We start from the raw sequence: 72,089 nt of genomic DNA, 5'->3' as shown, positions 1-72,089 counted from the left end.
CAGTCAGCTACTGAAAAGACAAATCTTTGGCTGATTTGTGTGTCTATGGATGCTACTCCTCAGGGGGAGCAGCATGTTGAGACAGTGATGATTGTACCTCCAGTTTGGCATTGTTGTCAAAGGGGGAGAAGATGTGAAACAAAGAAGATATCTTTTGTATATTGCCATCAATGCCAAAGGGGGAGATTGTTGGCATTATGTGAACCGACATGAAGACATAATGATATTGTATGTTGTCATTGATGTCAATATGAGACATAGTGTGAACTAGCACATGTGATAAGTGAAGAAAGAGGAACCGACATATGTGTGAACCAGTATATGCCAAAGTGAAGCGGCACATTTGTTCAAGGTGAACCGGCATGTAGTTATGGGAATCGGCACATGGAAGCACTATATGACTACCGATTGGTAGGCAGCTTCCACTTCGGGGTTTCCGGTTGGAGTACCTCAAGTCTGTGTGACTCAATTGGTGATCTTTGTGTGATAAGCTAGCAGTATGATGGAGGACAGATCGTGTTGCCACGTAAGCTTTGTGTGCGTGAAGGATCTTGCATAAAGATGACTATTCCTATCTACCTTGGGAATGTACGAAGTCTGTCAAACGGTGATAACACATGATGGGTTATCAGCCGTTATGAAAATGGTGGATAATGGATGATGGAGAATGTCTTGAGATCGATTCAATACGAGTGCATTTAATGCAGTATGATTCAACGGTCAAGATCGAATCGTTTGAATTGCTCAACCTAACAGGTTTAGGGTTTAGGGTTTTTGCTACCGACCTGTATGATTCCTATAAGGCCGATGTTGGGTTTCTATCTGATGTTGTTGGCAAAGTTGTGAGTGTTTATCCAAGGAAAGTGATACGTGATTCTTGCCGGACCAAAGGAGAGAAGAGATACCTGGAAAGTGAATGTGCAGAAGGAAAAGAGGAGCCTAAATGGATCTGCATTAGCATTAAGTGTTGTTAATAGATCATTGTAATTCCTGTTGATCTCTAACCACTTCAACAGTTGTAAAATCCCCTAACAAGGTAGCCTTAACTGGCTTGATTCAAAATCCCTTAAATCGGGTGGTCTTAACCGGCTTGTTTCAAATCCCTTAACCGTGTAACTCGAGGCTAATGAGTTCTGAGAAGCTAGAGAAGCTTAGGAGATCCTTTCAGCTATTGAGTTCTTAAAATCCTCTAACAAGGTGACCCTACCGGGTTTAACCCTTAACCGGGTGATCCTTAACAGGATCGGTTCCTACCAGAACCTATTCTAATGTTCTTAGCCGGACAAGGCTCCTAACAGAGTGGACTTCTAAAGAGTTCAAAAAGAAGCTTGTGGGTATTCATCCCCACCGTGGTTTTTCCCAGTTGTGTTTCCACGTGAAAAATATGTGTGTCATGTGTAATGCTCTTGTCTTGTGATGCTCTGTTTTATCTGTTAAGCACATGAAGGTTCTATGTTTTATGCCTATCTATAAAACATATTGAACTCACTGTTGTGAAGATTTGATGGTTAAGTCTACTAGTTCATGCATGTGAATATTATGATAATGTGGTATTGAGCTAAGAGAAAAGCTTATTGAGTGACCGGTTCATGACTGATTGAGCTATACTGGATGTTACCAGTTGCACTCTGTTTTACCGGTATCTCTGTTTATCAGTCATTCAGAGTATTTGTTGTCAAACCAGTTTTGGACTATATTTGTGTTTGTACTGATTCACTCCCCCCCCTCTCAGTACCGGTTTAGTACTAGTGGTTCATCATTGAGTTATCACCAAGTGACATCAATTTTGAGGTAAAAGGGGCCAAAACAGACCTAGGGGATAACTAGGACGAGACACGCTAAAGTAGGAGCACAAAAATGAGGTGTGAATTATACAAGGCTATAATTTATGATGCTACAATAACTATGACGACATGGAATTTGAATGGCCTGATGAATGGTTTGGAAGCTCGAGATTGCCAAGCATTTAGTGTTCAATTTCTTCTTTGGCAATATGTAGTCCCAAATTTTTGTGTACCCATGATTGCTACAAATTTAAAATTTAGGACCATTCATCTACAATTCAAAGCACTTGGGTTCTTGTGACTCTATATTTTATTTGTTGATTTTGCTTCATTATTTCAAGGCAGTTGAAATGGTTTTATGTAGTTAGAAGAAATTTAAATACCATGCATAAAATTAAACTCAACTAAATTTATATATCTCTCTATATAGAATATGTAGCATAGTATATATGTTTTGGATTTTCCAACTATGCTATACCTATGAAAAACTAAAAAAAATAGAATCTTTCATTAAAAGTGTTCCCTTACCTCAAATAACTTTTTCTCTGGAGTACTTAGTGCCACTATACTCCACATGAGATATATGTTGCTTCACCTAAAATAAAAGGTTTTTAAAATTGTCAGTTTCTATTTTGATTGTAGAAACCTGCAATTATATCTAGTTGCCAATCTGTCAAATACCTTGATTTTGTTCTACGCATTTAGCTGTTATAGTAAGATCCCCAAATTAACCACTCTTTTATGTGTTGTTTGTAACATGTTTGTGTATTGGATATATTTTTGAAAGGAATTAATTGGATTTATAAATCAAGGGAGAGATGAAAGAAGTTTAGCTTAGAATCTATTATTTTTGCCCCAGAAGTTGAAGAAATGATTGCTTGCTAATACCAACAGACATCCCATGTTAACATATCGAAGATGGATGTGCAACAAAGTTCGTCTCACTCATCATATGGACCTAAATGTATATGGAACAATGTATTAAACTATTATCTTGAGATTGCTTCTTATAAGTATTTTAAATCATCAACAACCTTGTTATACTTCTTAGATTCAGGTGGTGGTTCTTACCCTAAAGTAATTTCCAAAAATTGAGCAAAATGGTTCTAGCAAATAACAGTCCAAAAGAAACCCAACTCAACGTGAAGAACAACAATGCAAAAGGAAGCCTAATCTCTTACTGTTAAGGCATTTAGATGACAAAATGCTTGAACATTATGATTCTTTTATAATGTTCAACTTAGCTAGGATGCTAGGCTTCATTCAACTTGTACATGACATGCTACAGAAGTGTTTCTTAGCGTGAAGTGGTATGCATAAAAATGTATTATTTGGCTTGTTAGATTTGATTCAAATTGAACACTCTCGAAGGGTTTAAATACACAAGCCCTTTTCCTGAGGGTTTGAATCTAAATACATTTAAACATCCAAATATTCATATAATTAAATATGTCATCTAAAATGAAAATACCTAGATCCACAAACCCATAGCTTATAGATATGAATTTTTTTTACAAAATCTAGAGAGTTCTAACTAAGTTATTGAGAAGCTTATAACATATAAATTATACTGCTTAAACATCCAAAACCATTTGTTTAACCATGTCTATAAATATGACTCCACTTAAACATTCAATCATTCATATAATTAAATATGCCATCTAAATAAATGGAAATACCCAGATTAACAAACCCATAGCTTTTAAAAATAGAGAAGTCAAAAAACCTAGAGAGAAATTACATTGTTTAGAAGATTATAAAATATGAATTATACCAAAATTCAGAACCCATAAGAAACCAATGAATAATCATCCAATTCTTTCATGTAACAATGGGTTGACCATGAACTAGATATAAGAACTTTGTATTGTAGTCCAAATAGTAGGCGTTTTCACATGTGACTAGGGAGCGAAAAGTGCACACCTAACATGCACACCCTTTTACTACAAATGACTGCAAGAAAAAGGAACATAACCACCATGCAAGAGGAGAGTTGCATATTTCCAAACTAGATCTTCATTTCACCACTATGAAAGAATCAAACACATGAACAACTCCAAGAGGAACACCCACAATCTTTAAATGCTCAACATAGATTTCATTGACAAATTCCATTTGAAAGTTAGATTTTGTGGCTTCCATTCACATAGATTTTGTGGCTTTCATTCATATAGTATTTGTTGATACAAAGAAAATTGGAAATACATCCACCAAATCTATTTTTTGATACTATGGTGATGGTTGTGGCATATTTGGAGAGAGCCTTAAAGAAATCAAGCTCATATAAAAGGAACAAAAAGAATTGTTTAAAATGCATGAGTTTAAATCTTATTATTGGAAACGATGAACTTTCTCTCAACTAATTTAAAGACAAGTTCTATAGAGCATTCTTTATTGTCTCATGAAATGAAATGATTTCAGGATCCACACAAAATCACTACATTGAAAAGGTTTAGAATTTTTTAAGCGAATGCAATTACTAGTGGTAAGACCAGTCTCCCCAACCTTTTCTAGTATTCTTCCACCCTATGCAAAAAATGGGTACTTTAGAAATAGGTATGGATATCATATAACAATAATCCAATGTGGACTTTTGCTAGAATTCTTCATCACAAATGTCCTAAAAAATATTGAAGTTAATGATAAAAAACATGAAAAACAAGTGCTACTAATAATACCAAGTTGACCCAAAATGTATGCCAATAATACATGTATTGTTAATTACAACCAACCACCATGGACCCAAAATGACCCAAGATGTATACCAATAATCCCTATATATCGCTAGGTAATGAAAAGCAAATACCACTCACAACAGCAAAGAAGACATCTCAACGAATAACAACAAATGCATTCAATACAATCAATTTCTTAAGTTAATTGATTTTTAATCCTACAATATATTATTTAGAGCATAATTTACTATTGCCCTAACTATAGCACCTCTTTTTAGTGCATATGTTAGTTTGAAAAAATTAAAAACTAGCAGTTGCACGCTATGTGCGCACAACGGGAAGCCGATAGGCAAAGGTTTTGTAAATTGGTTTGCTAAAAAAAATTCTCCCCTGATATTTGAAAAGACCCATTAGAATGTAATTGAATGCATCCTGGATTAACAAAACCATTGGAAGAGGGCAAATTGAAAGAGCAAAACAGCTCAAAAAAATTACATCATACCAAAATGAACGACTTCTGCTAATTGAATGAAAATTTCGATTGAATAGCTATTTAGTTAAAATAACAAGAATGGGGAAAAACAAGTAATATTTGTCAATAAACAATACGTAAAAGAAGAATATTAGAGCTTTAAAATTGAAGCACTGGAAACCGCTAAATGAATCGTACTTGAAGCACTGGAAACCGCTAAATGAATCGTACTTGAAGCACTGGAAACCGCTAAATGAATAGTTAAAAGACCATACGAAGATGAAGACCAAACGTTCATAGCTACAGTTAAAAGATGATATCAAGTTAAAGAGTATACCAAGCTAAAGTGCATACCAAGTGAAGGTAGTGATATAGCTGAATTAAATGTAGTAAGGATGGAAGAGAGTAATAGAAGTAAAAAAAAGTGAATGTCACAACCTTAATAATTATAAGTAGTTGTTGCCTGAGTCCAGATTTAAACAACTCCTCTAAAAAAAATCGAATGGTAATGGCCAGATGATTTTCAACACTTTCATCTTTGAGAACAAAGTGTTCTCACATGCTAAGAAACAGTTTTTAAAGAGTCAAATATTTAGAGAGCTGCTAAAAGCTGTAAGATGTCTAATGGCTTATGTCCAAGTAAGTTTCACTGCAAGGAAATCAAACAACTACATTTATTAGCAACAGTAAAAGTTATAGTGAACCAAATATAAAAGGTTTAAACCAAAATTAGGACAACTTATTTCTTAATGAGCAACAACATGAAACCAACACAATCAATTTTGTTTAAATTACAACCCTTGCTTAGTTTTAAAGCCTGCATATTTCAGAATATGGTAAATTTAGAAGTTGATTATCAAACCTTTAGGCACATTTAAAAGTGAAGAACAGTGGATATGTTATCAAGATTTTTCTTTATGGCTTCTACATGGATAGATTATCTTTCTGGTACTCAATTTAAAACAAAGGATTTTTGTGTTTCTAAGCGGTAGAAAATGAACATAAAGCACTGAAATACGAAAAATTGAATATATTGCAAATCTGAAATTTAATAACTTTGAGATAGACATGGAGATTTAAATCAGCAACATAGGATATTTACACAACACAATGTGCAGGAAAAACAGTTTTGGGTAAAAACTTGTGAAGAAAAAGAGGTCAAGTATGTATTATCTTGATAGAACGTTACAAAAGATTCACTTCCTTCAATTTGGATTTTTCTTTGTGGACTGGGAACATGAAATAAAACTTTCTCAAGTCAAATTATTTATTTGTTGAAATGTATAGAGGTCGTTGTGAAAAGTGTTATTTGTTGAACTTACACCCATTGAATTTGCAGAATCGTGTAAAACCCATAATACATGGATCAACAGAATTGAGCACAAAAATTATAATGAATGAAGAGTTAAATCTATTTTTTACCTCATGTTCAGTAGTACAAAGTGAACATATGACCTGCTAAAGTAGAATAAATACAGATTAAAAGTACACTGTAGAAAGAGTTTTAAAACTTGCAACTTGGAAATCTTTCAAGTCTTACTTCTACTCAATACTATAATTCTATAATCTATAAAATAATTTAATAAATACAAAAAACATTTGGCATGTCAAAATCGGAGTAACAAGTAATATCTGACAAGAAAGGGCAAAAGTTAATATACATTTTGCACATCATGGCGAGGAATATCATGCCTATCAAGTACATCAACCTTCATAGAATTGTAAGAGGTAATTTGTAATTATTATAGTGTGTATGATGTGCAATCCTGTAGAGAGGAGTATGTAAGATGAAAAGGTGCAAAAAACATGGAGCTGTAAGAAATGCTAAATGTAGAGATTAGTTGGTAGAAAAATAGCAAAAAACAAAAAAGAGGAACCTTAGAAAATGTGCAGAAAGAATTGAATGTAGGAAAGAATTATCGTGGAGGGCGCATTAAGAAAATTTTCCAAGGACAATTGTTCCTGCAGTGAGGAGAATAAATAAATAAATGTTAGCATTTAAAATGGAAGAAACGAATTGGAAAGTAATTAATTTATTCAAGTGATATAGAAAAATAACAAGAGAGAAAATGAGAGCAATGTAAAATATTTACTTGAAATTTGCAACTGACATAATTAGTGTGATAAATCTGGAATGCAGCGAAGTTTCAAAACATCCTAAAGTTGTTTTTTTGCTGCCTACAAATTTTGTAAGGACAACACAGTCATAGATTTGCGATATATATGGACGAAGTACATGTTGCAGACAAAGAGTTTTGAAATGTAATGATGATTAAAAATGTGTATGCAATAGAGTTGAAAATAAGAGTGTCTACTATAAAATTATTATGTTGACGGAGGTGGCCGGTGAAGTTTGGATACGTGTGAAATGCGAAGTACCTATTTTGTGTATTTCAGTGACAAAAAAACAAACTTTATAAGGATGAGATTGTGGGCAATTGATAATCAATGAGAAGAGGAGTATAGTATCATAATGAGACAAGAAATAATGAAGTAAGAGGAAAGAAGGTGCAAGGAAAACTTACAATGCATGAGAGTTGAGGCTTGAAAGTGCAAGGTAACCAATGAAACATATTGGCAATCCTATCTGTGAGATTTTCGGTATAGCAACATATAGGGCATGCAAAAAAAGTGGATATAGATGTTAGTGTTGAAGATGCAAGCAAATATATTTAAAAATAGTATATTTGAAAATGAAATGCACAGAATAAGAATCCAAGTAAATTAAGTAAAAGGCATATAATAAGGAATTCACAATAAAATTTAATAATATGTCTTAACTTTGAATGTTTGATAGGTATGTATACCTACATTGTGTAGGAAGAAACTGCATTGAATGGTTGATTGACAGTGATTGAAGTGGATAGGCAATAGTTTGCAGCTATCTTATAAAGAGGTAAGTGAGATTAAATCAAGATAAAGTAGTTAGTGAGTGAAGTGGATAGGTAATGTTTTTTAACTGTGTTATACCTGAGATAGTTTTATACTTACAGGTGTAGAGGCCTGGAGAATAGGAGACTTTTAAAACTGTGTGTCGCCATATAATGCTTTTGAATTTGATGAAGAATTGAATAGTGTCAATGGAAGGGATAAAATAAAGTGCAGAGGGCGGAATAGGAACACTGCAAAATCGAGGAAATGGTGAAGGAAAACAACAATTAAATCTATTTGTAATGGGGAGATAAAACACTAGAATAAAGAACGCTAAAAGTGGCAAATAACTATAATGGGCAATTTTAAATTATTTTAAGAAAGTAAAAGGAATACGACCTGAAATATGTGGAACAAAATGAATGGATTTTGGTGAAATAGAAAAATTGATTTAGTTTGGTTGGTCAAAAGATTTTGCCTGCATTGAAGGAGGGGACGTCAGAAGGATTAATTTGGTAAAGTTGCAAAGCACATATGAAGTATGAATTTGGAAATGACTTGAAACTGTTTGCTTGTAATTGGTACCGAATGGGAGCATGGGTATGTCATTCTCTGTTAATATTTATCACTGCAAGAAAAAGAAGAAATATGTTTAGTATCTCAAATTCAACATATATACAACTCATGTGCTAAAACAACTGAAGTGGCGTGGCAAACAGAACTATGATTATTAATTGATTTTATTGGAAGATTTGTTAGAAAAGTGTCTGTTGCATTTGAAAGAAGTAATAGAATACATAATTGTTGTTGACAACACATTTCAGCTACAAGCAATGATAAGTTGAAAAGTGAGAATGAGAACATCAAACTAACAATATATGATTTAATATGTTTGAAGGATACATTTAAAAAACATATGTGTGAGTAACCTCAAAACAAATGACACATAAGAGGATTAAAGAATTTTGTTCTTGCATATTTCTCTGTATTTTTTGCACTAGGTGTTAATGTAGACAGAGAAACTGAAAAGGAATTTTGTAGTGAACATTGAATATGCCTTGAAAGAATTACATGGCCACATAAAAAGAAGAGAATGTAAACTTTGTATGTTTGGTAGGTATGCATACCTGCATTTTGCAGCAGGAAAACTGCATTGAACGGTTGATTGATAATGAATGTAGTGGACAGGCAATGTATTGTAGCTGATGTACAAAGAGGCAAGTTAGATAAAACTGAGAGAAAGCAATGTTAGAGTAGTAAAATGTGTCAACAGAGTATATTCGAAGCAATAAAAGTAAATATCATACCTGGGAGAGTTGTTTATGTTGGAGCAATGAGTTTTGAATGCAACAAACACTTTTGTAACAAAACTTATCAGAGGTATAATACACAGTTCCTCTAACAATGACATTAATAAAAGTTGTTAAACTTCACATAGATGTATAATGTTGGAGCAGCAGCACAACCAGGATGATGTTTCAAATTAGATTGTATCACAAATGTTTGACTAGTATAAAGTTTAAAACAGATTAGAAATATATTCATTTTAGTGTCAAAAGAGTTAGACAGTTAATTGATGGTTGACCAACACATGTTTTGCAGACAAAAAGAACAAACCAAGCATAGCATTTTTTTTTTTTGTGTATAACTTTGTATAATTGATATTGACAACACATTTGAGCTACAACCAGTGATAAGTTGAAAAGTGAGAACGAGAACATCAAACTGGCCATCTATGATTTAATATGTTCAAAAGATACATTTAAAAAACATATGTTTCAGTAACCTCAAAACAAATGACACATAATAGGGTTAAAGTAGTTTTGGAGCATAGAAAATAATCAACAAAGTATATTTGAAGGAATAAAAGTAAAATATTATACTTGTGATAGTTGTATATGTTCAAGTTGTGAACAATTGATGTTGTAAAAAGCCATTGGGCAAGGGTTTGTAAAAAAAATTTTGCATATTTCTCCGTGTTTTTTGTACTAGGTATTAATGTATACAGAGAAAATGAAAAAGAAATTTTGAAGTGAGCATTGAATATGACTTCAAAGAATTATATGGCCACATAAAAAGAAGAGAATGTAAACTTTGTCTGTTTGATAGATATGTATACCTGCATTGTGCAGGAGAAAACAACATTGAATAGCTGATTGACAACAAGTGAAGTGGAGAGGCAATGTATTGTAGTTGTCTTACAAAGAGGCAAGTTAGATAAAAGTGACATAGAGCAATGTTGGATCATAAATTTTTTTTAACAGAGTATATTTGAAGCAATAAAAGTAACATATCATACCTGAGATACTTGTTTATGTTGGAGCAGTGAGTGATGTGAATGTGCAATGTGTTGTAGCTGTGTTATACCTGATATATCTTTAGACAATCATTGCAGTCTGTATAGATAGGAACACTTGTGTGTAGTGTTTAATGTAGCATGGAGGATGTCTTAGAATGAATGCAATCTAAAATGAATAGTGAGGGCAAAAGAATTAGTACCAGGGACGATTAAGAATGCACGTGTTTTGAAGAGATAAGACCTTGTAAAATTGTAATTACCTTGTTGAAAGCAGAGGAATGTAACAAAGATGGTTCTGGACTAGAAGATTTTAAGGTGAATAGATATTTGTTTGGGTAGAGAGCAGCTGCAAACGAGTTTCTTCTTTCTTTCTAATGGCTGTATAAGCATTATTTTGCAGTTTGGAATACCTTTCAAAAGAGAATGGTGGTTCGATCCGTATCCCATCAATTGTCTTCACTCTTGAAATAGCTGTGAATGTGAGTCCTTACTTTTTAGCATTACCTATGTCTATTGTAGCTCAGTCTAATGTAAGTCCTTCAAATTTGTGAATAGTGATGGCCCAAGACATTGTTAAAGGCACTTGCCTACACCTGCCTCATGTTATTGGCAAAATGGGTATGTCTTTTGGATGCGCTATATCCCATGGAGGTCCATTATAATCCTTGAATTGCACGACCACATATTTTGGCAAGTCTGGCGGTTTTGTATTGTTTTCATATACAATTGTTTTTATGAGACCAATAGCGCCATTGACAAGGCCAACTTGAATCCACAAGTTAGCTATTAACATCACTTGCTGATTTATAGAAAGTAATACTTCCAATGGTAGTTGTTCATCATTGTCATATTCAGTATTTGTTTGCTTACCAACTTTAGCTAAACTTAGAGTGACAGGAAAATTTAATTCTTTGAGCATTTTCCTGTTATGCAATCGTGCAGATTCATTTGTTGCAAATAAATGGATTGATGAGTTGAAATCCTTCTTTTGTTGAATAGTCAATGTTGCATTTGTCTAGCACATCAGAAACTGCCAATCATGTTACAGTGCTTGAGTATTTCTTAAGTTCTGAAGGAGTGTTCTGAATTGCTGCTGTCTTATAGATGCACCTTATTAGCGGAAAATAGTGTTCAATGTTACGACAATAGTAAAAGAATGCTATAAACTGAGGGCTGTAGAGTGTGATGCATATATAGGTTTATCCATTATAGGGGGAAGCTGAGCAAGATCACCTACAAGAATTATGGACACCCCACCAAAGCTTTCATGTTGATTGTTAGGGAATGCTTGGTGCAAATGGCTATCTATCTTCAGTATTAATTTCAGGCCTAAAAAGCTCATTTCGTCTATCAGAATATATTTTATATGTTTCAATTGTTCTTGCAATGTCATTAATGACTGCCCTGTCAAAGGATGCATTTCTCTTATAGGTATGCGCAACCCTGCATGGATTGTTGTTGCTTGTATATTAAATGCAGCAACACCTGTTGGTGCTAAAACAAGCAATGGGTTTGTTGTGATAGTTGGAGATATGTTTAATTATTTCCTAATGCAATCTATTAAAAATGATTTACTAGTGCTAGCAGTGCCTTGAACAATCATTCGTAGAGGTGTTGTTGTATATTGATTATTACGATGCTGTAGAATAATGTTGAGCGCAACTTTTTGTTTAGGCGATAGCTTTTTTTTTTTGTATCCTGTGTGGAGATTTGCATGCTAGCATGTTGGAATTGTAGCTTGCTTGCAGCTATGAATTGAAGAGCAGTGTAGTCTAATTGATCATCCACAACAGTTTCTCCCCACAAGTAGTTAATATCGTAATCATGACGGCCTAGCATTTGCAGATCATTTTGGGCAAAGTTATTTGTAGCTCCCATTTGTGAGAGCAACTCCCACTCGTATAGATTTGTATCATCTTGATGTTGAGAACCATTATTGTCACTGTCATCTTCATTTGGAGGGCTGCAATCATCTATAATTTGTTGATTTTGCAAACGGTTGTAATTAGTCTTTTTAAAGTTTTTCCAATTTTCTATAATTTGTTCCTTTGAAGTTCCTATTTTTGTTAGGATGTCACGAAATGGTTTGTATAGCAGCAGTTCAGATTAACAAAAAATCTCAAACTCATTGGTATCTTCATCTGGAGGCTCTAAGCTGAGGATATATAGTCACAATTGCTTTTTTATCCCTGATATGCCATTTTGTTTTTTTGCGTTGAGAATTATATGAAAACCCTTGTGCTGATTGTAGCAAACTTGTTGCATTTAATTGAAAAGGGAACTGCATATAAGCATGGATATAAATTGTGGAAAGGCCAGTTCCATTATCTGATTTTATGACACGGTGCAGTATTTTTCTGCCAACATTTAGAGAGACAAATTGTCAGCTACAACTTAGAAGAGGCAATTTCTGTAACATATGGCAAGTTTCTTGTGCACTGATATCACGATCTGCTACTATGCCCATCATAAATTTCTGATATGTTAATAATATGATATCTTCAGATTTAGTTGCATTTACTATCATTTTTAGTATTTCAATATAGGATTGCGATTTGTTTTCTGTTTTGGAAGCATACTTTGAAATGTATTGGAGGACAACTTTTTTTGAAGTGACTGGTTGACAATCAATATTAGCTCTCCATAGTGAAAGCATCCAAGAATTATGAATATTCAAACGATCATCATTCCTTGCAGGTTTATAGCATGGGTTGTTGTCATTATCAACTATCAACATAGACATCTCTTGTTGAACCCATGGAGCTTTGTAACGACATTCAAATGTGGGACCTTTTTTCCTAAGGCATGTATGTTCTGTGCATTTTGTGTGTCTCTGTAAATTATTAAGTAATGCTTCATAATCCAATGCAGTGTCCACGGTGAAGATTTTTTTTGTATTAGCTAGGCATGGGTCATCCATTGCAGTGTAGTGCATTGCATTCATCCGGTCTGCTGCGTTGTGGGTATTCCAAGCAGATACATATTTGTCGAAGAAATTTATTGCCATTTGGACCTCATTATCATCTGTCCAATCAATGGTCTCCATATTTGGTGCTCCAGGGAGCCATAAGAAGCCATGAATATGTCATGAGCCTCGGTGTTGCCATTCATACCTATACCAATGATACTTTGCTTGGAACAACTTTTGAATAACTTATTCATGAAATATTGTAAATCTATTGTGAAGGTATAAGGCTATTATATGTGGATTGCAGATCACATGGTTTGTAAGTTGTTTTCTTGTAAACTGTGTGTTTGTGCCATCACTTTCAGAGAAAAGCCTATGCAAATTAGGCCATTTAGTATCACTTGAGCTCAATGTAAAGAACAGTGTTGGGGTCCCCAATTGGAAGATCATTGCAGTAATCTATTTTCTAGATTTACGCCAATATGCACGAGTGCCTCAAAGTGTTGCACCAAATCACAACAATTGATTAGGCAACTGATCATCAGGAGTGTTTTGCAATCATTCATGAAGCGCTTCCATAGTGGTTGGGATAGGTTCTCCCAAATTAGTTCTAATGAAGATAGCTACAGATTGTTGTGAACGATGTCTCATAATTAGATTGTAAATATAATACCAAAATCTAACATGCTGTCCAAATATTTGATCAACATATCTCATTAAGTGGAGAGCATATTCATGTAAATGAACATGTTTGATATGTGGCTACAATGGAAGTGCAACTCCAGATGGGAAAAGGGTTAGGAATGCCATGCTTAAAAAGCCTATTGTATTATATTCATTTTTCAGAGACAAGTTTATTTCAGGCCAAGGTACATTATTATCAGTATCAGCATCTAACTGCAAGGTTCTATTAACTGTATCTAGTTCATGGGTTGGAGCAGGCAGTTTTGGAATAAAAGATGATGAAATTTCTGCATCATATTCATTGCAATTGTCAAGAAGGTCTTATGTTGGTGGAATAGTTGTTACATCAGTATCTTCTTGTAAAGAGTGCAACATATTTGATATATTTCTGTTGTAGTATTGGGAAGCAGGTTGACAACATCAAAGTCTATGACAACATCATTATAGTACTGGTCAAGTTGTATTTTATAGCTCAATGCATCCATAACATGGAATTTATTTACATAACAATCATATTTTTTGCCTTGTATATTACTTCGGTGGACAATAAGAACTTCAAGGTCTTTTAGTTTTCATGGCAAAGGCTTTGCAATTTCTGAAATATCTTGGGGAAAACTTATAGTGTGACCAATGTATTTGTATTGGCCACCTCTTCCATGTCTGACTTGTAAAATAGGAGCAACCCTAGCTATAAGCATCTCCTCTACTTGGGTAAGTTTTTTTAACACAACAGGTTGCTCGCCCGCATCTAAGTTATTTGCCAAAGAGAAATGGTGAACACCATTTTCAGAAAAGCATCTCGAATAGATAATATGTTGTTGGTTCCTACGTATTACTATTCCAATATATCTTTCCTTACAAATACTACATGTTTGAAGCATGGACAGTGAATCAATGCGATGGCGGAAGGTTCGCAATGTTTGAATGTACTCTATAGAAGAGAAACAATTTGTTGTGCATTGTTGTATTGTTGTAGTCTGCAATATTGTCTGATGGTATAGAGGTTGCCTGTTTTGTGTTGTATGTTTCTCCTGTAGTTTGCTACTATTCAAGGAAGATTGTTGTATTTGCTACGATACAATACTGGTCTGGCCACATGATAAAGGAAGGTTCTGATTCAGAATAAGCGAATCTGAATCCATCATCTGTGGGGTATCGTGTGGTGCAGGCATAGGCAAGAGCATTTTGTGTTTCATTCACTCCTAGCGACGCTTTTTAGAGATTTCTTCTCTATGTTCTGCATAATAGCGAGAATTTTGTTCTCTATTTTTTGCTTTCCTAAGATTTCATTCTTGCGTTGTGGTCTGCATTAATATTTTAGACAATTTAAATGAACAGAGCATACAAGATGCTGAGTGTGCAAGAAACAACTGTTAAAGATAGTGTCTATGTTCTAATCTATATTGTTTTATTTGAAACTTCTGTTTGATGCAATCTTTGAATTGCATATGTTAAATACTTTTGCACAAAATTTAAGCACATAGCCATACATATAACTATACATGCATTGAGACATGCATGCACATAAAAGAATATGGCTAGAGATAAGTTTACTAACATATGTAGGCACACAACTTTCAAGAAAAAAAATGTTGTGCATGTTCATATTTATCTATCGTGAGTGCCTGCCTTTGTATGAACATGTTTATAGGTGCGTGGTAGTTTGCAGCTATGTAAAAATATATGTATGCATGTATGTGTATGGATTTTTTTATAAATGTATATACCAATTTCCATGATATACACATACATGTGTACATATTTCTATACAGAAGCACAAACACATACATATAATCACATATGCATTGATACATGCATGCACATAAAAAATATGTTGCACACAGATTTACTTACATATGCAGACACACAACTTTCAAGATATATAAGATTGTTCATGTGCATATATATCTATTGTGAATGTCTGCCTTTGTATGTACATGTATAGAGGTTCATATGTGGTTGTATGTATGCGAGTATGCAGTTGTGCAAGACCATATGTATGCATGTACGTGTATGGAAATATATGTAAATGCATATAGCAATTTATATGTATCTTTGTATATCATGATACATAAATGGAGATATTCATGTTTGTGCATAGCAATAAACACTGGAGAGAACATATAAGGCAACAGACATTTGCATAAATTGAATGAATACAAAGAAGAATATGAAAGTTGTTGTTTTTAAAAGAGGAAAAGGCTGATGAACGTAAAGTATAATTGTATGTGAATTGGCAAGGATGCTCAAAATCTCCATTTCAATTTACAGTTCAACATTAATGAGAAGTAGAAGTGTGTCTAGACCAAGCATTAGAACATATCTAAAAGGATTCAAAATATTACAATAAAAAAAAGAGACAGGTCAACTAAATGCTTTGAATATTTAATAACAATAAACATAAACAACATTGTACAAGTCATTAACATTGCAGATTATAATTTCAAATGGGCAGAGATAGTGCGGTGGAATAGCATAATATATAAATCATGATTTTGAGGTTAGGAAATTTGTTAAAACAACATAGATTGAAGCTATTGGTTCTTGTTTTAATATTTGCCCCAATGTGTAATCTATATGGTTTCTTTCTTATTATGTTTTTACAGCATAGTATAAATATAGATATACAAATTAAGAATTTTTGGAAAACATGGATGTTCAATAACAACACAACATAAAAAGGTACAAAAGGATATAAGATAACAAGCTACAAAGAAGCAAAACTACATTTGATATATTTTTGATGCATGGGAGCATGGCAGAACAAAACAAGAATTGGGTTTAGTAGGTAAGATGAACAATTCTGGCAAACATGAACAACTTGAAGTAGAAGCAACTTTTGGAGAATTTCAGAACAAAAGCAATGTCAAAAACCAAAAGTTTTGGACAACGAAGAAAAACATGAGTTTAGATAGTGTTGATATACACAACCATCGATAATTTAGTTCTGTTTGTCGATTACCACCAAAAACCAGTAACAAGTTATCTATTCTATGAAGATCAAAAGGCCTATGAAAAGCATCACTATCTAATTGGTCTTGAACTGTGCAGCTGCACTCATCCGAGCAATCTCTGCAAGCAGAAGAGTACATTCGGCCTAGAAATCAATTTTCGCAACTTTGGTAATTGTTGCTTTGAGCCTGGGCTCTGAATTGTACATGTCTATTGTAATAGAGAGTGTGAAAACAAAGCAAGATAAAAGGACACCCTTGATAATGGTCTGAGGTGTTTTTTGTGTAGCCAAATCGTATTGCAGCATGTAAAGGTCCTTGGCAGATATTTGCAGTAGATTTGTGCCAACCTCATCAAAGGCAGTAGCCCAAAGAGTGCCTATATGATCTTGGAGCTTCATCTGCAATAAGTATTTGTAATTTCATTCTAGCACATGAGTTTGACATCTTGAACAAAACCATAGATTATCATTTTACTGGATGTATTTCTTTTTACACTCTTTGCCATTAATTTTCAAAGGGCAGGCTGGATAGCAAAAAGAATTAGTTTTAATGATTCTAACAACAACCCTAATAGTAGTTTCAACTGTTTTAGAGAGAACACTTGTACGTTCTAAAACAGCTGTGATTGTCATCCTACTGTATTGTGAGTTAAGTTGTCCAGCAACACACGACAATGATAAAGGTCATCTAGAATCTTTCCTCTTGACATAAGTGTCTCTGTTTCAAGGATAGAAGGGTTTATATTTAGAGTTATTTTTGTGGTTGTGTTGATCACCTTTCCATTGAAATAACCAACACGAGCATTTTTTACTGCAAGGACAAGAACTGTTTAGGTTGTGTGCATGTTCTTCAAATCTTCACCCAGCCCTTGCCATGTTTCTCCCCATAAGTTAACATCGATAGTAAAAGTTGAAACATCATTTATTTTTATAGTTCTCTCCATTACGTCGCTTCCATATTTTCTATGAATTAATGAGGGTTCTCCAATAGCAACTACAATACCAATAACATCAACTAAAGTGTTGTTGGTGTAGTATGTAATTTCATTGATCGGTGTGAATCGAGAATTATTTGCTTCACTATCAACAACAGCATCACAACGCTTCAATATTGAATTGTTTTCCAAAGTTATCTCAAGATGGTTGTTAAGCTTATTCCATTTTGTGTCAGCTTCTTTAATGCAACCTTTCAATACAGTATAATATGTTCCTGCTTCAACCCTATGATAATGCATCTCTGCTACATCGCCAAAGCAAGTTATTCTAATTTCAGTACCTTCATCATCTATCATGTCAAAGCTAAACACTTGGCCAATGGACTTTGGTGTACTGTACTGATGCATCTTCCTATTGTTTGTCACATGCCCCTTTATCGTCCATTTATTTTGAAAGGGGTTCAAGGCTTTAATCGGCCTGATATTAATAGAAGATTCGTGTTGCACGGGTGGGAGGTGTATTCCAAATTTGAGGGAGCGTTTAGTTGTGGCACGTGTGTCTCGACCCAACATTTGTTGTTCTTTCTCTTTAAACAGGTATCTAAGTTTTCCAAGCAATGGAGAATTTGTAAATTTGAGAGCAAGGTTGAATATTACTATAGTCCTATATAATGAACAAAACAAGAGGTTGAATAATTTGGATAGTGTGCAAAGGGATATTTGAAAATCCAAGAACAAACCAATAGAACATATAGAGGGCCCTACCTCAAGTTCCAAATATTTCTACAAGCATAAGCTGTCAATGATAGGATAGAGCCTATCTTTAATGTCTCTGAAAGCAGCAAATTGTTGTACTTAGGTGGAGGATCGCCAATTGCATCTGTGTGGCATCAGACAAAACAACCCTATATCGGGCACTGTCATTTTCATCAGCCGTCAATTTTTCAAAAGATAAAAGCTGAAGCACTGGAGAGAGGACATCATCCCCAACGTTGATGCAGAGGAGTACATGTGGGGTCAATTGTAGTTGTGGTTCCACTTCCTACAAGGATAATAGAAGACAACCAAATAGATACAAAAGGTCATTTACATTCATATCCATAGGCATGGGTATGGCAGCCTTTTTTTTTTTTGGAGCTTCCAATTTGTATTACTATCTATGTGTGTTTTTCTTTATAGATGATTTTTTTGTGTGCATGGACAAATTATAGATTGATGTATTCAGTCATGCAAATGTACAAGGACAATGCAGAGAACACCTCTATCAATTTATTTATATATATAAATACATAAACATATGTAAAAAAACACTTGAAACAGTGACATATGTTGGTATATGCACTTGCATTGATGGATGATAATGCTTTGCAAAAGAAAAGAACAAATAGAGATATAATGTTTGTAAATAAGATGAATATGAGAAAACATATGTATAAACAAGCTCACCGAAGTTTCTGCAGAAGGTTGTTATGAGGCATCAAGAGAGGCTATCACAGATGACATAGTGGTAACTATTCTCGAGAGATGAGGAATGGGGTTTTGTAGAGTGAAATAGTAAGTCTATGTCACAACAATTAAAATAAGTGAATATATTTTAACGATAAGCACAACCCATATTGCACTTGGGGTCAAGAGCAAATCTCCAGTCCAACCAAATCGCAATGAAAATCTAAAGTTACAATCACCAATGTATATGTAGAGTTAGAAGACAAGCACTTATCAAGAACACTTTGAATACCCTCCTCTGCATTTAAAGAGTTTTAGAAAAACAAAAAATAAAAATCACTCCAATCGACGATAAAACAAGTGTTGCATGGATACAACAAATGCCTCTTAGACTCAAGTAAATTTTTAATTACTTATATATGCACAGATGTTCAATATTTAGGTTAGGTTGTATATAATATGCAGTTACAACTATTGGAGCAATGAATCTGGTTTGGCTCTCTTACTGTAATTGACCATAAACAATTGCCACTTAGTTGCAACAAATGCCTCCTAGAGTCAAGTAATTTTCTAATTATAGGAAACTCTACAAATTAAATCTGGCACCTGTCTATATTTCTGACAACCAATCACATAGTACAAGTTTTGCAAGGGGCAAAGTGAAAAGAATGCAGGATTTGAAGGGGTTAAATCAAATAATTTCCTCAATTGCAGAACAGAAAAAGAAATATAAGGTACTGCATTAGAAGAGAAATAGGGTTGTTCGATGGGATCCATTTGAACAAATATTGTAGAATACCATCTCCACTACAACAAAATAATTTCTCAAATACAATTTGTAGTGTACGTGGTGAAATGTAGAAATTCTATAGACATGACAATGGTGAAAGTTAATGATTCAATGATATGGGTTTTTTGTCCAATGTTACACTAATGATTGGGGGTTGATGTGAAACTTGTGGTTCACATTCTGATACTGATTTACTTGTCAGTTCTTAGTTTAGATGCTAAACTGGGTGGGTATGTGCAGAGTCGGTTCCTGTTAGTTATTTTATAAAGGGCTAATGTGTGTTCTGAACTCTGAGCCTATTTACAAATTTAGTACACAACGTTTGGCATTGAGACACCCTACATAGGGGCACACCCATTTAACTACCTACCCTTTTCATTTAAACCTTCTGACCAATCTTCAGAGCAAACTGAGCCTTTTGTGATTCACATTCTGATACTAATTTACTTGGCAGTTTTAGTTTAGATGCTAAATTGGGTGGGTATGTGCAGACTCGGTTCCTGTTAGTTATGTTATAACTGGCTAATGTGTCTTTTGAATTCTGGGCCTATTTACCTTTGCTTTAATGTTTCTAAGGTTGCCCCTTCATCTAAAACAAGGTAGGATTAACAACAGGAATTAGTCTCCAAGAAGATGTATTTGGACAGTGAAGCTTGCATAAGCAAAGAGCTGTTGTGCATGAGAGTGAGAGTTGTCTCTATGGGATAGAAGATGTGGTTGAAATGTAATCCTATTGCCTAAGACAATGTTTCCTGATTACAATTTCTAAATCTAAGGAAAATATTTTCTTGTCTAATTGCCATTAAAGTACACATGGCAATATTCAATATCAAACAAGCAATGGAATGCACATTACGAATGAAAACCGCAAAACATATATCTAGTTTTTTAATAAAATTTGTGCTTAAATAGAAACATTTCTTTTTCATCAGCTAAATATATTAATAAGTTATTAAAAGTAAAAACCCTTCTTGAGCATATGCAATCGGAGGATTACAAGCACCTAGCTAAAAGCTCCCATCCAATATAAAATTTATTGAAATCAAAAATCGAAATACACATCCAAATAAGTACAATAGGCATTTGCGACTAGTTTGAAATTAGCATAGGATAATATTTAATTAGAAACTAGGGCAGATCGTAGATTCAAAAAGAAGTGAGAAGAACTGCAAATTGTTGGTTGTTGTTGTTGACAACATTGCAGATTCAATAGAGACAAGTAGAGTGAGGAAAGAATCATAGGGCAGAGGGTATATATATCAAAAAATGAAAACATCACCAAAATTTTATGATAAATGCAGGATTTCTTGGTAATATACCATGAAAAATAAGTAGATTAAAGTGTTAATAAACATTTTTCTTTTTCTTTTCTGTGCTTGTTTTTTAATACGATTCACTAGCCTCTTTGTTAAATTACATTTAAGATACTTATATACATACATAACTAATACTTATTATTACAATGGTTCAAACATTTTATCATCCAGGTTTGTATTTAGTGTGATGGATAGAGGTGCTATTAATTTTTTTTTCTTTTAGCCAAATCTACTAAATGTAAAAGGTGTTGACATATGCACACTCCAATGAGACATTGTAGGTGATTGAAGGTTTTGTCATTGATGGCAACCTTACAATCCTATGGCACCGGCAAGGCATTACACCGACAAGATAGTTCACCAGCATCAACAAATCACACTCTACACTGGCACTCAGACCACCGGGACCACAGAGAAAGGAAGCATACCGGCACAGAGGCCGACAGGATTTTTGATATATTATATTTTGTTTATTATTGTAGGATTTTGCAAAGATCAAGGGCACAATGAAAAGCATAAAAAAGAGAGACAATAGAATGATAAGAACAAACTGTATTCTCATCAATATGCAAATGATCAACTGGATTAACCAATACAATGAATATAGGCCTGCTTATATAGGCAAGGCCATATGGATGTACAAGCACACAATTATGACATGTGGCTCAATGAGAAACAAGGGTAGGTAAGAAATACTAGGGGTAGGTAGGAGAAATAATATAATATTCCACAAGAGGTGGATGACCCACCGAATGTGGAGTGTAACAGCAAAATAAGACCACAAAAGGTGGAATTTCTCCTACAAGCTCTATCCCTATGTGCACACTTCCCTAAGTGTCTCAAATCCAAACTATGAAGAGATGCATTATCCTAAGTTAACTTAAGTAAAGTGTAATAATATCCAAAATGAATATTTATTTACACCAACACCCCCCCTTAAGTGCAACTTAGGGGAATGAAGACTCAAGTCAACAATGCAAGATGGGTCTCGGCTACTAGGCCATGATAGGTACCCATGTACAATATGCAAATGCAAGCAAAACCATGCAATGCAATCTCTCACAAATGGAGAAAGGGAGAAAACCCAGTGGGAAAAAACTCCCCCCCAAAAGAGAGATGAATGTACAAAAGACTCTCAAAGAAGAAGGACAAAACCTCAAAGAGGAAAAAGTCCCCCCCATAAGAGAGGAAGGAGAAGTCAGTTGACCCCCCTAATGACACATCCTGCACCCCCAAGAGAGCTCGCAAATGCTGGAACTTACTCTCGGTGAAAGGTTTGGTGAATATGTTAGCAACCTGCTCCACTGTAGGACAATACTGCAAATCAATGACCTGCTCCTGAATGAGCTCTCGGATATAGTGCATATGAATCTCGATGTGTTTGGTCCACTGGTGCTGGACCGGGTTCTTCGAGATCGCAATAGCACTCTGATTGTCGCAATGTAGAACTGTCAGCCATGGAGTGGTGAATCCAAACTCTGTGAGAATATGCTGGAGCCAAATGGTCTCAGTCGCTGCGTTAACAGCGCCTCGATACTCAGCCTCAGTCGAGAAGAGAGCAATAGCATGTTGCTTCTTGCTCTGCCAACAAATGGGGCCCGAACCAAGGTGAAAACTATAACCAAAAGTAGACTTACAATCATCAAGATCGCCAGCCCAATCGGAGTTTGTATAACCAGCCAAGCGAAGTCCTGTGCCTGCTGCATAGTGAATCCCATAGTGATGTGTACCCTGGATGTAATGAAGGATGTGTTTGGCAGATTTCCAATGAAGCTCATGTGGTTCCTGCATGAAGCGGGAAACCATGCCAACTGCGAATGAAATATCAGGGCATGTATGAGTCAAGTAGATGAGACTACCCACAAGCTGACGATACAAAGTGGCATCAACTGGTGGAGAAGAACACTGAGCCTCAAGCTTGACTCCTAAAAGAAAGGGAGTCAAGGCAAGCTTACAATCAACCATATGAAAGCGTGCAAGTAGATCAAGAGCATACTTGGGCTGCGATAGTGTAATCCCGGAAGGTGACTGTGAAATCTCTATCCCGAGAAAGTAGTGCAAAAGACCCAAGTCAGTCATAGCAAATCTGTCATGCAAAGCAGATTTGACCCTACTAATAATGGATGCGGTACTCCTTGTAATGATCAAGTCATCAACATAGAGCACAAGTATCAAGTGAGAGTCATCCTATCGCAAAATGTAGACATTTGGATCAGAATAACACTTGGTGAACCCTGCAGAGAGAAGAAAGGAATCCATCTTGGTGTACCAAGCCCTGGGGGCCTGCTTAAGGCCACAGAGAGATTTCCTTAGTCTACAAACCAAGCAAGTATCCTGGATGAAACCCTGTGGTTGCTCCATATAAATCTCCTCATCAAGATCACCACGAAGAAAAGCACTCTTCACATCCATCTGATGTACAACCCAACCATGAGCTGCAGCAATAGCAAGTGTCAAACGAATGGAGTTCATCTTGGCTATGGGTACAAAGGTCTTAGTATAGTCAACACCTACAACCTAAGAGAAACCTTTCGCAACAAGCCGAGCCTTATACTTATCCACACTACCATCTGCTGCAAACTTGGTTCGATAGATCCACTTACATCAAACTATCTTTCTCCCCTTAGGGAGAGGGACTAAATCCCATGTGTTGTTCCTCATCAAGGAACTATACTCTTCCTCCATAGCTTGGTCCCACTCAGGAACCCTTGATGCTTTCCTAAATGTCTGTGGATCGGAAGCGGTAGCAATGAATGCATGTGAAAGATTCTGATGTTGTGATCGAGTTCTCCGTGTATCTGAAGGATCCCCAACAAGAGAACCCGTGGACTCAAGTGTCTGTCGAGCCCAACAAGGTCTAGGCAGAGGTGGAGAATGAGGCTCCTTAACTGCAAGTGGACCCTGCAGAGGTGTAACCCTGCGAGTCGGAGTTGAAGGAGTCTCATCATCTGAATCTCTAACATCACTGTCCACAATGGAGGAAGGTGGAGGAGGTACAGAGGCTAAGCTAGGAGAGTTTTCCTCAAAGTGAACACTCCTCTCAATGAACACCTCATGTGTCTCAAGATCCATCAATCTGTATGCCTTAACACCCTCAGGATATCCAACAAATATGCAAGGCTGACTCTGTGGTTCCAATGCCTTGTGTTTCTGTGGAGGTATGCAAGCCCCTGTTGGACACCCAAAGACTCTGAAATGTCTCACAATTGGTTTCCTACCAGCCCAAGCTTCAAAAGGAGTAATACCTTGCAAAGCTTTGTGAGGAACCTGATTTTGGATGTGTGTGGCACAACTGATAGCCTCTACCCAAAAAGTGGGATCAAGAGAACGTGCATGTATCATACAACTAGCCATTTCTTTGAGAGTTCTATTCTTGCATTCTGCAACCCCATTCTGCTGTGGAGTGAATGCGACAGAATGCTGAAGATCAATCCCCTCAAATGTACAAAAATCCTCAAGTCTTTTGTTCACATATTCCCTTCCATTATCTGTGCGAAGAATCTTGACCACTTTCCTTGATTGCTTCTCCACACGAGTCTTAAAGTCCTGAAATTTGTCAAATACTTCACTCTTATGAATGAGAAAGTAGACCCAAGTGAAGCAGGAGTAGTCATCAATGAAGGTGAGAACATAGCGGGCCTTACTAAATGAAGGTGCTGGAAATGGACCTGCTACATCACTGTGAACAAGTTGAAGAACTTCCAAAGCTCTCCAAGCTTTCCCCTTATCAAACTTCTCTTCGGGATGCTTGCCCATGGAACAACCTGAACATATAACCTCTGAAAAATTGATTCGAGGTAGACCTGTGACCATGTCTTTAGTGTTGAGCTACTAAAGATAGCGATAGTTGAGGTGCCCAAACCGCTCATGCCATAGCTTACTTTCTGAATTTGAATGAGTAAGCAAGGCCCTAGAAGGTGAACTTGGCACAAAGTGGGAGAATGAATAAAGCCTTGAGTTGTCATTGACTTGTCCCACTGCTACCAAGGCATCATCATCAAGTTCCTTTACCACAACTGAATCTTGTGTAAACTCAACCTTTTTCCCATTCCCATAGTGAGTTATTTGGTAGATAGAGAGAAGGTTGGTAGACAAGTTAGGAACATAGAGAACATTCTCAAATGTTCCATCATCCATGTCAACTGAACCTTTCCCTTCAACCTCTACTTGTGTATCATCACCTATGTAAATGTGAGGTACCTTAGATGGCTCCAATGAAGAAAACTGCTCCTTTGTAGAACCCATGTGATATGAGGCACCCGAGTCAAGTATCCATTGCTGTGAAGAACCTGTTGTAGCCACAAATGCTTGCCCTTTTCCCTTAGACTGTGAGGAAGAGGAAGGAGATGAATCCTTCTCTGTGTAGGTGGATGGCAAGTTGATGTTGTTTTTCTTAAGAAGATTAGTTAACTCATCAACTTGCTTTGCGTGGCATCGATGCTCATCATGACCATACTTCTTGCAATATGCACAAGTTGGTTTATCCTTCTTAGGTGGTGTCCCCTTCTTGGAAGAGGATGAAAAATTACCTTGTGATGGAGAGGATGATTGTCCTTTTTCCTGGTGTGGCTTAGACTTAGAGTGCTTCTTCTTCTTGTTGGAATCTTTGCCTTGACTTCCTTGATTCCCTTGATTTGCCACCAAAGCCTTGGACTTTGAAGACTTGAGAAGTCCCATGTTCAACAACTTAGATTGTTCCAATATTAACATTCCTATCAAAGCATCAAATGAAGACATAACATAGGAACTCCCCACTGTCAAACGATGAGTTTGGAAGCTAGACACAAATGCTACATATTCTGGTGCAAGCTTGTCCAACAAGTTGAATATCAACTGAGCATCTTTTTTGTCAATTCCACAATCCTTAAGCTTTGCTCTTAGCTCATTTGCCTTGGTGACATAATCTTGGATTGTATCAAAACTCTTGGGATCCAAGTTGGTGAGCTCATTGTCAATCTTATAGCCTTTGATTTCATCAACTTGACCATACAATTTCTGAAACATATCCCAAGCCTCTTTGATTGTTGTACACTTCTTAATGTGAAAAATGAGGTCATCTAATACATACTTGCGCAAAGTTCCAAGAGCCATGCAATTCTTTGTGAGCCATTCTAATTGAGCATTAGGATCAGCCTTAGGATCAGGTGGTGCTGCTATTGTTCCATCTATGTAATGCGTGAGACCCTTTTCCATTAATTTACTCCATACTTTAATTTTCCATGATGCATAATTATGTGGAGTTAAAGGTGGAAATTTATGAGGACTCATTCCAACAAAAATGAAAGAGTACAAAAAGAGGCACAATCACACAAGACACCCCCTCAAATTCACTCAATCAAAGAACCCCCCCAAAAGTGATAATTTGGCACTTTATAATTAGTGCGTATACAATGGGCCACTTGCAAAAAATGGCAAAGTGGACTTCTGATTACAATTTTACAACTGCCTCAATAAGGCTAAAAGAGACTCAAACTGATAATGCAAGAGATCTAAACTAAGATCCAAGCACTTTACAAGTTCCACTCAAAATCTCTGAAATCTGATCATAGATTATGAAAGTAGATGAAAAAACATGCACTTTCAAAAAAAAGGCACCTGAAAAGGAGGTCGTATGAGCTCAAACGAGGCCTTTGAAGTTGCAGAATTGAGGATTGGACAGGTACAGCTGAGAGAATCCAAAAATTCTGAAAAACTTGTGCACCAAAATCAAAAAATAACCACACCATTGCGAAGATCACAAAATTTTAGCCCATTTCAAAAAAAATTGCACGAAAAAAGGAGCAAAAATGAGCAAGATATGGCCTTTCAAAGTTGGACTGCAAAACTGAAAAGTTCAATGAAGAGGGGTTGAAAAATTTCAAAAGTCTGTTGATGTGGTGCTGACATCAACAAGTTACTGGCTTAAATTTGACGGTCGTATGAACGTCGCGAAAACTTCGCCTCCCTGCTGACTGGGTGCGATGTCTGTGCAGCTGATTGGGTTGTCGTACCGTACGGACTTGCTGACATGTGCGCGGTGAACTGGTGTACGGTTGTTGACCACGGGCCAGTGGCCGCCTTCCACATGGCGGGCGTGGGTCCGTCGGTTTAGTGGACTGCCGACAGGATTTAGGCGTCACCGGAGAAGGAGATACCGACGGACCAGGAGCCGAAGGGGCCGGGAGCCAAGGGGGCCGGCGGCGGGATCGAGGCGGTTGGTGGGAGATCAGAGCTGCCGGTGGCATGCGGAGCGAGGCGGCGACGAGAGTTACTCGGTGGTGGCAGCGGCGGCTCCGATAACAGGTACTGCCCTGCAACCTGCAGGGTACTGCAGAGTACGGGGGGGCTGCGGACCCCCAAAAAACAACGAAAATATATATTTATTTTTTTGATTTTTTTTTCAAAAATTTTTGATTGCTGTTTTTTTTTTTTTTTTTTCTTCAGAAAGTAAAAAAATTTCGAAATTCGTACAATAATAGCCAAAATGGGGGAAAAAAATTTTCTCACCAAAATAGGTCAACTTTATAGTCGAAATTTATGGAAACGGCCTCCCGGATTCAACGGTGATGTCCAAATCACTGTATGACGCCCCCAAAAAATGAAGATCCCCAAATCCAAAAATAGAAGCCTTCCACGATGTCTCCAAAACCAATCAATGAAGCCCCAATGGCTCTGATACCATGTAGGATTTTGCCAAGATCAAGGGCACAATGAAAAACATAAAAAAGAGAGACAATAGAATGATAAGAACAAACTGTATTCTCATCAATATGCAAATGATCAACTGGATTAATCAATACAATGAATATAGGCCTTCTTATATAGGCAAGGCCACATGGATGTACAAGCACACAATTATGACATGTGGCTCAATGAGAAATAAGGGTAGGTAAGAAATAGTAGGGGTAGGTAGGAGAAATAATATAATATTCCACAAGAGGTGGATAACCCACCGAATGTGGAGTGTAACAGCAAAATAAGACCACAAAAGGTGGAATTTCTCCTACAAGCTCTATCCCTATGTGCACACTTCCCTAAGTGTCTCAAATCCAAACTACGAAGAGATGCATTATCCTAAGTTAACTTAAGTAAAGTGTAATAATATCCAAAATGAATATTTATTTACACCAACAATTATTGTAAAAACTTTGTAAGCTGACTTGGCAAGTTGTAAAATGACTCTTATATATAAGAGAGATCATTGTAGGCATTTGGTAAGCGACAAGAAGAAAAGATATTTGGCAGACCTATTATGCGAAATATAGGTTAAAGGTTTTATGTAAAGAATAGAGCAGAAACCAATACTAGGTCTGGGATTATAGATGCTATTGTAAACCGGTACAAGATATTGGATTTGTATAATCCACATTGTAAGTCAGTGAGACTTCCCATTGAGTAGTGAGCTCTAGGCAGTTGTCCTTCCTGCATGTGCAGGCCCCTCTTGTAGCAGTAATATTCTCTTATTGGCCAGTAAGTGAATATTGTGGGTCACAAATCCCACCGAGGTTTTTTCCACACTGGGTTTCCTCGTTAAATCATTGTGTTATGGTGTGTTTCTTATGTGGTTGCTTTCATTTCTGTTTATTGCATTATTTCTTGCATATCGATACACTGTTATAATATGTCCTGCATGTTTTTGTTGGCATTATAAGGACATAATGACATTGTATGTTGTCATTGATGTCAATATGTTGAAGAGGTGTCAATTGACATATGTGAGAACCAGTATAACAATGTGAACCGACATTTGTGCCAAAGTGAAGCGGTGTGCTTGTTCATGATGAACCGGCATATAGTTATGGGAACCGGCATATGAAAGTATTGTATGACTACCGGTTGGTAGTCTCAACTTTAGGGTTTCCAATTGATGTACTTCAAGCTTGTGTGGCTCAACCGATGATATTGTGTGATGAGTTAGCATTGTAAAGAAGAACATATCATGTTGCAACGTAAGCCTTTGTGCGTGAAGGATCTTGCATGAGGGAGATTGGTCCTATCTACCTCAAGAATGTGTGAAGTCTGTAAAATGGTGATAACATGTGATGGGTTATCAGCCGCCATAAAATCGATGGAAATGGACGATGGAGAATGTCTTGAGTTTGGATCAAGATCTGTTGTATTTAATGCAGTGTGCTCAACGGTCAGGATTGAACCATTTGAATTCCTTAACCTAACAGGTTTAAGGTTTAGGGTTTATGCTACCGACCTATTTGTTTTCCTATAAGGTTGATGTTGTGTCTCTTTCTGAGGTTGTTGGCAAAAGTTGTGTGTGTGTATCCAACAGAAGGGATACGTGATTCTTGCCAGACCAAAAGGAGAGAAGTGATACCTACAGAGTGTAAGTGTAGAAGGTGAAGAGGAGCTTAAGTGGATCTGCATTGGCATTGAGTGTTGTTACCAGATCATTGTAATACCTGTTGATCTCTAACCACCTCAGCAGCTGGAAAATCTCTTGACAGGGTAGCCTTAACTGGCTTGCTAAAAATCCTTTAATAGGGTAATTCAAAGCTACTGAGTTCAGAATCCTTTAGCTATTGAGTTCTTGAAATCCTCTAATAAGGTAACCTTTAACATGGTTTAACCCTTAACTGGGTATTGTAGCCATCCCTTAACCGGGTGATCCCTAACAGGATTGGTTCCTAGCAGAACCTATTGTAATGTCTCTAACTGGACAAGGCTTCTAACAGAGTGGACTTCTAAAGAGTTCAAAAACAACTTGTGGGTATTGATCCCCACCGTGGTTTTTCCCAGTTGGGTTTCCACGTGAAAAATATGTGTGTCATGTGTGATGCTTTGCTATTGTCTATCAAGCATATGATGGTTCTGTGTTTTATGCATGTCAATAAAACATGTTGAACTAGTTGTTATTGTGGTCTGATGATAGATTACCTGTTTATGCATAAGGGTGAAATGGTAGTGTAGTCTCAAGTTGAGTGAAAAGCTAAGTGAGTAACCGGTTAATGCTTGACTCTGACATTCTTAGCTTTGCCGGTTGCACTCTGTTTCAAACCGGTATCACTGTCTACCAGTCATTTGAAGTGTTTGTTGTCAAACCGGTTTTGGACTGTAATTTTGCCTGTACTGATTCACCCCCCCTCTCAATACCGGTTTGGTACTATTCACTCATCATTAAGTTATCAATTGGTATTAGTGTCCTCCAAGTCCTCTATGTTATAAGCTTAACCGCTTGAGGTAAAGATCCCAGTCAAATGATGAAGAGGGAAGGTCCAAAGTTTAACAGGGAAAATTTCAGTATATGGAAAGACAGGATGAAGATATACATCAGAAGCATGGGTGCTCAACACTAGAGCTAAGTTGAGAATGTCTATGTTGCCCCTACCGGCACTCTCACTGATCACCAAAAGAAAGAGATACAGGAAAATGGGCAAGTCATGGAAGCCCTAATTAGTAGTTTATCTGACATTGAGTTTATTGATTTTCAGGACAATGTAAATCCCAAAGAGGTATGGGATACTCTTCAAAATATCTATGGCGGTGATGAGCATGTAAAACAGGCTAAGGAAGAAAGCCTGAGAGGGAAGTTTGAAGATATGTAGATGGTTGAAGGTGAGACCATTCAACAGTATGGAATAAGAATCAAAACCGTTGTTGGAGATATCAAGAGTGCAGGTGGTAAAATAGAAGACTCCACTGTGGTAAGCAAAGTCCTGAGATCCCTATTGCCAGTCTATGCAATAAGGGTTGTTGTTATTCAGGAGCTAAGATCAATAGACAAGACTAAGGTATCCTTGGACTCTATCATAGCAAAGTTGACAGCCTATGAGCTAAATAGTTTTGATGGCAGTGTTCAAAAGACTGGATCAGCTTTTAAAGCTTTTGCTATACCATCTAGAAAAAGAAAAGAAGCTAGCACTAGTGATGAACCAAGACACAGCAAAGAAATGGATGATGAGGAGATTTTGATGGCATTTGAAGCTCTCCTTGCCAGGAAACTTCCTAAAGGAACCGGCAAATACAAAGGTAAGCTACCTTTGAAATTCTTTTCTTGCAACCGGATAGGACATATTGCTATAATCTGTCCTAATGGCGACAACAAGGACAAACTGGAAAGGTTCAAGAAATTCAAAGGAGGAAACCGGAGAAACTGTTTTGTGGCAGTTGATGAAGGTGTCACAGATGAAGAATCAGAGGATGAAGAAAATGAAGATATTGTGTTTGTTGCTGTCAAGGAAGATGTTTCAGACAAGAAAGCTCTTGTGTCCCGGTTTGATAATTTCAATGAGTGGATCATTGATAGTGGTTGTTCTCACCATATGACTAGTGACCGGAGCAAGTTTCTATCCTTGGAGGAGTATAATGGTGGTGTGGTTCGCTTTGGCAATGATGCACCATGCATGGTCAAAGGTAGAGGATCCATCTCTCTAAATGGAAAGAGTAGTGCTGACAATGTGTATTGGGTTGATGGTCTTAGACATAACCTTCTGAGTGTTGACAGTGGCCTCACTTTGGAATTCAAGAATGGAGTTTGTAGAATCAAAGGAAAGAATGGTGAATTGGTGGCCACCGGCATGTAGACCAAAGGTAATCTATTTCATCTGAATGCAAATATAAGTACATGTCTTATGGCTAAATTTGATGATAGCTGGATATGGCAAAGGAGACTCTGCCATGTAAACTTTGATAACATTGTAAAGGCCAGTAAGATCAAGGCAGTTAGAGGGTTGCCAATGCTAAGCAAACCGGATAATCCCTTGTTTAGAGAGTGTCAATTGGGGAAAATGTCTTCCTCAATCTTTAAAGGTAAATCTTTCACTGTTGACAACTTGCTTGATCTTGTGCATACTGATTTGTGTGGTCCTATGAAAACTAGGAGTGTGTAGGGTGATAGGTACTTCATGATTCTCATCGATGACTACTCAAGAATGATGTTGGTCACATTCTTGAAAGACAAGTTTGAAGCCTTTGTAAAGTTTAAAGCTTTCAGAGCATTAGTGGAGAAGGAAAGCAGTAAAAGGATCAAGTGCCTAAGAACTGATCAAGGAGGTGAATTCAACAAGTACTGTGAAGAACATGGCATCAAGAGGCAATTGTCTGCCCCCCAGACTCCATAGCAGAATGGCCTAGCAGAGAGGAATAACCGGACTGTGGTTGAAGCAACTAGAATCATGTTGATTCAAGGAAAGGTAGATCACACCTTTTGGAGAGAAGCGATGAGCACTACAGTCTACACAATGAACCGGGTACTCATCAAGAAAGGTAAGGATAAAACTCCTTAAGAGTATTGGATTGGTAGGACACCTGTGGTTAGCTACTCTAGAGTCTTTGGTAGCAAATGTTACATCAAGAGGAGTGAACACCAGAGAAAATTTGATGCGAAATGTGATGAGGGAATATTCCTATGATATTCCACCAAGAGCAAAGCTCTCAAGTTCTTCAACAATAGGACTCAGAGAATTATGGAAAGCATCAATGTAAGAGTTGATGAAACCTCTGAGAAAACTAAGGAAACCGGCAGTGAGCAAGCGGTAAACGAACCGATTGCAACCTTCTAGAAACCAGTTGTCAGTCAACCGAGTACCAGTAACAGTGTTCCTACACCGGTAGATGTAGATGTTGATACTGATGGAGATGAGGATGAAGAAGAAAAGCAAGAGGAATCTATCAAGACCATTCCTCGGTATGTCAAGCTGAATCATGATCCTAAGAAGATCATAGGAGATAAGGATGCAAAAATCCTTATAAGAAGAAAAGTTAGAGAAAACTCATGTATGATCTCTGAATTCGAGCCTGAAACATTCAAAGAGGCACATAAGTATGAAGACTGGATCAAGGCAATGGAAGAGGAACTTGACCAGATAGAGAAAAATGGTACATGGTCCTTGGCACCCAGACCGGAGCACAAAAATGTCATTGGTACCAAATGGGTCTTCAGAAATAAGTTGAATGAGGATGGCACAGTGATCAAGAACAAAGCCAGACTGGTGTGCAAAGGATATTCCCAAGAAGAAGGAGAAGACTATGGAGAAACCTTTTCTCCTGTAGCCAGATTGGAAGGAGTTTGTATGCTTCTTGCATATGCAACTTTTAAAGGCTTCAAAGTATATCAAATGGATGTAAAATCTACATTTCTAAATGGTGTACTTGAGGATAAGGTGTATATAGAGCAACCGGATGGGTTTGCCCTATCTGAAGCTAGTGACATGATATGTAGGCTACATAAAGCCTTATATGGGCTAAAGTAGGCACCTAGAGCATGGTATGAACACCTGCATTCCCATCTTGTGAAGATTGGATTTGATAGAACAAGTGAAGATAGCAATATATACTTGAAGTTTGAAGGAGATCAGATCCTGATATGTGTGGTATTTGTTGATGACATTATCTTTGGTGGAGATGAAAAGATGAGTCATGAATTTGCAGATGAGATGAAGAAAGAGTTTGAGATGTCACTCATAGGGGAGATTAAGTTCTTCATTGGACTGCAGATCCAGCAGATGAAGGATGAAATCTTTATCACTCAGTCCAAGTATGTCAAAGAGGTGTTGAAGACCTTTGGCATGGAATATAGCAAACCGGTTGGTACACCGATGGTGACCAGATGTAAACTATCCAAAGAGGATGACTTTGCATTGGTTGATGAGAAGGAATACTGATCAATGATTGATAAGTTGCATTATGTAGTGCATAGTAGACCGGATATTGCACATGCAGTTGGCATTACTGCAAGATTCTAGAAAAGTCCAAGAGAATCCCACCTGGTTGCAGTCAAGCGGATTCTTAGGTATCTGAAAGGAACTATTGACTATGGGTTATGGTATCCATACAATAATGATTTTAACCTGAAAGTGTTCACAGATGCTGACTAGGCTGGTAATGTAAATGACCAAAAGAGCACAACCGGTGGTGCATTCTTCCTTGGTGGTAGACTGGTCTCATGGATGACTAAAAACAGAGTTGTATCTCTCAGTCTATAGCGGAAGCGGAGTATGTTGCAGCTTTCATGAACTGCACTCAGACAATCTGGATGAAGAATGTATTTAATGGCTTCAAATTTCCTGTATCTGAACCAGTAAGTATATTTTGTGACAATACTAGTGCAATTAACATCTCCAAGAATCCGGTTTTACATTCTAGAACCAAGCACTTTGAGCTTAAGTATCATTTCTTGAGAGAAAAGGTTCAAGAACAAAGAGATTGCACTAGAGCATGTTTCCAGTAAGGAGCAGTTAGCAGACATATTCACCAAGCCTCTCCCAAAGACTACATTTACATACTTAAGAGGTGAATTGGGGGTACTGCCCCTTCAGGAGGTGAACTAAAAGCATATGCTCCACATCAGTCAGGTATTGCATAGTCAAATTTATTTTGGGTTGATGTGTTGAAGGATGCTACTCCTCAGGGGGAGCAGCATAATGGAACAGGGAAGCTTGTGCCTCCACTTTGGCATTGTTGTCAAAGGGGAGAAGATGTGAAGCAGAGAATATATCTGTAGAAATTGGGGGAGAAGATGTGAAGCGAAGAGATATCTTTGTATGTTACCATTAATGCCAAAGGGGGAGATTGTTGGCATTATGTGAACCGGTATGAGGACATAATGACATTGTATGTTGTCATTGATGTCAATATGTTGAAGAGGTGTGAACCGACATATGTGAGAACTGGTATAACACTGTGAACCGATATTTGTGCTAAAGTGAAGCGGTGTGCTTGTTCATGATGAATCGGCATATAGTTATGGGAACCGACATATGGAAGTATTGTATGACTACCGGTTGGTAGTCTCAACTTTAGGGTTTCCGGTTGATGTGCTTCAAGCCTGTGTGGCTCAACCGATGATATTGTGTGATGAGTTAGCATTGTAAAGAAGAACATATCGTGTTGCAACGTAAGCCTGTGTGCGTGAAGGATCTTGCATGAGGGAGATTGGTCCTATCTACCTTAGGAATGTGTGAAGTCTGTAAAACGGTGATAACATGTGATGGGTTATCAATCACCATAAAATCGATGGAAATGGACGATGGAGAATGTCTTGAGTTTGGATCAAGATATGTTGCATTTAATGTAGTGTGCTCAACGGTCATGATTGAATTGTTTGAATTCCTTAACCTAACAGGTTTAGGGTTTAAGGTTTATGCTACCGACCTATCTGTTTTCCTATAAGGTCGATGTTGTGTCTCTTTCTGAGGTTGTTGGCAGAAGTTGTGTGTGTGTATCCAAGAGAAGGGATACGTGATTCTTGCCAGACCAAAAGGAGAGAAGTGATACCTGTAGAGTGTAAGTGCACAAGGTGAAGAGGAGCTTAAGTGGATCTGCATTAGCATTGAGTGTTGTTACCAGATCATTGTAATACCTGTTGATCTCTAACCACCTCAACAGCTGGAAAATCCCTTAACAGGGTAGCCTTAACTGACTTGCTGAAAATCCTTTAACAGGGTAATTCAAAGCTACTGAGTTCAGAATCCTTTAGCTATTGAGTTCTTGAAATCCTCTAACAAGGAAACCTTTAACAGGGTTTAACCCTTAACCAGGTATTGTAGTCATCCCTTAACCGGGTGATCCCTAACAGGATCAATTCCTAGCAGAACCTATTGTAATGTCTCTAACAAGACAAGGCTTCTAACAAAGCGAACTTCTAAAGAGTTTAAAATCAGCTTGTGAGCATTCATCCCCACTGTGGTTTTTCCCAGTTGGGTTTCCACTTGAAAAATATGTGTCATGTGTGATACTTTTATCTTGTGATGCTTTGCTATTGTCTATCAAGCATATGATGGTTCTGTGTTTTATGCCTATCAATAAAACATGTTGAACTAGCTGTTATTGTGGTCTGATGATAGATTACCTGTTTGTGCATAAGGGTGAAATGGTAGTGTAGTCTCGAGTTGAGTGAAAAGCTAAGTGAGTAACTGGTTAATGCTTGACTTAGAAATTCTTAGCTTTACTGGTTGCACTCTGTTTCAAACCGGTATCACTGTCTGCCAGTCATTTGAAGTGTTTGCTGTCAAACCGGTTTTGGACTTTATTTTTGCCTGTACTGATTCACCCCCCCTCTCAGCACCAATTTTGTACTATTCACTCATCATTGAGTTATCAGTTTTAATTTAAGAAATTCTAATTACCGGTTAGATGCTGATTCACCCCCCCCCTCTCAGTATCTGTGGGAATCCTAACAATTGGTATCAGAGCTTGGTCCTCTATTTTTAGAAGCCTAACAGCTTGAAGAAGATCTTGACACCGGTAGAGATGGAAAATCTGATGAAGCAACTTGAAGGAGCTCTCTCAGACTATGATATAGAAAAATTGAAAAATATCAAATTAGAAGATGATCTAAAGGCTGCTCAGGATATCATTCAAGCACTTCAAGAAAATCTTCCTATTGCAAAAAATAAGAGAAGAGAACTTTGTGAAAAAATGCAAAATGAGAATGATGAAAAAGAATCACTTAATGATATGATAAGCAAACTGAAACTGGAGAACATGACAACAAAGAATGAGATGCAGGATATGACTATGAGATTTTATAAGGAAAATGAAGATAGGAAGAAGAATGAAGAAGAATTGACCAAAAGAATAAGTGATGCAGCAAATGAAAACACAAGACTTAGCTATGAAAATGATTTGTTGAAGACAGATATAATGCACACTCAGAATGACTCCAATGAACTGATGAGGCAGAAAGAAGTCTTAAAAAGATAACTAGAAACTACAAATCAACATAAAGAAAAATTCAAGAAAAGATCAGAGGAACTTGGTAACTTGCTGAAGAATAAAAAACCTAAAGGTGACACTTCTGGAATTGGCTTTGAAGTTGGTGAATGCTCTGGTACTGCAAACACATGGGATCACAACAAACTGGTAAGGCAACCTAATGCTTATAAATTCAATGGAAAATGTTTTAACTGTAATAAGTATGGTCATAGAGAAAATGAATGTAGATCTAGAAATTATCATAATATCAACACACCCACCGGTCAATGTTCAAAATGCAACAAAGTTGGTCACAACTGTGAAAATTGCAAAATGAATGTGAGATGTTATGTTTGTGGAAGATTTGGACATTTATCTAATCAATACAGAACACAAACTGGCATAGGTTATGGGAAATCTATTCAGAAGAATAATGTGACTTGTTATGCATGTAACAAGATTGGGCATATTGCAAAATTCTGTAGAAGTAAAGGATCACCGGTAGACAACAAAAGTTCTAACTTGAAAGGTAAAGAAAAAGTTGAAGAGGTTAAGCAAGAATTCTCAAAACAATGGATTAGAAAAGCTAATCTAAATGTTCGGAATACTCCTCCACCGGTAGAACCAATCAATACTTCACCCGCAGGACAGAGTGATGCTTCACCGGCAGGATAGAGTAGTGCTCCATTGGCAGGAAGTTCTTCATCAAATTGAAGAAAGTTTTCTTGAGGGTTTGGCAATTTAATGACACATGTGCTATTATTCCCTCGGTTAGAGATGAGAAGATGGAAATTACTTCATTACCGACAGACAATGTTAAGTGACTACTTAACCGACATGCATTAAATGTGGTAGATGGCAAATAAGCATTATAAATTTGTGGTTTTGGCTCCATTTCATTTCACCGTGATTTCAAACATTCGTAGAGCACGAAATTTGTAGAGCTAAGGGATTTCAAGCAAAGAGGCGAAGCACTTCAAGCAATCAATCTATCCAAAGACAGAAAAAAATATTTATCACCATGGCATCCACCTCTGCACTTGAATATATAACAAACCCTACTGTAGTCGAGGTTATAAAATGCCCTAGGCCCGTATTTCAACTAGTTCCCGAGGTAGCAAAGAAAGATGACAATATAGGTGCTTTCTCTCAAATACCAAAAGGAGTTGTTTATGTTGAAGACCTCAGAATTTACATTCACTGTAACATAGAGGAATTGGGAGATGAAGAGATCAAAACAATGTATAAATCTATCATATGTGATAATTTTAGAAATGTAAAACCGAAACATAAAATTATTGAAACCCTAGGATTTACTGAAATCCTCTGCATTCCTGAATTTCCCAAGGATGTGATTAGGATAGTCTTAAGAAGGGTACATGGTGAATTTTTCTGGCTAGATGCAATTCACAAAATTACCAAGGAAGTTGTAGAAGCTATCATAGGGTTACCGTCCACCAGTAAAAGACCAGACAAGACTAAAAAGGTCTCTAATGACCTAGTAACTAAACTAACTGGTGCAACATCCGACAAAAGGTCCTTGAGGATAAATGATGTAACAAATACAAATGTGAGATTTGTTAGCATGATTTTAGGGTATAAAGCTACTCATGCAAATAGACTCAACTCAGTTTCAAGTTTATGCATTAAGAGTGCTTATGATATGGTTACAGACAATGTGAAAATTGACATATGTGAATGGTTAAAAGATGAGTTAACTGACAACTTAGGCAAGATAAAGAAAGATAAGAAAGGAGCTTTTAGATTTGGTAATCTGCTTGTATGCTTGATGCTACACATAACCAAACGAGTTCCCGGTATAGGCTATAAAGTACTTGGATTTGATATACCGGTAGGAAAACAGTTGACATAACTATTGAATAACATGGGTGAAGACAAGGAAAAGAATATCCATGGATACTTTCAAGCACTTAAGGCCAAAATGAAGAAGAGAATCATATTATCACAGAAGATTGTTGACAAGTACAAGGATGATATATGTTTTGTAATCATAAAGGATACTAATCTTGAGGTACTATACATAGTAGATGTTGATACACAAAAGATCAACATAGTGGTAGATAAAGATTCAACTGGTAAGACAGACATGGCTAGTGAGCCACCGATAACTGAGCAAACTGATCAAACACAAGAGAAACCGACAGATGATAACATAGGAGAACAAACAAAGAAACAAGAAGAGAAAAAGGCTCCGGAATAGGAACACGTACAGGAACAGAGTCATGAGGAAATAGTACAACTAGCAACAGGAGAAGTACACAAACCATTGCTTAAGGAAATGCAAACACAAACAGACCTACAAGAGGTCACAACAAGCTTGGTTACTTCCTCCACTGGCGGAATTTAGAATGTTGGTTCCTCCTCAGCAGGCCACAAATCAACAAATGTAACTCAAGTACTCTTAGATTCAATCAAAAGGATAACAGATTGTATTTCACAGGCTTATAAAGCTATAGATGACACAATCTCAATTTTGAAGGTAATTGCTCCTAACTGTAACATAGACAATAAGGATTCTTTAAAACAACTTGATATTTTGTGTAAATACATCACTGAGAACATAGTGACTATTGAGCAAATAAAGGAAGAGACTTTGAAGAATAAGGTAGAAATTGAAAAGAAAAGATTCTTTGAAGATCAGATAAAGAAGTGTTCTAGGGAATTTGACACACTTCTATCGGAACTATGTAACTTATTGAAAGAATACAAAACTCTGTACAAAGACACCTGCAACACAAACTTTTTGACAGTAGACATAGATAAGAAAATGAGCAAGGTACAGGATGAAATCAATAAACTTGCTGATAATTTTGTTAACTCACCTGATACATTATCAGTTTTTGAGCAAAGGATAACAAATTTTGAGGAAGAGTTACTTAAGTTAGAAAGAGAAAAGGAGAGAATAGTAAATAAGGCAAAGAATTTGACATTAAAACTGAGTCCAAGATTGGACTATCTAGCATCATTGCGGAAGGAAATATTTGAGACACTGATATAGGGACAGAAAACACCGACAGAGCATATGTAGCACTTCACCGGTACAGTTAAAAGAACAAAGACAACAATAAGAGATAGTAAGAAGTTTACGGAGAGTATAAATTTGATTTTGGCGGATCTATTTCAAATTGTAACCACCCAGTTAGAAGGTTGAGACTACAACTCTACTGACATCTTGACAACCTTTGTCATTGATGCCAAAGGGGGAGTAGTAGTATGAGAAAATAACTGGCAAAAGACTTGTCTACTTAGGGGGAGTTCTTATATTTTTGGTAACATATTTTTGGAATCATTTTTGAATTAAAGTTTTGGATACACTTTTGAATTTTCTCATGAGTGTTGCCATCACTGCCAAAGGGGGAGATTGTTGGCATATGCACACTCCAATGAGACATTGTAGGTGATTGAAGGTTTTGTCATTGATGACAACCTTACAATCCTATGGCACTGACAAGATAGTTCACCAGCATCAACAGATCACACTCTACACTGACACTTAGACCACTGGCACCACAGAGAAAGGAAGCATACCGGCATAGAGGCCGACATGATTTTTGATATATTATATTTTGTTTATTATTGTAAAAAATTTGTAAGCCAAATTGGCAAGTTGTAAAATGACTCTTATATATAAGAGAGGTCATTGTAGACATTTGGTAAGTGACAAGAAGAAAAGATATTAGGTAGACCTATTATGCGAAATATAGGTTAAAGGTTTTATGTAAAGAACAGAGCAAAAACTAGTACTGGATCTAGCATTATAGATGCTATTGTAAAGAAGTACAAGATACTGGATTTGTATAATCCATATTGTAAGTCAGTTAGACTTCCCATTGAGCAGTGAGCTCTAGGCAGTTGGCCTTCCTGCATGTGCAAGCCCCTCTTGTAGCAGTAATATTCTCTTATTGGTCAGTAAGTGAATATTGTGGGTCACAAATCCCACCGAGGTTTTTCTCACACTGGGTTTCCTCGTTAAATCATTGTGTTATGGTGTGTTTCTTATGTGGTTGCTTTCATTTCTATTTATTGCATTATTTCTTGCATATTGGTACACTGTTATAATATGTTCTGCATGTTTTAAGTTAAGAAATTCTAATTACCAGTTAGATACTGATTCACACCCCCCCCCCTCAGTATCTGTGGGAATCCTAACAAACGGAAATAAAATTGATATTTTGTATAACAATTATTTGTAGGACTATAACTCTTGTTGTCCAACATGTTGGGCCATGAAAAGTTTTCGGCGTCATTCCCATCAGTGCATGATGAGGTGGACTGTGTTGAAGTTTTAGGAATCCCAGAAACCATGGGCAAATCCTATGATAATTTTGGTGTTGGATGTGGGCCAGATTTGGATAAAGGCAAAGCGGTAAAATTTCAAAATACGATGAAAATTTAAAGTTACAAATGCAAGGCGTGTTTGAAATCTAACGTGAGTTATTTATTACTAGGAGTCTAAATAGAGTTATGTATTTTTAAATTTCACATTGCCCATAACCAACGCTTTAATTTAACAAATAACAACATAATTATTTTAGAATGATAAAAAACACAACAAAAAGTGATTTGGTTGTGCACGGATTCCCCAAAAAAATCACTTAAATCATGGCAAATCACTTATTTCAACATTCCTGCACAAAATTGTGGCATGTTGTCAATGATGCTGATGAGGGAAAATGGGTACAGTTTGCATGAAAAATACCATGAAACCCTACCAAAGCTGGATTCTCTAAAAAATTAGACAAACCAAAACCAGACTTCCTAAGCTGCTGGATCAATCTTTGTAGAATAAATGGAAAGTAGATGTAAAAATATTGTGGTTTTAGAGCTACTAGGTTCTTGAGCTCGAGACAAGATTTTTGCAGCGTTTTAAATTTCAAACACACACAACCATGTATATGTATATGTCTATATGTATATGTACACACACACAACCACTTAAGCAAACATGTATATGGTTGTTGACTGAATTGCATGTACATGTATATGTCAACCTACATGGCATATATGTATATGGTTGTATAGGAAATTCCAAGGAACTTCATATGGATATACATATACATATATGTATATAGATATGCATATACATATACATATATACGTATACAACCATATGTATATGAGCAACTGCAATATACATATGCATCGATTTGCATATGTAGATGAGCAACTATAATGAACACCATAGCGAATTCCATTGAATATGTATATGGTTGTATATGTCAACTACATTCATATGCATATACATATAAGTTGACTGAACTGCTGTTGATTGTATATGGTTGTATATGTATTTTTTTGACTGGCTGTTGACACAATGTGTATGACTATTGACTGAATTGCAAAGATGCTTGCTAAAGTGGCTCCAAATTCAAAACATGTCAGTATGCCATAAATTAGATGTAAGCATCCGCATCAAAGGTTGTTGCTAAACATTATATCCTAAATATTTCTGTCAAGAGAATTGTCACAAAAATAACCTCAAGAGCAATGAGCATAAGATTCATTTCACAGTTGAAAATATCTGCTCATGAAGAAACAAATAAGCATCTAACACTAGGTATTGCAATAATAGCATATATGAAAACAACAACATATAAACCCACAGAACCAATGCTTTCATTTAACAGATAACAACATATTTGTTTTAGAATGAAATAAAACACAACAAAAAGTGATCTGGGCATGCACGACTTCCCAAAAGAATTTGCTAAAATCATTGCAAATGACTTATTTCAAGATGCTACACAAAATTGTGTCATGCTATCAACAATGGCGACGAGGAAAAATGGGCACAGTTTGCACGATAAATATAATGAAACCCTACCAAAGCAAAATTTTCTAAAAAATGAGACAAACGAAAACCAGGGTCCTTAAGCTTCTGGATCAATCTTTGTACAATAAATGGAAGGCAGATGTAAAAATAGTGCGGTTTCAAGAGCTACAAGATTCTTGAGTTCGAGACAAGATTTTTGCAGCGTTTTAAATTTCAAACACACACAACCATGTATATGTATGTGCACATGTATATATCTACATATGCCAACTGAATATACATATGGTTGTATAGCAAATACCAAGGAACTTCATATACATACACATATATATGTATACCGCCATATGTATATGAGCAACTATAATATACATATGCAGCCATATGTATATGTATATGAGCAACTATAATGAACACCATAGCAAATTCCATCGAATAAGTAGATGGTTGTATATGTCAACTACATACATATGCATATATATATACACAAATAAGTTGATTGAATTTTTGTTGGGGAATTAGATTAAACCCATTGGGGGTGCCTAAAAACATATTACAGGAGACTCAGGCACTGAAACATGATACTTCAAGGACAGAACTGCCAATAATGTCTAGAATTGCTTATAAAAGGATGTTGAATTATTGCAAATTGATGCAAAAGAAAAGATGTTAATTCTATTTGTTCTATGGAAAGACAATCTCTCAAATGTGGCACCCCTGTTTTTTGTTGAAGTAATAAAGGAGTGGTTCCAGAAAAGAATATTATAACAACCAAAGCATCTAATACTAGGTATTGCAATAACAACATATATGAAAACAACAATACGAGTTTTTGGAGAGCAAAATAATGGTGGGGTTTCGGTGAAAAAACATGGGATGCAAAATTTTGATATATAGTTTTCGACAGGTCATAAATGAGCCACCGGTGACTACTCTTCCATTCCTACGGTCTGCTTACTCAGTATCTTCCCTTTATGAACCAGTCAGTGGGCTTAACTTTTAATGACCTCGAACTAAACAGACCGAATGGAAGGTTCGGTGTCGCTCTTCTCTCCCAGGCATTGAGATTATGAACCACCACAACTCTGCTTCATATGTCAACAGAGGTTCCAAACATGGGCTATTTTGTTGTGAATGTGACCATTAACATAACATTACATTACATCAGCTGGGACTTAAAATCAATTTTGTATTATAAAAAACTAGGATTAGAACCCACAAAGCAAAAATCCTCACTCACTTGCAAATTTCAAACAAATCTCCAAGAGAAGTATACGAACGCAGTAGTGGACAAGGTAGATCTACACTTCACATAAAATGACCAAAATGACGAAAAAAGGGCAAGGAACAAGCAAGGATGTAAACAAAAAAAGCAGCACCTCCTTGTTTAATGCAACACTAGTAATAAATTGACATTAACCGAATCAAAGGTAAGCTGTTTTAATTATTTAAGTTTTTTACATCGAATGAAATAAATGTTGAATAGACGTGAGCCAAGATTAATTTAATTCATATGTCCCTTCTAATTTGCACCCTTCGAATTTGCAATGTGCGAAGTAATCTTTCCGACTGCCAATAATAAATGTATGCCCGGTGAAATAAATGCCATTGCATAGTTTTCAACCGCTTTTCTTTCCGATTCTTTTTTCCATGGCTGACACTTTCCCGGCAAACAAAACCCCATACAAAAAGCCTATTGACTTAAAAATATATAAAGATTTAACATTACAAGCCCCCTCCATAGACACGGCTAAATTGTACACAAAATGGCATACAAAATGGCATTCCAAAAGACGTTCTATTTTTACAAATCTGATTTTTTTTTTGTTTTGTTTGTGAAGTACCATTTTATGCAGAGATTAGCATGTGCCATTCTCCATCGCCGTGGAAACGCGCATGCCATGAGGTCCCTCTACCGTCAGAATTAACTATGTTGTCCTCTAACTTCATTATACAACTTGATTATCTCTCAAATTGAATATAAATCCGTATCCAAACCCTGCTTCAAAATAAATGCAATATCAGGTCGGTACGCCTACCAACCAAAACAAATCTAATGAGGACACTAGAGAGTACTTCCAAGTCCAATTTAGATTTTGATAAAAGATTTTAGCGTATCCAATTTAATGTCCATTAATTGAGATATTTACAATGAAGTGGAGGGCATTAGGTAGACGCGCATTGGAATTTAAAACACTTAATGATGGATCTATCATTAAATGGCCTTTTTTCCTAACTTGATCTTAATTAACTATGCATCGCTGGCAAAAGGCCGGCTGCATCTTTACTTCACCTATAAATAAATCACATCATACGATTTTTTTTTACAGCACTCCCTCTGAGTTTTGACGCATATTTTTTTCCCTGAACAATTGTGCTTGTGTTGTTTCTTTCAACAGGATGCTTTCTTCAGAAGGGGGAAACGAGAAGAGGAGGAAGCAGAAAGCAAAAGGTGGTCCCTACAAAAGGTTGAGGAAGAGGGGCAATGGAAATAAGATGAAAGAAATGGAGAACCATGAGCAGTTGGTTCCAGCGAGGGAGGTAATGCTTTTCTAAAATCTTTTCATCTTTAAACTCTTTGTTTATACTTGTTTTAAATTTAAACACTGTATAACTGTGTGAACAGATAAAGGATTACGTCATAGCTGTGGTGAATGAATCTTTAAGAAATGTTAAAAACGAATACAAGCAAGGGAACATTGATATGATGAATGCGATGAAAAGGGAAGTCGAAGCAGAATATCTGAGCGAGTTGAAATGGAAGTTGAAATGGAAGTTGTGGGAAAAAGAGATTAAAGGGAGGATGATGCAAATTTGTTTGTTTTTGAATGATATATAATTTTGAATTATGCGAAAGACCTTGTAACTTTGCTTGTTCAACACTAGCTGGGTCTCTCTATGCAAGAAATTCTGAATGGCCTTTTTTTGATATAATAGCTTATAGGCGATTTGTATGTTTTTAGGTATGCTTTTATCATGCCTGTGCTTGGGAAGTGCTCTTTAATAGCTACTATTATCACGAATGCTTTTCTGAATCGAGTAATTTGGGAATTTTCAGATTAAGTTGTGGTTTCTCATGAATGTCATGAATGTTCTTTTCTATTTGCTTTTAATTGTATATCTAATTCTCGTTCTAGGGAGGAAAAGGTTTTTTTGGGCTGAGTTGCGGCTTGTTATGGTTAAACTTTATATATCAACTTTCATAGTTTTGCCTGTTTTCTGAAACGGGGATATTGGTATTTTATGTAATTAATGCCATAAAACATTTATAGGTCAATGATGTCTGTTATAATCATGGTATCTGTAACTTTTTGAAGAGTATTTGTTCTAATTAAGGTAGATAGTCGGTTTTGTTACAAAATATTTGAAAATCTGTAAGAATTATATTAAAAATTCAAGAAATTAGTTGGGATCATGTTTTTTTTGTTATTATTGGAAATGCCATGTTATTTTTGGGATAGTTTGTTATTTAGAATAACAAATATATAATATACAGTTTAGATATTCATTTGTGAAATTCTTTTTTTTATGTAGGTAGTCAGTTTTGTTACAAAATGTTTGAAAATGCTTGAGAATGTATATGTAGGTAGTCAGTTTTGTTACAAAATATTTGAAAATGCTTGAGAATGTTAAAAATTTAACAAATTAGTTGTGAGAATGTTTTAGTTATTGTTGGAGATATAATTTTATTTTTTAAATAGTTTGTTATTTGGAATAACAAATCTAAAATGTAAACAAATGTATAGAAATTTATTTATGAAATTGAAATAATTTATTTAATATTTTAGATAGATTGGAACCAACTTATTCTTAGAAATAATAAATCTGAGTATTAATATCAACTTCAATATTTCTTATAAGTGAAATCCAATCACTTTTTTACTCTTTAGTTATCAAATTGCAAACTAATTAAATTTAATTAAATCTGAGTATTAATATCAACTTCAATATTTCTTATAAGTGAAATCCAATCACTTTTTTACTCTTTAGTTATCAAATTGCAAACTAATTAAATTTAATTATGTTGTTCATTTGAGAAATATGATAAAATCAATTACTGTGTAATATGTAGTGTAATTTCAAATGTTATAAATAATTTTGTATTTTCTTTGGAAATGTATAGGCTTTTAAATAGAATGATGAATAAAATATTGAATGAAATGTCAGTCTTTTGAATAATATGATGAATTAAATTTCAGCTACCACTGTTGCAATTTTATTGTTTATGAAAATAAAAAATTCTTTTAATAAATGTTAAAAAATGTCTATTGTATGATCGATAACTTAATTATCATCTTGATTTTTAATTTATCTGATTAGATGTTTTTAGTGGATGGATTTTTCTCTCTAGAATTGGTATTAAGTGCAATTTAAAATGGCTATGCAATGTAAAATGATTTGTATTTTCTTATTTTGAATAGTATGATTAATAAAATATTGAATGAAATTTAGTATAATGTATAAAATATTTGACTGAAATTTCAGTTACTACTGTTAAAATTTTATTGTTTATGAAAGTAAAATTCTATTAGTTTATATTCAAAATTTACAATATTGTTAAAAAGTGCAGTGTTAATGCACCCTTACTTTTTTAAGAAGATATACAAATATAGCAAGAATTTGTGCTGCCTTTTAAAATTTGTTTTTCATTAACAATTTGATGAATGAAATGTAAAATTCAATCTTGTTTTTTAAAGAAATGAAATAATTAATTATTTATAACTCATTTAAAATTAATCAGGGCAACTATACATCTTGTTTTTCAAAAGAATGAAATAATTAATTATTTATAACTCGAATTTAGAATTAATTAGGGCAACTTGTTTTCTCACTAAATGAAATAATTGATTATTGATGAATGAAATGGGAAGTTTTATCTTTGCAAATTAACAAGGGATATGTAACTTTCTTTTCTTTTAATTTTTACCTAAATCAATTCTTGAAATTTTTTATTGAATCTTCATTCTTCATTTGGTTTTTAAACTAAGAAATTCATTCTTTATGCAGCTTAAATATAAATATATAGAATAAGTTGAGAGATATCCTTCTAAAGGCATGTATTCTTTATTAATTTATCAACATTAAAGTGCAATATTGGATTCATACATGTTAGATTTAAAATTCCATTTGGTTCAATTCTAGATTTAGAATTATGGTGGATAGGATTGGAATCAAAATAGTAGGCCTGGGCTTTGGCCCTAGCTCACCTGGTCGTAGATCGCAACTTAAGGCGTGGGTATGCTCCCCATGGTGTTGAGTTCGAGACCTCGACTCTGTTAACTCTCTGTATGTGTTGCTACCTTGTGAGTGGGTTCTACACATTGGGGGATTAGTCTTGCTTTGGCAAGGACACCTCCAGATTCCACGATAGTGAATATAAAAAAATAGTAAGCCTAATTCAATAAGGATTAGGGTTCATTTTGGTTTACTATTAAAGTTAGGATTTGATTTGGTTTAAAATAGTAGGCCTATTTCAATAAGGAATAGGGTTCATTTTGTCTTGTTGTTAGGGTTAGGGTTATAGATAAGTTTTACATCATTGTTGGGGTTAGGTCAATGGTTAGGGTTTGAATTTACATCATGTTTAGTATTATGGTTACCGTTAAGATTGTGATTAGGCTAGGATTTAGGGTTTATGGTTAGAATTATGTGTAGGGTCATGGTTTATATCATAGAGCTATGATCTAGGGTTAGGATTATAGTCAGGGTTAGTTAGGGTTTACATCATTGTTAGGGTTAGGTTAATGATTAGGGTTTGGATTTACTTCATGATTACGATTAGGGGTAGGGTTAAGATTGTGGTTAGGATTTGGATTTATCATTATGGTGAGGATTATGTCTAGGGTTAAGGTTAGAGTTAGGAATATAGTTAGGGTTTACATCATTGTCACAGTTAGGTTAATGGTTATGGTTTAGATTTACATCATGGTAAGGGTTAAGGTTTTAGTTAGGCTTAATTTTTAGGTATATGATTAGAATTTATTTCATAAGGTTAGGGTTACGATTACGGTCCGTGTTAGGATTAGGGTTAATGACTAGTTTTAGGATTATAGTTAGGGTTTACATCATTTTTAGGGTTACGTTAATGGTTAGGGTTTGGATTTTCATCATGTTTAGTGTTACAGTTAATGTTAAGATTGTGGTGTAGGGTTAGGACCTTTATATCAAAGGGTTAGGGTTAGGGTTAGGATTATAAGTAGGGTTTACATCATTGTTAGGGTTAGTTTAATGGTTAGGGTTTGGATAATTTACATCATGATTAGGGTTAGGGTTAAGATTGTGGTTAGGATTAGGATTTACATTTATGGTTAGTTTTATGTTTAGGGTTATAGTTTATAGGTCACAATGTTAGGGTGAGGGTTAGCACAATGGTTAGGGTTATGGTTAAGTTTAAGATTATGGTTAGGTTTAATATTTAAAATTATGGTTAGGGTTATGTCTAGGGTTTGGATTTATATCATAGGATTAGGTTTAGGGTTAGGATTATAGATGGATTTTGCATCATTGTTAGGGTTAGGTTAATGGTTAGAGGTAGGGTCAGGCTTAGGGTTAAGACTGTGTTTAGGCTTAGGATTTATGGTTATGGTTAGGATTATGTGTAGGGTTAGGATGTATATCATAGGGTTATACTCGGGGTTAAGGGTTAGCGTTATAGTTATGGTTTGTATCACTTTTAGGGTTAGGTTAATGGTTAGGGTTTGGATTGCAGTAAGGGTTTATACCATTGTTAGAGTTAGGTTAATGGTTAGGGTTTGGATTAAGGGTTTAAAGTTATGGTTAGGGTTTGGATTAAGGGTTTAAAGTTATGGTTAGGGTTATGATTGTTGTTAGGCTTAGGATTTAGTATTATTGTTATGATTATTTCTAGGTTTAGGGTTTATATCATGGGATCAGGATTAGGGTTAAGATTAGGATATATGATTATGGTTTATATAATGGTTAGGGGTAGGGTTTATATCACAATGTTAGAATCAAGGTTAGGATTGTAGTAAGGGTTTACATCATTGTTAGGGTTAGGTTAATGGTTGGGTTCTAGATTTAGGGTTTAAGGTTAGGGTTAGGATTTAGTGTTATTGTTATGATTATTTCTAGGGTTAGGGTTTATATCATGGGATTAGGATTAGGGTTATGATTAGGATTTGTGATTATGGTTAATATAATGTTTAGGGGTAGGGTTTATATCACAATGTTAGGGTTAGGGTTTATATTAGAGGGTTAGAGTTAGGGTTAAGGATTAGGGTTATGATTATAGTTAGGATTTACATCATTGTTAAGGTTAGGCTAATGGTTAGAATTAAGATGTATATCATGGTTAGGATTAAGGTTAGGGAAAGGGTTATGATTATGGTTAGGCTTAGGATTTAGGGCTACATTTAGGATTGTGTCTAGGGTTAGGGTTTATATTTATAATTATGGCTATGGATTGAATTTATAGTGATAGTTTGCATCACTTTTAGGGTTAGGTTAATGGTTAGGGTTAGGATTGCAGTAAGGGTTTACATCATTGTTAGGGTTAGGTTAATGGTTAGGTTTTGGATTTAGGGTTAAGGTTAGGGTTAGGTTTACAATTGTTGTTAGGATCAGGATTTAGTGTTATTGTTATGATTATTTCCAGGGTTAGGCTTTATATCATGGGTTTAGGATTAGGGTTAGGATCAGGATTTACGATTATGGTTAGTTTGTATTTAGGGTTAGGGTTTATATCACAACGTTAGGATTGGGGTTAAGGATTTAAAGTTATATTAGAGGATTAGAGTTACAATTAAGGGTTAGGGTTAGGCTAATGGTTAGCATTTGGATTTATATCATGGTTAGGGATAGGGTTAAGATCATGGTTAGGCTTAGGATTAGGGTTGCATTGAGGATTATGTCAAGGGTTAAGGTTTATATCATAGGTGTTAAGTGTTAGTATTAAGGGTTAGGGTTAGGATTATAGTAAGGGTGAAGTTAGGGTTATATTTAAGTTTAGGGTAAAGTTATGGTTTAGAGTATACTTTTGAATGTCTATCAAAGGCCAATGGTAATCAAACCAAATATTAATTAAGGGTTTAAGCTTTATGATATAATTTTAAAAATTTAAAAATTATATTGTTAGAGTTAACTTTAAGGTTATGTTAGGGTTGGCAGTCAATTAGAGAGATTAGGTTTAGGGGTTAAGTTTATAGTTAACTAGAGTTTAGTTTGAAAGTAAGGCTAGTAGATAATTCTTTCATAACACTTATTATCATTTTTTATGAAATATTAAAATAATCTTTATTATTATGTACTTTTCTTATGAATATTTTGTTTCCTTATTTCAATATTTTTATGAAATAATTGCCTTGAAATTTTGTTCTAATGAAATAAAGACATTTTAAAATAGCTTAAAATCTCTTTTAATTGAAATAATATTTTTGCTATAAATTTAAAATATAGACATTTTAAAATAGTTTAAATTTTCTTATAATTAAAATTATCTTACTCATAACCTTTATTCTAACCCCAACCCTAACAGTAATTAAGCCAAAATCTTATTTTGATTCTTATCAAACCCTAATGATGATAAAATCAAATACTTAATTAAGTGTTTAACCTTTATGAAATAATTTGAAACATCAATAAAATATTTAAAAATTATTTGAATAATAATAAAATTAACAAAGGTTGTATCAAAATATACTTTATTAATAAATATATTAGATAAATAAAAATAAATGAGTATCATCAATAGTAATTTAATATTTCTATTTTTTCTTATACTTATTTATGTAATATATATTATTTATATATTTTTAAATTAAAGTTAAACTTACACTCTATAGGCATTAGTAAAAATTAATTGATATTAAATTGTTAGATTATGCTTAGTTTTGAAATTGAAAAAAGAAAAGAAATTAATCTAAATATATTAATACATTTATATTCTACCCTTTTTTTTTTTGCATTAAAATCAATTCACATTTTAAAATTAAAATAAATTTATTTTTTAATGTTGTTAAATGAATCAACAATTAGTTTTTTAATAAAATATTAAAAAAATCTTAAATATTGTTTACTTTTCTTATGAATATTTTTTTTCCTTATTTCAATATTTTTATGAAATAATTACCTTGAAATTTTTTTCTAATGAAATAAAGACATTTTAAAATAGCTTAAACTCTCTTTTAATAGAAATGGTATTTTTACTATAAATTTAAAATATAGACATTTTAAAATAGTTCAAAGTTTCTTATAATTAAAATTATCTTACTCATAACCTTTATTCTAATCTTAACCTAACAGTAATTGAGCCAAAATCTAATGCTTATCAAACCCTAATGATAATCAAACCGAATACTTAATTAAGGGTTTAACCTTTATGAAATAATTTGAAACATCAATAAAATATTTTAAAATTATTTAAATAATAATAAAATTAACAAAGGCTATATCAATATATATTTTATTAATAAATATATTAGATAAATAAGAATAAATAAGCATCATTAATAGTAATTTGATATTTCTATTTTTTCTTATATTTATTAATGTAATACATATTATTTATATATTTTTTAATAAAAGTTAAACTTATATTGTATAGCATTAGTAGAAATTAATTGATATTAAATTGTTAGAGTATGCTTTTAGTTGTGAAATTGAAAAATAAAAATAAATCAATCTAAATATATAAACAACATTTCTATTCTCCCTAACTCCCTAGAATGAAAACATATTTAATTATTAATTAATTAACAAATTTGTATTAGTTGGTTATTCATACAATAATCACATACAGGAAAATACATGTCAAATTATTTGAAAACCCTCAAATATTGACACATAAATTTGTTTCCATTGTAGAAGTCTCTCGACTTAATCAAGCCTAATTTAAGTTCTTGTCTTGATCTTCAATCATGACTAGAGGAGCCATTATTCTTTGAAATCTAAGTGATTTGTTGGAATTAATAAACAAGATATACATTTGAAAGCTATCTCTTTCTAATAAAATTTTCCTACTTCCAAACAAAATCACCTATATCTCAAAAAACCAATTCAATAAAAAGAGTATTGGAAATGTCTACATCAACCAAGATTATTGTGAATGTAAATTAAGTGCCAAGCTAACTAAAACTAGGAATCAAAGAGCCCCTCCCAATAAATTACTAAAGAAGAGCCATCAAGGGCATCAAAATTGAGTAAGGATTTACAATAAACACATAGGCATAGGCCTTGCATGAGCAACTTTTCCATATTGGTAAGCAATTCAAACAGCCAAAAAGAATTCTAGTGCATACAGATGTATAAATATATTGTAAAAGAGTTGAGGAATTCATTTTTGAGGAATTCAATATTCAAGACCAGCTAGGCTTAAGCAAAATTGTTAAAGCACCACATTAAAGAATTTTTGTTCTCAACTTTTAATATTTAATATATAATAATTGAGATCAATATTCAATGACTCGTGCTCAACCATAGGATGAGCTCTGCGGGAGCACTCAGAGGAAAGTAGAGGTGAGATTGATCAATGAAAGTACAAGTGCTCAACCATAGGATGTAGTTTTTTTTTTAATTTCTACTAAATCAACTAGCCATAGCTGTGCAACCCTATTCCTAATAAATCAACCCCTAAGTAACATGTCCAAACTAGAATAAATCCCAGAGAAGCAACAATTGTCGATTTCCCCCCTTTCCAACCCCTGTTTATTCTAGTATGTAGATAAATTGCAAATATAATCCAAGTTATTAGTGCCCAAGTCTCTTTTGGATCCCAACTCCAATAAGAGCCCCATGCTTCATTGGCCCATACTGCCCTGGAAAGTATACCTATAGTCAAAAGAGAAAATCCTAGACCAATGGCACGATAACTCAATTGATCTAATTGGTTAGTAAATAACCATTTACGATAATTTATAAATGAAAGGCAAAAACTATGCTTCAATTCTTTTTTTCCTTGGTCGTGTGAATTCCCATTTTTATTGAAGAAAAGAGAATTCTTCACATTAATAATAATCTTTTGATTTATTTGGGATGTAATGACAAAAAAAGCTATCGATGATAGGGATCCACATAAAAGAGTTGCATAACTGAGAAATAACATACTTACATGCATCATTAACCAATGAGATTGTAAAGCGGGTACTAACATTGCAGATTGCTACATTTTATCCGGAAGACCTAAAGAAGGAAAACCATGAGTTAACATAGCACTTGGTGTGGTGATTGCACCTAACCACCAAGCATCCTGGCCCCATACTTCTATAACTATATGAATCATGAAGCAAGTCCATGAAAGGAACATGAATGAATCATACAAATTACTTAACGGTAAATGCCCTGAATAGAGTGAACGAGTAACTAATACTCCCGTTATACAAATACACGTCACTATCATGCCCTTTCCTCCCAAATTACTTAGTTCTTCACTTTTATAAACTAAGGTTCCCAATAAATGAGAGTGACAACAAAAGTAAGAGAAAAAGAGACATGAGTTGATATATGTTCTAGAGTTATAAATATCACAATAAACCTATTTATTTTATTTAATATAGGATTCATTTTGTAAGAGAAAGATAAAATTGATTGATATGTCATCAATTATATTAACATAGATCGAACAATGATAGTAATTTACTATATAGGTACTCCATACATTTTTTTAAATATATATATATATATATATATATATATCTATGTGTGTGTGTGTCTGTGTGTGTGTGTGAGGGATTGAAACCATAATATCTTATTAACAAGAATGCCGCCACTCAGATTTGAACCAAGATTATCTAGCATTGCTTCCTAAGAGCAGCGTGTCTAGCAATTTCACCATGGCAGCTTGATATTTTTTAGCTACTATATTACACTATTTTTCGTGAAATTGTCAATACAAATATTTAGAGAATAGTATTTTTTCTATTCAATGTCCGAATTGACATTAAATAGAAAAATACAATGTTGGTTGTTATAACGGAGTATAGTGCAGTTTAGTAGCATGCCATCTTGGGGTGGTGGAGGTCATGGGTTCAAATCCTATTGCTCCGAAAGAAAGATGGTGTAGATCTATTCTATTATTGAACATTAATATATTCTTATTCATCCCGAAGGTTAATACGGGAGATGCATTTATTTGCATGTTCCCCCAGAAACAACACAACTTATTAGTAATAAATTTGTAAAGGAATCTAAGTAACTTGGTAAATACAAAAACTTATTTTTATCTTCTAAATAAAGAAAAAATAGACTAAAATGCTAACTTAAAACAATCTTTAACTATATAAACAAATTTAGAAGCTAAATGATATAATTTAAACTTTAGCCAATCAAGTATCCCAAAATAGTGTCCATAATTTTTGCCTAGCGGCAGGAAAATCCCCTTGATGCTATAAACTGCCCAACAAGACTTGCCAAAATTATTTACTTTTTGCCACCGAGTCGGTTCATATTTGTCTAAATAACGTATAGTTTCTTCTAGCTTAGTTATAATTTTAGAACAAACGATTCTTATCCATTTCTTTTTTGAAAGAGATATTATTCTTTTATTTTTTGAAAGATAGTTTTTCAATTTTGTTAGAAGTTTTCTAAGATTTTTTCTTATCATTACATTTTTTAGAAGAGAATCTCTACTTTCCATTATAGATTTTATTAGTTTATCCCTAAAAGAACTTATCTTAGAAGAGAATCTCTACTTTCCGTTATAAATTGTATAAGTTTATCCCTAAAAGAACTTATCAATTTTAGAAGAGAATATATACTTTCCGTTATAAATTTTTTAAGTTTATCCCTAAAAGAACTTATCAATTTTCTCATTTTGTAAGAAGTTCATTGCACGAAGAGCGGCCAGAAGGAAAAGACGAACTTATGCTACAAAAATTATTCTTTTTTTGTAGCTCTACCTGGTTTATAGGTTCATTTTGTCCAAAAACAGATGAACGCTTTGTACCCAATAAACTATTGGTCCAATTTGTCAAATCTTGAAGAATCTCTCTTATTGAAACAAAAATTTGTTTTATAATATAAAAACTATTTTCCATATGTTCCCAATGATCTATTTTGGGATACATGCGTACCCTCAACATAACAGATCGACTACCATTATGAGTATTCCACTAGAATCGATTCATGCAATTAAATCCTCTACTCAATAATGAGGCCAAAGAAAACGCCTAATTTTTTTGTCATGTATCTATGCAAAGAGGTTCATCTTTTTCAATGAGACCTTCGTCATTTAGTATCTCTTTACTATTTAATCCTATACTTTGATCTATAGGGGTTTCTAGATTCAAAAGATTCAAAATTCGAAATTCTCTATGACGTCTTGGAAGAAGAATATCTTTGAAAATAAAAGAACTTGAATTTTGTTAATTGACATCCTCAATAGTTTTTCTTTTTCTTCGTCGTTGAGATCTATCAAAAAGATTTACATTTATTCTCTTCTTCTTTAGTTTTAAGAAGAGGCTTGCGATTTTGTATATCAAAAATCGGTCATTAAAGTACCTTGGTACAAGTGGCATAGATCTTCGCCTTTCATCAGCAAAAATTCTAAAAAAATCATTCTTGTTATCCTGGAAGCAACTCTTGAGATACAAAATAGTTTCCAATAAATCCAAGTCCCGCTCTCCGTTTTCCAAATAGGGCGAAGTTAGTTGGGCTACAACGACTTCATTACCAAGTTTCTTTTTATCTAGAAAACGGGACACATTTCTGCCCTTGGAAAGCCAAGGAGCAAGTGGCAGTTTTTTGAGCTTGTATTTGGCTTTCCAAATGCGAATATTTTTCACCATTTCTTGATACGATAATTTATCCTTTTTTTCTTTAGTTTAACTCCCCTTTGGGGGTTTTCTTCTTTTCCCCCTTCCTTTTCAAAGCGTTTTCAACCCCTTGGATCTTTGATTTCTTGTTTATTTTCTCCTTTAGCTCTGTTTTTGGTTTCTGATGTGATGCCTACCTTTTTATTTTTATTATCAAATCCAAAATCCAATTTTAATTTCAACTCATCCCATCCCTTCTTATCACCTTGAGAATTTTTCTTCTCATCGCATTTGATAATCAGTTTTTTAATTGCTATTCGCAGTTTCTCTTTCTCTGTATTTATCTTATCGTAATTTCTTTTATGATGATAAATATTTTTGAAGTCTCGAACTATAAATTCATTTATTTTCATTGCAAGTTTAAAACCTTGACGAAGTTTTTTTCGATGTTCCTTTTTTTGTTGTTTTTCTTTCTCTTGTCTACGTTTTTCAACTTGTCGAGCAACCTGTCTAAATTTTATGTCTTTTTTGTGCTCTTGGAACCTTTTCTTTAGTTCTTGCATTCTCTCTAAGCATTTCTGCTCATCTTCTAGCTTGAAAGCCTTTTCAGGTTCTTCACTTCTTCTGGAGTAGTCGCCAATATTAATTTTTGCATTCTCTGCTCTTTCGTATTTTGTCTTTCTTGTTTTCATTGTCTTCTTTCCTCTTTTATTTTTCAAAGTTTTGTGAGTTTATTCCTTTTATCATCCTCTCTCTTCTTGAGACTTTCCATTACATAAGAATCGACATCGAAATCTTGCGCTATTTGAATTTCCCTGAATTCCCACATGTGTTTGATGTGTTTTCTAAGTATATCTGGAGGAAAAAGGTCATCAAGGTTTGAGGCCTTTTCACTTTTTTTTCTGATATCTGGAAACAACCAACAATTGGAATTTGTAATATGAATTCTTCTTAGTTATCGAGTAATCGAAATTGTTCTTTTTTGAAGAATCGAAATTATTTTTCCTCTTCTTCTTGGAGTACCCAGGATTCTTCATTTGTTGAAAATTGGTAATAGCTTGATAATCTGGTTCTAGTATGTATTGAATTGCGCGTCCATGATTATCTTATTTCGAATGATCCAAATAACTATAAGAGAAAAACTCATATCTATGATGCTTGATGCGGTTTCTTAACCGCCTCAAAAAACACGTGAATTATTTTTCTCCCAAAAAGGATGCAAAGTCATTCCACCCAAATCGGCTACTAATTATTTTTTAATTTTTCTGCAGCATTATTTTGTAGCCAACACACCATTTCAACCACTGCTTCCAATCCTTAGCAGTCAAATCTCAAGGATCGTTACAATTCAATAGTCCTTGCGAATCCAAAAAGTCCTTGACATTTTGTTTGATGAAAGGATACGATGCTCTAGATTTTAATAAATCTTTCGCATAGGAGCCTCTCATGCTTATTACTTGTTGCCATATGTTTTTAAATACATACGCTTGAGATATTTTGGGAGTTTCCTTATTTTTGATAGAAGGGTTTATATTTCAATTTGGAGTGAATCTTTTTTGAATTGCCTCAATATTTCTACTCACTTGGACGTAATATTGTAAATTTGACTTGATGAGAGTCAAAATACTTATTTTGAGACCGCTAAGCGCTAATTTTGCCCTTAAATGAAAAAAAATCATAAAGTAAGACATTTTCTTCCTAATGAATCGAACGCTCTTGTTTTGGAAAATAGAACCAAATTTTTTTATTCGAATTAACCCTTTTTTCAATCTGGATTTTATGTCAGGAGAAAGTTGATTCATTCGATTTTCAAAGTCAACTCGCAATTTATTATGAATATCTCGATTCAACAAATATTCTTTATTCATCTTCTTGATTCTCTTATTCATTGTAACTGTCCAATTGTCTGGATCTGCGAGATCCAAATCTGTTTTGATCTGCATTGAAAATGGTTCTAATAAATCTTCCATGATTTCCAAAGAAAACTGAATATTCGATGTAGGGGTGGTCCTAATCATTATAGGAGGCTCGTCATTCGTTTGAATATTTTTTATCCCAGTATCTGGCCGAATGTTGATCTTTATCTTTACTCTTTCTAAGCAAAGGAGTTCTATCCATTGGCTGATAGGTTTCATCCATTCGATAATAGGATGGATCCTTTCGATAATAGCTTTTTCCCGATGAGATGTAGAATTCAAAATCCATTCGCCAATAGGTCTCCAAAAAGAAGGAACTTTTGTTGGATTACTGAAAGGCAATTCATTTTCTGTTCCATACATGAATAAAAAACTAGTTGTTTTGTTGTTAGTGTCAGTAGATTGGGGGGTAGATTCATACCGAGGTCTCAAGAGAAAAGGGTATAGAATCTTTATTTGAATACCTTCTTTTAGGTATTCTTTCATCCCATCTTTGGGCACATCAATGTCCATCAATTCATATCCATCGTAATTTATGTGTGAATAAAACACCTGCTCTGAGATAATAAAACACGAGCAACGTTTTTGGCTATTATTAATGAAGGGAAATATAATCTTTTTCGAAGATATTTATGTGTGAATAAAACACCTGCTCTGAGATAATGAAGCAATTTTCAATCGAAGCCATACTCTATTTGACGGCGATGATTTTCCTCTCTCTTTTGCTTTCGATCCTGATATTTGTAAAAATATATTATGAGTCTTGAAATCAAAATATCTTTTTTGATTTCCCTTTTAGGATTTGGCTTGTAAAATGGCTTTTGCATCATTTCTTTTAGTCTCTCAAAAAGACTCGACTATGGTCTGGGTATCCAATTGTTGACCACTAATGCTTTTCATCTTTGAGAACGGACAACTCCTTTGACTAAAAATCTACAAAAAATCTCCTTCATATGGATAACTAAAGACATGTATATCTTTAGTTACGAGGTCCTCCTCTGCTTCGTCCTCCCCTTTGTTCATTATTCCTTGTTCTGGTATTTGCTCTTATTCTTCTGATTGTTGTTTCTCATCTTTGAACCATTGAAAGAAGCCTTTCAAAATTCCTTCTTAATTCTCTTTTTGTTCATCTTCAAGCTCTAGTTCTGTTATTTTATCAAAGGGTTTAATAACAATTAGATGCCAAGCCCTTTTCGGACGAGTTTCCAGACAATCTTTGACACACATAGTATCATAAATTCCTGATATTATGGTTGAGGGCCATTTAGGCATAATGCACCTATTAAAGTCTTGGATTCGAGGTTCATAATCATTAACAACCTCTTTCTCCTTCAATTTCATGAATTTGAGATAAAGGGCATAGAAATCAAAAAAATCTTGAAAATCTGGTTCAAGTTTCTTTTTGTTTTTCTTTTTAACATTGCTCTTTTTAGAAGGAAGGTCCTTATCCGAAATCTCCTGAGGGATCTTTTTAGTATCTATACATACCAAATAATTTGGTAGTTCATCTGAGCTCATTAAAAAAAATCACTCATAAAGTAAAGCCTGCTCCGTAGGAAGAATGTTACGAAGCAATTCTAATTTCATACTGGTGGTTTCAAGAAAAATCTGCAATAAATATTGAATGAATATTTTTTTATTGCAAGAGGCTATTTCCTTTTCTATCCATCTGGTTAGAAGCATCACTGCCAATGTTTTCAACACATATTTGGCTGAATCTTTCAGATAAACAACTTCAAATCTTGACAATAAATTTGCCAATGAAGTGTCATCCAAGAATTTCCTTTTTTCCTGTTCTTCTAATAAGAAGATATGAATTTGATTGAGCCACCATTTGGAAAGAATTTTTATTTTTTTGTTCGTGGTTGAACAATTTTCTCCTTATTAAGGAAATTCGATCAAGTTGGTTGGTAGAATCATGGGCATTTTTCTGTAATTGCTTGGTAGAATCATCTAGAGGTAGCATCCACAGTGATTTAAATTGATTCATCGACCTGCAGAATGGCCCACTCAGTAAAGGATCGTGTATTTCCGGAAAATAATTTCCTTCTTTAGTTCTAGAAAATCTCATTTTTTTCTATCACATCTACAAGAGGGGATCCATTGCTTAGAGCTCTCACTCAATATTCAAGTTTGAGTGCTAGGAATCTTTTTTTATTTCATTTTGATGATATCCATTCAAAAAGGTGATCCTGATTTTGATCAAGACTTTGATCGCCGAGGTTGACCATTTTGGCAAAGAAAGACATACTGGGTGAAGCTGTGAAAGATAGTCTTTGATGCCCATCACTGAGACAAGCATCAAAGAAATATTCAGCAACTTGGCTCGTCACAGGGCTATGCAAAATGAAATTTCCTATACCTACGTATCGGGAGGGTACATTGAATCGATTATAATAAAAAAATGGTAATGGCCATAGTTTTATTAATATGTTAGATAAAACCAAATATGTATCAGTTTCTTTGTTCAGTTCTTTTAAGGATAGAACCTTTACCATTTTGTGAAAAATGGAAGAAAGAGAAACATTTTTATCAACAAAATCTTTAATTTTTTTTTCTTCTTTGAAGTTTTTTTTGTTTATAATCATCTTTGTAAGATTTTTTTTTTTTATGAAAAGTGAAATATTTTTCCCATAACATGCCAGCATAAAGTAACCAAAGAAAATTACTTGAAAAGTGAAAGTGAAAAGATGTCTCCTTTTACCCAATTTGAAAAGCGAATCTACTTGATTACTTTGTTATTCATTTGCAAATGGCAATAGTATAATAAATTCTAAAGCCACCACTATTCCAAATTATGAATATAAAATGAATGACAATAAAAAATAGATGTAAACTTATAGGTTATACTTTTTAACAAGGACACATGAAATACATCATGGATATAACTCAAAGCTAAAGATAATATTGAGTACTATATTAAAAAATTCATCTCTTCAATCACACCAAAACAATCTACATGATAATGCTATTTAATATACTTTTCCAAAAGATATCGAATAGTTGTGTAGCTTCACTCTCTAGAAGACTTTACTTGAATCATTAATCTTTTTAGGAGTCTAGTTTCTATATGTATAGATTTATTGTGAATATATTCTCCCGCCCTTAAAATTTCCTCCTACCTCTTTTAAACATCATTTGATTAACTTCACCATATCTTCAATATTTTTCAACATCTTGGGATAGATTGTCGCTCTTAAGTTTCCAAACTTGAGGGAGTCCATTTTCTCTTAAGTTTCCAAACTTGAAGGAGTCCTTTTTTTTTTAACAATGCATCAGATTTGCATTCCTAACAATGATTGGTAGGAGATATTGTAGCTAAAATATATCAATGAAAAGTATTTATCTCACTTAGATAGTTGATCTGTACAATACATTCCCAACAAGTACTCAATTGTCTAGTTTATTCTTCATTTTCTACTAGTGTTGGTTGAAAATTTTACAGAATTGTGGTTTCAAGCACAGTGTGTGAGATTGAATCTCTCCTAATTTTAATGGAAGACTCACCCTTTAACTTACTACTTTATCTTTCTAAAATACAATATAGGGTAAAAGTACGAATCTATATTGCAATTGGGGCTAACCTAAGAGATTCAATTGGAATGGTTCCAATTTGTTCATGTCTGATTAGTAAATTTGGGAGCTCTCGATTCGCATTCTGCAATTTGAGTTGGAATGTTGAAGTTGATTGTAGGGCGGAGGGCCAGAGTTACAATCCTGCAACACAGTCCCATGCATTCCTGATTCCCGATTCAAATAATTGAGAAGGCATAAAGGTGAGTAATCATTTCTTCATACTTGATAGTATTAGTTTTAATTCGTAGTGAGAGGTCAAGACTCAAGATGTCAGACATGGGTGACACTCCTCAGGGTGGTGAATGTGTTGAGATGTTAAACAAGGGCGAGACTAAGACTCCTCAGGGTGGTGAAGGGATTGGGATGTAAGACAAGGGTAAGCCTCCTCAGGGCGGTGAAACTGAAGGGATTGGGAGGCCATCAAAATTCCCAAAACTTAAAGATACTACCATAAAGTCTTACTTTGGAATTGGCAAAGTTTCTTCTCCATCAACTTTTATAGTTGCAAAAGCCATTCACAGTAGCTCACCACCACCACAAGGTGAGATTGTCATTGAGTTAAATGCATCGAATGAGGATGACAATACCTGCATGACAGAAGATGTTCTAAGGGATACACACAATGAGATGATTCACTTGGATAAAAATGCTAGTACTAAAGATGATGTTGGTAGGAAGAAAAGAAATGAAAAGTAAAAATGGGGCGCGAGTGGGAAATGACAACGAGTTTTAATATTGATTGGGTAGAAAAGTACCCATTCATTGAACCAGTCCTAACCAATAATGAACAACCAATAGAATGTAGGCGTAAGATTTGTATCTAGAAAACTAAAAGAGAGAAGAAGATGTAGCTAAAGCTTGACATCATAGAAAAGCATATTGGTAAGGTTTATGAAATGCAAATCATAGATAGAAAGGAAACACCAGTAGTAAGATGGAAATCAAAGGAAGAATGTCTTCATGTTAAGTATGCCACAGAGTATGAAGAGCATAACCACAAATTGACACTAATTGGTAATAGTGGAAATACAATCAAGGCTGGGCTTCAACATGCAACGAAAGATGCAAACTTGGCAAAGACTGTTCAGATGAGTGTTATTTTTCATATTCTTTCGAGAGGGCATCCTATGAAAGATTTCCTAGAATATACTAATTTATTATCTTTTTTGAATGTTCCTCACTATCCTATGTCACATTGGTGAATAAACGCTGGATGGGAAATGGAAAACTGTCTCGCTGAGGTGGAAAAGCAAAATTTACAGGAGAGTGTACAAGAGTCAAAATTCATTTCATTATCCACAGATGAAGTTACTATGGTAGATAGCATTGCTTGGGTCTGTATGCATATGTATACCATAAAAGAACATGTCTACCGAGATCATCTACTTTGTGTTCATAAAATGAGGAGCAATCTTACAACATAAAATTTATATTTGGAAGTTAAGAAAGCTTTGAATGAAATTGCTGGTATGGATGACTTGACAATTGCCAAGAAGTTGGTGTGTTGGAGCTGATGGAGTTGCAGTAATGCAAGGTCAAAGGACTGGTCTTTGCGCAATATTATAAACTAGTATTGCACCATACATGCCTGATATTCACTGCGTGGCCCATCGAATGAATTTAGCACATAGAATTGTAAGCAATTTCCCTACAGTGTCAAAAGTTGAAGATCTAGTTCATGAGCTCCACTCATACTTCTATCGAAGTCCTAAATGTTTTGCAGAATTTTAGATTTTTGTTGAGGGAGTAACAACAAGAAACAAGCTTCTTAGGGATGTTGAGACCAGATGGATCTCCTTGCATGGATTAGCGGAAAAAGTTCTAATAGAATATCAATCCTTGATCAGACTAATGTACGAGCAACACCTCACAGTAGACAAATCTCTTGATCTCTTACATAAGTTAAGTGATATAGATACTTTGTTAACTTTAGCTAGTCTTCTTCCCATACTAGATTCAATGAACAAACTTGTTAAGAAAGCCCAAGACAGAACTATGTATATCAATGAGTATAGCACTCTACATAGAATGACATGCTTGGGCTTGGATGGTCTATATTAAGATCTAACAGGGTGAAGCCCAAATTTTGTTAGGTACTAGATAATTATAGATTTGAATCATGCTGAATTTTTTTTACATTTTAATTCAATAAATGAGTTATGTGTCTTTGCAAAAGGATTTCATATGCCAATGCACCAATTTAAGACAGGCAAGCGAGGCAGAGCAATAAAAGTTAAAAGGAAGATTTTGACAGGATTGTTAAATCTGTTAGTGATAATTTGAAGTCTATTGCATACAAACTTTCAACTGAGATTCATAAAAAATTACCTAGAGAAGAAATACTTGAAGCCACGGGTTGTGGGTATCCTCAATTTTGGTATTCAATTGGAGATAATCCAAATGATGCAAAGGTGTTTCATAAAAAACTAGAGGAATTGATATTGACATTTTCAAAAGATGCATATTGCACTGGACAACCAATAGAAAGAATTTTAAATTCAGATTATCTTAAAAAACAATGTAAATGCTCAACATTGTGTATGAAATAGTAGTTGGATAACATGGAGAATCTATTTGAACCTGGATCAATCACAAGGCTTTAGAAAAGGATAGATCAGAGTGAAGTATTACATAATGTAATACCAGAATATTTCAAACTTGTTGATTTATGTCAAATAATGATATTGGGGTCAGTGGAAGATGAGAGATTTTTCAGTGCATTAGGGATTTTTAAATCAAAGATTAGACAAATGATGGATCGCAGACTCAGAGCCAACATGAAGACGAAGAAATTTTTGAATACCCAACTCAAAATAAAGATGAACCTGTTAGCACTAGTCATTTTTCAAGATCTTGAGTCCATTTGGGATATAGAAGCCTCAGACTGAGTCACTGAAGTGAATTAGCAGTCAGTTTATAGGTATTTATACTACATTTCTTGAGTCATATTACAATTTTCAATAATATAGTTGTCATTGATGACTTTTGGTATTGCATTTCTTGAATTTGTCAATCAGAACGAATATTTATTTCATATTTTTAATTGTGAATTTGAATTATTAGTAAACAACTAGAATTTAGTTTCTAAAATATTAGTAAACAATTGAATTATTAGTAAATTGGTTCCACATTATGCTGAACATGAAATGCAACAATTTGTGTCACAAGATCCATTAAATTATTTATATTACATAACTGTTAGAACCTTTCTACTATTCTACAGTAAATGCTTAACATGATGTTAAAACAACATTATTTCCATTTTTCCAAAATGCCAACTCTTGTTAGGAATGCAATTTTTTTGGCTAAGTCATGTTGAGCTTCAATTCATGTTGTGGGTTTATCCTCTGGTTTTATGGAAGTATCTTTTCATGGTTTCTGGTCATCTTCATGATGATTAGGGTTTTGTGTTTGTTTTTTGTCTTAGTTGGCTAGTAAACCGAAGTTGTCGTGCGTTGAAAATCTGAGTTGTCCTCTCTTTATTTGTCCATGTCAACGTCAAGTATGGTCAAAGAGTTTGTCAAACAATGAGACATGTTTAATGTTTCATCTCTAACTCGCAGATAAATTTCATGTTTAACAATTTAAGTGGCGATTTAGCGAGTGTAGGTTTGTGTTTAAATCACGAGGTCTCTAGCTTTTTGGGTGTTAGCATTTTATGTTAGCGAGATGGAGAATGTTAATGAAATTTCTTTGGTCGTGAGGTCTCGAGTTGGTTTGATTTCATGCATTATAGCTACGAGAGTTAGAGAGTAAGTAATTAATGGACATGATGTGCCAGTGCTTGAGCCTATTTATGAAGGTAACATAAAACATTGGAGAGTGACCGACTATCGATTTTTGTTGGTACTCGTTGGGTCGCTGCAGTTAAGAGATAAATAGTTTGAGAATTTATGATTATCGCTAACTTGCAGGTCCTTTGTCATCAGGTCAGTTTAAGTCACGAGCTTGCGAGTACTGGGAGATTTTATTTATCGCTACCTCGCAAGATGTTTTGCACTTGACCATTTTATGTTGCGAGATTGTGACTGAGTGTGATTTTATGTTATCACAAGGTCGCAACATGTTCGCAATTAATTCATTTTAATTTGCGATCATGCGATGTGGTTGGTATCGCATCTTAGTTGGTTTGGTCGCTTGCTCGTAGGTTTTGAAGTTGTTTAGCATTTTATGTTGCGATCCGGCGACAAGTAATTTTTGGTCTGCTTTTGTGGTCATCGCATGCTCATGGGTTTGTAAGTCTTAAGTCAAAAAGTGTTACGAGAATCCAATGGTGTTTAAGTGTCTTGTTATCGTGGGCTTGCAAGGGTTTAAGTCAAGTTAAGTTTTGAGTGGTGAGCTTGCAATGAAATAAGTTGTTTTGTTAGATTTGTAGTGGTTGCCAGCTCGCAGGCAAAGAAAGAATATTCCAAATGGTATTGGGGGATTGAGACTGAAGGGCTTGATGAAGATCAACGATTGTCACTCACTTGCAAGATTCTTTGAGGATTTGTAAACGGGGTTACTTTGTGATTAAGAGGATTTGGTAGCGTTATCGCTAACTTTCTGGTTACTTTCCAAATTGTTATAATCGATTGCGAGTGTGCGATTAAAGATGGGGAATGGCTTGGTCGCTAGCTTGCAAAGGAGATTGAAGGAAGTGCAGTTCATCATGCAAGATTGCGAGCTGTTTCCACATGCTTGAGTGACACTCTAAAAATTAATTGAGATAGAAAACAAAAAAAGGGGTGCTAAGCAATCAGGGATTGACATGTGGACTTGTTTGTCGGGTTTTGTAATAGTTTTGAATGACAATAAAATAGAAGGGCATGAATTCAAATTTTGCTCTGGTACTTCAACTTTGAATTAATGTCACAGTAGCTAGTTCATGCAAATGTGCCAATTAATGAGACAAGTGACGATACCCAAATACTGTAAATTGCATGATCGAGCCGAGATTTTATATAATTGCATTCTATCTTTGAAGTAATCCAGTGAATTGAGCTCTGCAGCAACGTTGGAGAATTCGAAGTGTTGTGTGTGGGAAAATTTTAGAAAATTGGTTAAGTTTTTCTCCTACAGCTAAAATGAGCAAGGCGACAACAAGTGGAGGTTCCAAGCCCAAGCCACTGAGGAAAAGAAGGATAAAAAATAAAAAGAAGAATTTGTAGATTTGCTGTCAGGGACTTCCATTGCTTTGAATGCAAATGAAATGACATGGAAAGATTTATGGAGCCAATGCAGAAACCCGACCATGCTTTATATGTCTGGTACTGATGTGTTTCATTATTTCTGGAATAATAGTGTTAAGGGTGTCCTGATGTCAAACCCTTGGGATTCAAATGTGGCAAAGTTAATTGCACCAGATGTGTATGATGATGTGGATTGAATCAAAGAGTTGGCCAAATGCTATTGCCTAGTATCTAGGGTAATTAGAAGAAAGAACCAGTCTAGTTTCAATTAATAGAGCTAGCTTCATTGAAGTTGTCCAGATTATTGGTGTTGCATGTACAGATATAGATTTGGATCGAATTACAGAGGATTATGACAAATACAAAGGTGCTATCAAGAAGCATGCAATGCCAAGATACATGCCTAGGGTAGATAGGAAACCAGTTAGAATTCCATATAGTATCAAGCCACCATTTGACATCACACCTTTCTACCATTATATGCATTGTACAATCTATAGATTATGCAGAGTCTTGGGTTTTGATGGAGATTCAATAGTGTCAGCTGAATTACTGATGATGGATATGAACATTCAACACCCAAATGTTAACAAAGATTATTATTATACGGGCTATGTGGTTGAACACATTCATAATGCTCTAGTTGAAATTCAGAGTGGTGCACCCAACCCTACATTTAAGCATTATTCATTGTTGATGCATTTAATCTTGTTCTATAATCTTAAGTCCATGGATAAATATTTGGAGCTATTCAAAGAAGAATTTGGTGTCTTAATGCCAATACAAAGATGAAACCAGGTTTGGGACAATAATTCTCCCCATTCTTCTTTCCTTTACTTTGAAAATTGGATTATTTTGCCAATTATGTAAATGCTAGGAATAAATAGGAAAAGATTGTCAATTAATGTTAGGAGAGTTTTGAGACCTTACCAGTATGTTCCAAACTAGTCTACTTCACATAACTGGGGGGACTATTTCTTTCTTGATAACTTTACTGTGATCAGAGTCTATGGGTGTCCTCAGCCTCCCCATATTTTACCAAAATTTGTTCTAATTAGGATTGCATTTATGGAGTTTATTTGGCAATTGACCCTAGTTGAAAAAGAATACCTTGAGAAACACATGAGGGGTTATTTTCTTCCTAGGCTTTGGGTTGTGTCTGATTTTACCATTGGTAGGAATTCATTTGATGAAGTAAACAATTTCCTTAAACAACATAGGTTGGTTAATGCTGTGTCTAGATTTTGTGATCCTGAACAATTTATTAAGCGTGCATTGCCAAAAATGACACCTTGGGCCACAATAAAGAACCATGAACCATTGGATTATGAATATGTAGTTAGAAATTTGCTGAGAAAAGAGGAAGTACAAGAATAGAGAAGAAAATGAAAAAAATGATGAGAGTTGAAGAAAAATTGAAGGATGTTGACCCTAGTTTCTCAAATTTTTGCCCCGATAACCCGTACCTGGAGAGGATTAACAAAATGTTGAGTTTATATGAAACTTTGATGGAACAAATGCCTCAAATTCTAGAAGTGGTTGTTCAACAACAAGACCCCCAAGATGGACATTATTCACATGGCAAGAGGCTACTTATTGTGTCTACTGATGATGTAGGGAGTGGAAATGAAGTTCAATCTACCAGAGTGCCACCTACAAAGAAAAAAAAACCAAAGAGGTGGGTGAAATTGTGAGGAGAGATCCTGCTAGAGCAATTGTTACATAACAAGGACACTACTTTCATCAAATAAGGACACATCTCAGAGAAGCTAGGTAGAATGAAGAATAGGGAGAAACAAACGAAGCCCTTGCTCAAGGCTTTCATGAGTGTGTGATGTTTTCAAATGAGTTCATGAAAGATGATGACTTTATTAAGTCATATGAATTTAAAAAAATTCGGAGAAGGTTGAAACAAAATTACTTAAGACAATTTGATCATAGAGGAAGGAAATGTAGAAAAGAATGAGGAGATTATCAAGGCACTACATGAATATGATCCTAACAGGTAGAAAATAATTATGGATCAGGCAAGACGATTGATTAAGAGTACTGGTATGATTGTGATGCCTGACTGGGATATCCAGCCTATTTTTATTATTGATCAGATTAGGAAGCAAGAGGACTCATTTGTTTAAAACTAAATTTGAAATTGGAGATGTAATAAGAGGTTCAAGATTTAATCCTAAGTCAAAGACACTTGCTTCTTGGTCTTTGGCCCATTCCACTCAAAATCCCCACCTTCTAAATATCCAAGTAGAAAATGAATTCGACAGAATGATCTGGAATTTGCAGAACACAAGTGACATAGAGATTGCCTCTTTTTTTACTCAATTTTCTTTCTTGAATTTATAAAAAATAGAGGATTTGTCAAGAAGATACACATAAACATATAACCAATTGATTGCATTAGCTAAAAAATCAGAAGAGACACTAATGAAGAAGGCCTCTATGGAGGAAGAGTTAGTGGAGTTGAAATAAAAAATTACAAATGAGCCCCCTCCAATATAGATTACAAAACAAGTACAAGAAATACTAGCTGATGTGACAACAAAAATGGAGGAATACACAAAGAAAATTGAAAATCTTGAAAAGGAACAAAATGTCAAGGCTATCTCTGTTGTGTCAGAAATTCTGAAACACATGATTAATATATTCAAAGGAAACTTGATGGTAATTCACGATTTGCACATTTCTTTGAAAGAGGCAAGTAAAAAATCCTCTGAGGCTATCGATTTTCTTGGACTTTGTTCAATGTTTGGTCAAGAAGAAGCAGATTAATGGATAAGATGGATACTGCAATGTTGTATAGTAACGAGTTCCCTACCAAAATGACACTAAAGACATGGTGGGGTTAATGAATGTAGCTTATGCATTTTTCACAGGGAAGGATGTGCTTATAAATGAAAAATTGTAGACATTTGGGGAAGGTTATAGTAAATTGGTGTCTTCAATTTATGGTAGTAATGGAGAATTGAAATCAATTTCTGATTGGACTAGCAAATTTGATTTGATTATGGAGGGAGAAGAAATAATCAAGCATATATATGATCAGGTTGATGTCTATTTCTTTAACGATATGTTTGATTCACTCTTCAAGGTTGAGGTTGACCATACAAATTTTATTGTTGAGGCCAAGGCAGTTACAGATGCCAGATGTACATAGTCAGTTGCAAAGCTGGAAGAGGTAAAGGCATTCAGTTGGCCAACAGACAAAGAGGTGGACATGTGGAAAGCCATGCTAAAGCAAAAAAAGATATGTCAGGTTGCTACCCAAGATTCCTCAAAGTAATCCCAAGCTTGTTGCATCCTCATCTTATAAAAGGATTCCAATATTAATTTGAGAGGGATGGCTACTTTTTTTTTATTGGTAGAGAGGGATGGCTAGTTGGCCACTTTTATTGATGTTGAAAACTCTGATACAATTATAATAGTTCAACTATGTAAGAATTTGATAAGTGCATATTTGAATTGCATTTTGAATTTACTTTCTGATATCAATATGAATATAATATCAATATCATTTGCAGTTTGAGATCTTCACATAATTGTCTTTGTGTTGAATTTATGTTTTCACTGTGAATTGAATGGTCAAGGGTTTTTCAATTTATGTGTCTACAAGGCAGATTATGGAATTGTTCTAGGATTTCTTTCAAGGAAAGAATTAAAGTTCTTGGGGCAGTTTCAGTGAAATCATTTTTTTTAATACAAATCTCATGATTATATGATTTTGTATGAATCTGGGTTGTGTATGTAATGGCATATTCATTCTTGTTTATCTACAAGTGAATCTTATTGAATTTTATTACTAGGTTGTCTTTGAATTGTAAGTGACTCTATGCCCTAGGATAAGGCACTGATCTGTTGTCTTGATATTGTCTTGATGAAGTGACCTTCCAAATATAATAGTTGATTCATTGTGGGTGAATATGTTTTCTTGTTTGCCTTTGATTATGAAAGTGTGATTTTTTTGAGATCTGATCTAATGATTGCATTCTTTTTATATTAGATTTGATTAGATTTTGGATGTACCCTCATTTGTGTTTCATTATTACATCTTGTTTAGGGTTTGGGTTTTCATTGTGTTGTATATATTTGATCTCACTTACCCAACCTTAGACTGTGTTCTTACTTCTTTTTCTATAACATCTATCATGGAATTGGATCCTCAAAAGATATTCCCTTTAACTGAGTTGCATGCATATTTTACTAATTATTTTGTATTCCTATCTATTATGGTGTTTGATCCTTTCATTCTTAATACTCTTATGATTTATATGCTACAATTGTTTATGTATAATATATGGAGGTGTTCTACCTTGTACATGTTTTCCCATTTCCTCATGCTTATAATCAACATGTATCTCAGCCTTTGTATCCTTGCCATTATATGTGTGTGTGTGTGTCTATATATATATATATATATATATATATATATATATATATATATATATTCCTCTATGAACATTCAAGATTTCATGTATCTTATCCATCGGTATGTTCAACAAGTTTTCTGGGACCTCAAAACCCTCTTCCCTTAAGTAATCCGCCCACCAAATACAATGAGGTGCATCCTTAATATAATTCCAGACTAATAGAAATTCTGCATTCCTGGGCATAATAGGAAGCATTAAATGAAAAATTACATACACCATAACAATGGAACAAATAAATAAAACTCTTGATTTCGTTCATTTGAAAGATGATAGAATTATACACCGAAGAGAAATAGATCAGAATTTAATTTCTACTGAATAAAATTATTACTTCTGTCAAAAAATAAATTTACAGATAAATCCTTCAAGAACCTTCACAAAGCTTGACACTAAATGCTTTTCATTTGCTCTGTAAATGACTAGACAACTTGCTCCCTTCACCTAGACTCACTACTGGAACTAGAAAAGGAACCCCAAAGGCAGTAGAATTTTGGAACCCTCAAGAGACCCCCCAAAAAGAAACCCTTCTAATGGCCTTGATTTCCCTTTTTATAGAAGAAAAGGGAGCAAAAAGCTTTAGGCCAAGAGACACATGTCAACAAAGTATTTACTCTCAACAATTAGGCCTAAAAGGCCATATGCAATTCTATTACAAAAATATTCTTTATCCATGCGTTGGTCGTGAATCAAAATTTTCAACTAAAAATTGGTTGAAGGAAACTGCTTGAGCCATGCCATT

At 34.8% G+C, this 72,089-nt stretch overlaps 1 protein-coding gene across 1 annotated transcript; it reads right to left on the bottom strand.

The window, feature by feature from the left end:
• Window positions 1-17,476: 17,476 nt before the first annotated feature.
• On the bottom strand, window positions 17,477-27,357 carry LOC131860245 (replication protein A 70 kDa DNA-binding subunit A-like). The gene is made up of 3 exons (XM_059214626.1): window positions 27,031-27,357; window positions 18,478-18,623; window positions 17,477-18,245 (listed from the first exon to the last, which is right to left on the bottom strand). The coding sequence occupies exons 1-3, from the start codon at window positions 27,355-27,357 to the stop codon at window positions 17,477-17,479; spliced, it is 1,242 nt and encodes a 413-aa protein (XP_059070609.1).
• Window positions 27,358-72,089: the final 44,732 nt, after the last annotated feature.

This window comes from Cryptomeria japonica, chromosome 2 (genome assembly GCF_030272615.1).
Source record: "Cryptomeria japonica chromosome 2, Sugi_1.0, whole genome shotgun sequence".
NCBI classification, from domain to species: domain Eukaryota; kingdom Viridiplantae; phylum Streptophyta; class Pinopsida; order Cupressales; family Cupressaceae; genus Cryptomeria; species Cryptomeria japonica.
This window is presented reverse-complemented; position numbering and strand designations above follow the sequence as displayed.

Excerpts from the sequence above, each read along its gene's own strand:
- LOC131860245 (XM_059214626.1), bottom strand. The coding sequence starts at position 27,357 with ATGCCACCGGCAGCTCTGATCTCCCACCAACCGCCTCGATCCCGCCGC. Across the intron at positions 18,624-27,030 it reads CGACCGTCAAATTTAAGCCA|GAAGTGGAACCACAACTACA; the intron begins GTAACTTGTTGA and ends TTATCCTTGTAG. Across the intron at positions 18,246-18,477 it reads GCCCGATATAGGGTTGTTTT|GACTATAGTAATATTCAACC; the intron begins GTCTGATGCCAC and ends TTCATTATATAG.